General features: G+C 46.2%; 1 protein-coding gene across 1 annotated transcript; it reads left to right on the top strand.

Annotated features, from left to right (window-relative positions):
- The first annotated feature begins 22129 nt into the window (after positions 1-22129).
- On the top strand, positions 22130-29003 carry LOC142257439 (jeltraxin-like). Its single transcript, XM_075329550.1, has 4 exons — positions 22130-22191; positions 22349-22385; positions 22477-22534; positions 28210-29003. The coding sequence occupies exons 3-4, from the start codon at positions 22477-22479 to the stop codon at positions 28821-28823; spliced, it is 672 nt and encodes a 223-aa protein (XP_075185665.1). The 5' UTR covers positions 22130-22191; positions 22349-22385; the 3' UTR covers positions 28824-29003.
- Positions 29004-60948: the final 31945 nt, after the last annotated feature.

The following is a 60948-nucleotide window of genomic DNA, read 5'->3' as shown; positions in this document are numbered from 1 at the left end:
TGGCGGGTCTTCTCATGGGTCTTCGGGTTGATCAGCTCCCGGTACAGCCTCCCCTGATGCAGGTACAACCGGGCCCGTTCCTTCCACAAGCGTTGAGCTTCCGCTGGGGCGGCAGGGTCCATCCCAGCGGCGCCTTGCTCCACCAGGGTCTTGACTAGGCGGACAGCAGGCGCTTGATTTTGAGCTTCTTGCCACTTCTGACTGGGTAGCGGATCCAGGTTCACCCGTTGTTGATGGACATGGATCTTCTCAACCGATGGCCGGTGGAATGCAGGCAACTCGATCTCCTCGAGGTCATCATCTTCGCACCCACCTTCTGACAAGTGGGGCATTCGAGAGAGGGCATCAGCATTGATGTTGACACGACCGGCCCTATACTTGATGGTGAAGTCGTAGTTGGCTAGTCTGGCTACCCACCGTTGTTCTAACGCACCCAATTTGGCCGTGTCCAGGTGAGTCAACGGATTGTTATCCATAAAAGCGGTGAACTTTGCGGCGGCCAGGTAGTGGCGGAACCGCTCGGTGATAGCCCACACCAGTGCCAGGAGCTCAAGCTTGAAAGAGCTGTAGTTCTCAGGGTTCCTTTCAGTCGGCCGGAGTTTTCGACTAGCATAGGCAATCACTTTCTCCTTGCCTTCCTGGACCTGGGACAGGACTGCCCCCAAACCCACATTGCTGGCATCAGTGTGGAGAATGAATGGGCAGCCGTAGTCCGGATACGCCAGGACCTCTTCTCCGGTCAAAGCCGCCTTCAGCTGACGGAAGGATTCCTCATGCCTGTCCTCCCACACCAGTGGGGCTGGTCTTCCCCCTTTGGTCTGTCCCACGAGGACGTCTTGCATGGAGGCAGCCATCTTCGTGTACACCTTGATGAAGCGCCGGTAGTACCCCACCAGACCCAAAAACTGCCTGACTTCCCTTAAGGTGGTCGGCCTTGGCCAGTCCTGGATGGCAGTGATCTTCTCAGGGTCGGGGGCAACACCTTCTGCACTCACCACATGCCCCAGGTACTGCACCCTGGGTTTCAGCAGGTGGCACTTGGAGGGCTTCAACTTCATCCCATATTTGGCAAGGGACGCGAACACCTCGGCCAGGTGCTCCAGATGGGCTTCATACGTCTGGGAGTAAACAATCACATCATCCAAGTACAATAGGACGGTCTCGAAGTTTAGGTGTCCCAGACAGCACTCCATCAGCCGTTGGAAGGTTCCTGGGGCATTGCACAGCCCGAACGGCATACTATTAAATTCACAGAGCCCCATCGGGGTGGTGAAGGCGGTTTTCTCCCGGTTTTCCAGGGCTACAGCCACTTGCCAGTACCCACTGGTGAGGTCCAGGGTGGAGAAATAATTTGCAGTCCGCAGTGCGGCCAACGATTCTTCAATACGGGGCAGCGGGTAGGCATCTTTATGGGTTATCTGATTAATCTTCCGGTAGTCCACACACATCCGCATGGTACCATCCTTCTTCTTGACCAGTACCAATGGAGCGGCCCAGGGACTACAACTATCCCGAATGACCCCTGCCTCCTTCATATTCCTCAACATATCTTTGGCACACTGGTAATGTGCAGGGGGAATAGGCCTGTACCTCTCTTTGATAGGGGGGTGTTCACCAGTGGGGATGTGATGTTGGACCCCTTTGATCTGCCCGAAGTCTAGTGGGTGTTTACTGAAAACCTGTTCATACTCCTGCACCACCCTGTATACCCCCGCTTTGTGATGTGTAGGGGTGTCATCAGTACCCACATGTAGCTGTTGGTGCCACTCTTTTACCTCCCCCTGCGGCGGGGAAGTGCTGGTAGCAGGTAGGGAGACCGAGGGACTGGTTTCGTGGATGGTGTGAGGGTCTAGGGTGAGCAGTTTGGCAATGGTAGCATACCGGGGAAGCCTGACTTCTTCCTCTTCACAATTCAGCACCCTCACGGGCACCCTCCCCTTTTTCACATCCACCACCCCTCGGGCGGCCATTACAGTGGGCCAGTGCTCGGAGGGTATGGGCTCCATCATGGCAGGGTAGTCACGCCCCTGAGGCCCTACTGCTGCCCTACACCAAATCATCATCTCACTTCTAGGGGGCACAAGCAATGGAGCCACATCCATCACTCTCACTCCACCAATCTCTCCTCCTGTTGAATTGACATGCTGGCGGTACATCAAGGCTCGGATCTCACGCTGCACAGCCCTCTGTCGGCTCCCCGCCGCCGTGGTGGCCAGCTGTTGCAGTAGGGCCAACACATCACCCATACAGTGCTCCATCACATTGGTTCCCAGCACTATCTTCGGGTTATGATCACTGGGCTCATTCATGACCACAATCATACCCTGGTGTTGCAGTTCAGCTTGCCCCACTGTCATGGCCACCTGTTTATACCCCACTTGGGTCAATGGGAGTCCATTGGCAGCAATCAGCGTTATACTAGTATCTGGGGGTGCCAGCTCGTCCGTCCCCCAATACCGCTGGTACAATGTATATGGTATGGTGGTTACCTGGGTTCCAGTGTCCAAGAGAGCCATCACCGGTATGCCGGCCACAACCACGGGAATGATGGGTCGAGCCCCGATATATCGATCCCGCCAGTCCGAGGGGCCACGGGGTTCTACTCCTGAGGATTGGCCCGGGGCCCCAGGGGTTGCTCGTTTAACGGGCACTCTCGAAAGTAATGCCCAGGCTTACGGCACTTGTAGCAGGTTGGAGGCCTGCTCCGCGGTTGGTTAGCACTTCTCCGCTGCATCCAGGGGACATCTTCAGGGCTGTCAGGAAGCTGTATCGGTGCTGAAGCCTGCGATTTGGTCAACGGTTGGAGTGCAGCAAGGATCTTGGCGAGGTCTCCGTCCATGCGACGGACCTGGGCTGCCAGCTCCTCCATAGTGCTGCTTGGGGCGGTGGATGTTGAAGAGGTTGGTAGAGCAGGGGTCACCACCACCGGAGCCGTCTCAATGGGCCACGGGGCTGGCTCCAGGGCTTCTGAGGCCGGGGGCTGTAGTGCTTTAATGGCCCGCTCCTTTAATACGGCAAAGTCCACATCAGGGTGTTCCAGGGCCCACAGCCGGAGTTGTTTACGATCCTCAGGGGACCTCATCCCCTGCGCAAATTGCTCTGTTAACATCTTGTTGCTATCCGCCTCATTAATAGGATTCACCCGCTTTAGCGTGCGGAGGGCGGTTTGCAACCGTAAAGCATAGTCCCGAATGCTATCTGTAGCCCGTTGTCGGCACTGGTAAAACTGCATCCTCAGCTCAGCTTCAGTCCGGGTTTCAAAGGCAGTTTGTAGCTTCTCAAAGATGGTGGCTACAGAGAGCCGGTCCCCCTCGGCTCAGGTCTCCGCCTCCTGCTCAGCCGCACCGGTTAGCTGGCCCAGCACTATCGCTGCCCGTTGCTTATCGGTCAGGGGGTACAGCTCCAGCAACGGGCCAAGCTTCTTCCGGAAGGCCTGTAAGGCATCCGGTTTCCCGTCATACTGCGGCAGCCAGGTAGCTCCGGGCGCATAGGGCAAGGAGAACGGCATGACCTAGCGAGCGCGGGGACCGCGGCACCTCCTGCCATCGCGGCCGGGACCTGGGCAGGCCCATTCCCATCCGCGGGTGCCGCTGCGGCTGCGACCGCCACTCCTCCAGCGGCTCCGTCGGGCGCAGACATCTTGTTTCCGTCCCCCTGAGCTCTTTCCGGCCACTCCTCTCTCGGGGCGGAGTTTTGGCCTTCGCGCCTCTGCTGCTCGAGAAGACGCTCGAGCGGGAACTTTTCGCGCCAAAGATGGCGACTTCTGGAAATTTTCAGCCGGATACCTCCGGCGGTCACAAGGCGCACCTCTACCCAACGGCAGAGCGGTAGGATCCTGTTCGTGACGCCAAGTTGTCGCGGGCGGGGAGGAGGGTGTCAGCACTGCGCTCACCCCTCTGCTTGGGTCCGGCTGCTGCTCAGTGGTGGCTCGAGCGACGAGCCGGATCCCAGGGGCTCTCGAGCGGCACTCCTCGCCCGTGAGTGAAAGGGGATTTGGTGTTTTGGGAAATAAAGTCTATTGTCCGTGACGCCACCCACGGTTGTGGTGATTGAGTGTGCACCACCGCTGCTCTATATGTGGATCCCGGGGATGGTGAGGTGGAGCAGCCAGTTGTTGTGTTGCCCCTCCGTGGGTAGGGGTTGGTGATCCCGGGGCCCAGTGAGGAGGTGGGAAGGTGCTGGGTCTGGTGGGCGCAGGGACGCGGGGGCCGCGCTGTGCCTTGCGGCACTGAGGTACTCACTCAGCCAGTAAACACGACACAGTTCTCGGTAAACAAACGGCTGGTTGGACGGGTCCCTCGGACGGTTCACGGTGCTGCGGTTCCCTGCAGTTAGCGGTGACGGTCACTCTTCCCTGCACCTATGTTCACTTGTGGTAGCGATGGGTTCCCACCGGTTACCCGCTCCCCGGCTACAATCTGGACCGGAGGAGCCACTCTCTTGCCCGCAGGCGCCGGCCCTGGGAAACTGGTGCCTTGGCGGTGGCGGTGTTTCCCCGTTGTGGTTGGACCTTTGCCGTCAATCAGGACTTGATTGTTGGGAGACAGACGTCCCCTTCACTAACGGATTTGGCAATTTACGGCGACTCCAAGCCTTGCCGGGATCCGAAAGGCCCCTGCCCTGGTGCTGACTGCCCTTTGTATACTGCTCCAGACCACCGGGCACACAGCCTCCGTGGTCCTTCCAGCAACCTCCAGACAGTCCCACTCCAGACCTTCACCGCCGTCTGCTGACCTTGCTGACTCCGTCCGGGCACACAGCCACGGACCAACTTCAGGCTTTCTGTCACTTTCACTGATGTTTCACTTCACTCTAGCTCCCTCCTGAGCTACACTCCACGCTAGCCCTCAGCTAGACTTCCACTTTTTCTTAACTCCACTGTTTACTCCTTTCACTTCCTCCTCCTAAACTCATCTTGCTGGTTCTTCCTGCCTCCAGGGCTGTGAACTCCTTGGTGGGCGGACACCAACCGCCTGGCTCCACCCCCTGGTGTGGACACCAGCCCCTAGAGGAAGGCAACAAGGATTTTTAGGTTAGCTGGTGTGCCTGCAGGGAATGTGGGGTGCGGGTGGTGTTGTGACCTGTGACCCCTGGCTTGCCCAGGGCGTCACAATAACATAACAGTGTCCTGCTGGAAAGAAGAAGTGTTATCGGAAGGAAGGATTAAATTTGGACTGAGCCGAATCAAGAAATTGAGCACCTAAGCAGCTTAGTCAGTCATGCACTCCATCTCATTGGACAAAAAAAGTAACAATGAGCAAATCTCCCCCAAAAAATAGGTAATTTTGGGCAGATTCAAAGCTTATTATGCACTCAGGTCTCTCCGGACCCTTAAACATAATTAACGGAGAGTAGGAAAGGGGGTCAAGAATAATAAAACTGATAGTTACCTGTACAAAGTCGGTCTTACGCTCACTCCCTCCAGTCTAGAATCCCTATGGCACTGACTAATCCTCACATAGTCACGTAGGGGCATGACACATATCAATGACGTGACTGCGTGAGGCATAGTCAACACCTGAAGATCTGCAGAATGGGGGAGTAAGAAGAGGACACAGTGGTGAGCTGGGGTGCTAGGACAGGTAATGGGCATATTTCCTTTTTTTCCCCTCAAAAGAAGCCAGTAAAATGTTAACCAACTGGTTGAATTTGCGAGAAGCGAATCTTGAAAATTTTGGATACTTGGAAGGCTACGGAAGGAAAAAGTTTATATAAAATGACCACATGGTTCATTTGATCTGAGTTTCTAACACAGTCATTCATTCATTTCAGAGCTGTTGTGAAAACGTAAGTCTCGAAATATATTGCATTGCACAACACCATTATCTTTTCGCTCAGTAACAGCTGTGGATATCTCCAACGGTCTACCGGGCTGGTGACCACAACCTTCTCAACCAGTAATGAGATATCAGTTCATGTCTTTTATTCATGAGATTCATGTTATCCATGGTAGAAATCCACACTCTGTCTGCCATATGCAACCAAAGACCACATCCATAAGCAAAAGTTTTCCATCCTTTACGTCAACCCCAGGGGCGTAACTACCGCAGTCGCAGAGGTCGCCACTGCGACCTGGCCCGGGGGTTCAGGGGCCCAGCCCTGATTCAGATAAGATGTGTGTCGTAGTCTGTGCATCCAGCTGAAATATATTGCAGCACAGAGATCCGTCAGGTCCCTGCACTGCGATGTGCCTGATGTCGATTAAGGCCATGAATATTTCTCCCCACGCACACGTTCTGGGCATGGGTAGCAGAGCATACACTGATAGGTGCCAGTGCTGTAAGTGGCCGCGCATGACACTGACATCAAGCGCTAAGCTGCTTACACGCTGGTCAGTGCCCAGCGTTGCAGGAGAACGCCGGGGGAGCACAGGGTAGGTGAGTACCATGGCCACCAGGGGCACAGAGCCCCTTCTGGCAGATAGCAGATGGGGCGTTGCAGGGAGCAGCAGTTCACTGTCATTTGCTGCTCCTGCGGTGCACAGGTTTCAGCACATGGCGCCCTCCTCTCCTGTGTCCTGTCTGGTCCCGTCTTCCCCACACAGAGAGGGGGGAGGGCCGCCTGCACTGCTGCAGCCGGAGAGATAGAGGGGGGGAGGGGCGCCTGCACTGCTTCGGCTGGAGAGATAGAGGGGGAGGGGCGCCTGCACTGCTGCAGCCAGAGAGATAGAGGGGGAGGGGCGCCTGCACTGCTGTGGTCGGAGAAGCTGCTTCTAAAGATCCTCTGAACTTCAGGAGGCCAAGAAGCAGGTGACTATAATGTGAATTATGTATTATGTACTGCCTGTATGTATTAGGCCCATTTCACACGTCAGTGAAAAACACTGACGTTTTTCACTGGCGTGTAAAACACGCACATGTCCCTGCGTGTGCCGTGAATCACGGCACACGTGGGTTGTCTAAGTGCAATCTGGGCTCCGTTCTCCGTGGCCCGTGATTGCACTTAGAAATCAACTCACCTGCGCCCGCTCCCGCTGTCCATGGTGCTGATCGCTCCCGCGGTGCAGCATCCGGCCGGCGCTGACCCCCGCAGCAGCTGCTTCCAGGTTGGCTGTGTCGTGCATAATGAATATGCGCGACAGTAATGAGCCGGCTCAGAAGCAGCCGGCAGAATGGGCTGCAGAGAGCGTTGCTGGAGCCGGGTGAGTAAAAATGATTTTTATTTTATATGCACGTTTTTTTCTGGCACGTGTTTCACGGATCACACCACTGCGTGGTCCGTGGAACATCAGTGATGCCAGAAAAAAATGGACATGTCTCCGTGCAGCAATCACGCACACGCGGGTACGCCGCGCGGAGACACGTGCAGTGAAATATCACTGATGTGTGAGCAGACCCATTCATTATAATGGGTCTGTGTATGTCAGTGATCCTGGTACGTTTTAAAAAAAGCACAAACGTCCCAGAATCACTGACGTGTGAAAGGGGCCTTATGTATAAGATATGTGTGCCCTGTATAGTGTGCAATATGTAGCTGTCTGTCTGTGTATACTGTGTCTCTCTGTGTATACTGTCTGTCTTTGTATACTGTCTGTCTGTGTATACTGTCTGTCTGTGTATACTGTCTGTCTGTGTATACTGTTTGTCTGTGTATACTGTCTGTCTGTCTAACCTGTCTGTGTATATTGTCTGTCTGTGTATACTCTGTCTGTCTATCCTGTCTGTGTCCTATCTGTCTGACTGTCTCTGCATACTGTCAGGCTGACTGTATGTCTGTGTATACTGTCTGTCCATACTATCTGACTGTGTATACTGTCTGTCTGTGTAAACTATCTGTCTGTGTATACTGTCTGTGTATACTATCTGTCTGTGTATACTATCTGTCTGTGTATACTGTCTGTCTGTATATCCTATCTATCCATCCATCCTATCTGTCTGAACATCTATCTATCTATACATCCTTCTTATTTATGTATACAAAATTCCATATACCTCATTATGAAAGTGAATACATAGTACAATCATTTATTTTTTTTAACTGTGTGCGGCGCGGTGGGGGGCTATATACCAGGATGAGGGGGCTATATACCACAATGGAGGCTATATACCAGGATGAGGGGCTATATACCAGGATGGAGCTGCGCCTATGCTCTGGAACACACTACCATGAGCAATCCTATTAATTCCCAACATCCACACCTTTAAGCGAGCCCTAAAAACGCATTTCTTTAGACTAGCCTATCACCTCACTGACCTGATCTAATCTAGTCCCTTTCTGCCCTTCATAACAAAAAATTTACTTCCAATTCTTGTCCCCTGTACCAGTATAAATTTTGGCCAATGACGGATTCATGCAGCTGGTTTTGAATACCCTTTTAAATCGATGGTCGGACCATATATAACAAGCTTTTCTCCCCCATTCACCTTTTGTGCCTCCCCTATTTCCTCATAGACTGTAAGCTTACGAGCAGGGCCCTCACTCCTCCTGATATCTTAATTTTTGTTGGTTTTTTTGTTTGTTTTTTTTGTATTGTCTCAAATTGTCTGTACATGTCCCCTCTGAATTGTAATGCGCTGCGGAATATGTTGGCGCTATAGAAATAAAACTTTATTATTATTATTATGATGGAATACCATATACCAGGATGGGGGGCTATATACCAGGATGGGGCCATATATACCAAGATGGGTCATGATGGGGTCATACAACAGGATGGGCCCATAATGGAAACATATACCAGGGTGGATCCATATATACCAGGCTATGTCCATGAGCGGGGTCATACACCATGATGGGGACATATACCAGAATGGGACCATATGTACTAGGATATAGGCATGATGGGGGTAATACACCAGGATGGGTCCATGATGGGGAGATATACTATGATGGGCTCAGGATGGGGATATATATATACCTGGATGGGGCCATGATAGTGGACATATATACCAGGATGGGACCCTATATACAAGGATATAGCCATGATGGGGTCATACACCAGGATGGGGCCATGATGTGGACATATTTACCAGGATGGGGGATATATTTACCAGGCAGTGGCCTAGGATGGGGGCCAAGGCCCAAACTCTGCATCGGGGCCCATCAGACTGTAGTTACGCCACTGGTCAACCCCACAGGTTGACCTTAGGACCCAACCCTTGACCCCTTCCCAACATCTGAAAAACACCAGAATTGCTGTGGGGTTTTCTGATGTCTCCTTGCCTCCCCCCCCCCCCAAACATAAAGCTAAAATTTGAGCTCAAAGTCATACAGTATGTTCTTCAAAAGAAGAGGATCTGATGGTGAGCAGCGGGGTTAGTATTTCTTTATTTTACCTATACTCACCTCACCTTGCCATCTGGTCCTCTTCTTTCCACCATCACGTGTCACATATGTGACCTCTTAACTATAGGACTTCTGGCTGCATCCATTCCAGACCTTACTGCAATGTCGACGCAACCTTATATCTTACTCCGGAACCTGGAAGTGGCCGGAAGTCCTGTTCTATAGTGAAAATGCAGGAGTTGTGGACCATGAATGGTGGAATTCAAAATCACAATCCGTAGCTTTTTTCTTTTAATCCCACAATTGGACACAACTCTGCAATCATTAGATGACTGATACAGCAAAACACTCTGCAATACTTCTGCATTATCTGTTCAGCTTAACTGAACTACTTAGAGTTAATTAGACCGTTACTGGGTGGTCACGTACTGTGTTCCACAGAAGTCCTCTAAACCGTTGACAAATTATTAAGAAAAACCACAGTACCGAAAAGGTATTGCACAACAGCCTGACAGTTTGATCCACCTCGTACTTCAAATTTTATTTATATGGCACCAAAATATTCCGCATCGTTTCACCATTCAGTGTATACTTATACAAACAAAATCATATTTTGCCGAGTAGCACAATATTCGAAACTGAGTAAAACTTATCTGGTGCTGCACCAGTTCTCCGGAATGCACTTCAGACAATCCGGTTAATTTCCAATGAAAATTAGTAAAGGGATGTGATAAGCCTGCCTACCAAGGAGTCAATTTAGGGCTCATTTACAACTGGGGACATTGGGAATTAAGTGGATTGTCTAGTGTAGCTCATTCTGGAGAACTGTTCTTGGAGACAGGTATGGGAGGTTCGGATTATGGAAAATGTTAGTCTTAGCTCATTAGAAGAATGTAAAACACAGATAGAGTGGTAAACAAATGAGTGTATGACTGTGCAGAACTGTGGAAAGATTTGTGGGTGATCATGATAAGTGTATAATGGACTCTGAAGTGGATGGGTAACCAGTGTAATGACTAGAACAGTATGGAGGCAATGGTGTAGTGGCTGGACAGAAGTATAAGCCTAGCTGTTGCAGTCAGTATAGATTGGAGAGGGAAGTTTTTTTCCTCCCTTCTTCTAGTACAATTTTGGCAAAATACTGCCTGGCTTTAATTGTGATGGCCATGACAGTGCTTCTGCTGTAATATACCACTGACACTACGCTCACAGTTGCTGTGCCATCACCATCCCTCTGATACATATTTTAGGCACATAGCACTAATTGTGTTGCACCAAGGCAGAAATTGTAAATTGGACAGAATCTGAGGACTCCCACCAATTAACAAGCACCATGTATGTTTCATTGTGCCACCCATATGGTTGTGGTGGCGCCTGGTACTGAAGCTCCTGTGAATGTGGCAACTGAACCACCCATTTGGCTGAGTACTACATCTACCGGTGATACAATTCACCCTCAGGACCCCAATGCTTAGTTATCTTAATGCTATAGACTTCACATCAGCATGGAAGTTGAGAGAAAGAAAAGACAATCATGGGGTCATAGCAAGGTTCTCCTTTCTCCCTCTCATGACATTCATGTAAGGAGGAGATACCATTATGCTTCAGTATCTGGGAGGTCACATGGACATCATGATCATCATTGAGAAAGCTGGAGAGAAGGTTCTTATACCCCGAGTCTTGATCTTTGGTGGGATCACTTCTTTCAGAAGGACCTCTGGGTCAGGTCATCAAGTATGGACTTCAACAATGCAGACACATGGTGTATTACCACCTGTGACTCTGAAAACTATAGGAACAGTCAACAATACCTTCAGCTCCACCACAGCCACCCTTGAGGCACCAGAGACATCTTAGGGCATAGTCCAAGTCCACTCATGCTAGCTAATGCTATGAACAGTGATTTTGTTATTAAGGTGGTTGTCTAGTCTAACATGTGAGGCTGTATTCTCTTAATACTAATGCTTACTTATGCCATACTTTATCCTTTGGTGCAACTCACTGGCATCATAATGAAGAATTTAGATGTTCACTGTCTATATCTCCTGTTATTTGTTGGGATCCAAGGCTACAAATGTCTGGATACAGTTGTTACTTGTGCAAAAGCAACAGTCTTGGCTACATCTGCCTTTCAGGGTGCAGCTCCAGGAGTAGAAATCAGTGAACCCATGGAAATTTGGTTCAGTGGGTGCTGCTGGACTTTTGATAAAGTTCAGATTCGGACCCGGACTTGACCTGAACCCCAATAAAAGTCACTAATTGGGCAGTTCGGATCTCCACCCACATGCAGCCAGCCATAAACAGTAACCCAAGCACAGCGATGCTCACACAAGTGGTTTGCATACGAAAAGCACCCAAACTCTGAATCTTTTTTTGGGAAAAGACTATGTTCAGTAAGAATAACATACACCGAACTTTGGGTTCCCTCATCTCTATCCAGGAGATATAGTGGAGTGACTTGTTGGCATTATGACGGAAGACATTGCAGATCATGTGCTATCTGAAGGTCCTCCACAAGAGCAATTCATACGCAGTTCGCAACGTACATAGGACAAAAGGATTAAGAAAGTGAGTACCACTGGAAAAAAAGTTAAAAAAAATAATAATAATCGTGCAGATAACGCATCATTCAACTAAAGCAAAATAAAACCGGTTTATACAGTCTACCTGAAGTCATTGGGCTGAGTGAAAATAACTATAACCACTTGACAAAAATTGGCAGCTGCAGCCGGCTGATCCCTCCTAAAGACAGTTTGGAGAACATGATCCACTTGGTGCTGTTATCCATTAGCGCCGATGATCGCATATTGAGAAGGATGCAAAATAGTCTTGGACTACTAGTTCCACATGCATAATTAGCACCTCTTACCATCCCAAAAAAATGGAACGACTTATTTTACCATAAATATGGTCAACGCGTTTCAGGGTCAGACCAGCTGCTTCATCATGCACATACCGGATGTACCAATAATGATGTTGCCAATCCGACTGAAACGCGTTGTGTATATATGTGTGTACAACTACTAGTTCAATAGTATTTTGCATCCTCTGAACATGGGATCATCTACACTACTGAGCCAGTAGCACCAATTAAGTGGATTGAGTTCTCACACACTGATATAATAAGGCAAATTCAACATTAAGCACAGATACTACAGTACCCCTCACCCCCTTTTTAAGGAGTTTCCAGACACTTAGGTGGATTTTGCTCATCAGTTTGTCAACATTTGTTTTACTAGGTAAAACCCACAATGTTCCCTTTGGCTGATAACCTTTCCAATGTACGGGTTACAGTAAGGGCCCTCTTGCCCCTTGAAAATCTAAAATCTTGCTTTTGGCAGATAACCTTTCCAGTGTACAACTTAGGGGTGCTTCACACACAGCGAGCTCGCTGCCGAGATCGCTGCTGAGTCACGCTTTTTGTGACGCAGCAGTGACCTCATTAGCGATCTTGCTGTGTGTGACACTGAGCAGCGATCTGGCCCCTGCTGCGAGATCGCTGCTCGTTACACACAGCCCTGGTTCGTTTTCTTCAAAGGCGCTCTCCCACTGTGACACACAGATCGCTGTGTGTGACAGCGAGAGAGCGACGAAATGAAGCGAGCAGGGAGCAGGAGCCGGCGTCTGGCAGCTGCGGAGGCTGGTAACTAAGATAAACATCGGGTAACCAAGGTGGTTACCCGATATTTACCTTAGTTACCAGCCTCCGCAGCTCTCACGCTGCCTGTGCTGCCGGCTCCGGCTCTCTGCACATGTAGCTGCTGTACACATCGGGTTAATTAACCCGATGTGTACTGTAGCTAGGAGCTAGGAGAGCAAGGAGCCAGCGCTCAGTGTGCGCGGCTCCCTGCTTCCTGCACACACAGCTAAGCGGTGTGCGCTGGTAACTAATGTAAACATCGGGTAACCATACCCGATGTTTACCTTAGTTACCAGTCTCCGCAGCTTCCAGACGGCGGCTCCGTGCAAGCGCAGCGTCGCTTGCACGTCGCTGCTGGCTGGGGGCTGTTCACTGATCGCTGGTGAGATCTGCCTGTTTGACAGCTCACCAGCGACCATGTAGCGATGCAGCAGCGATCCTGACCAGGTCAGATCGCTGGTGGGATCCCTGCTGCGTCGCTAAAGTGTGAAGGTACCCTTACAGTAAGGGCCTCCTTCCCGCTTGAGAATCTAGAATTTTCCCTTTGGCCGATAACCTTTCCAGTATACGAGCTACTATAAGGACCCTCTTGCCACATGAGAATCCAAAATTTACTTCAAGCTTCCACTGATCATAACGGGAGGTGGAGAATCACTGTAAAGGAGAACGATATACCTCAAGCAAGGACATAATTGTACCTAAATGAAGGAGGACGCTTTAAACAAAAAGGCTACAAGGGTGACAACCTCAGTAATTTTGTACAAACCAATGAACCTGGATCCCAACTTAGCACAAAAGACCTTGAGTTTGCCATTTTTAGTGAATATCCCCAGCTTGTCCCCAATATTAAAGCTCAGTCCATCTCTTTGCCTCTTATAAACAGAAAAGTTCTATCTACCCTGTGCCCTTCTCAGGTTGTTTCTAGACTCAGATCAGATCATCTTCAACTTGTCTACCTTGCCAGCCTGTGGGGTATCTAGTTCGGAAGGGAGTAAAGATCCGAAGCGAGGGTGATACCTGAGGTTACAAAAGAAAGAAGAAGTCTTAATTGACTCTAAATACTCATAAATACAGATAAAAGGAAGATATGCAACCTAATCAGATTGACGATCAACAACAAAGATATTGTTCAAGTTTCCAATGGTAAGATGTTCAGCCTGACCATTGATCTCTGGGTGGTAAGTAGATAAAAAGGTCAATGTAATATTAATCTTATTATATAATGCCCTCCAGAATCTGTAAACAAGCCAAACTCCTCTATCGGAAATGATATTTTCTGAAATCCAATGTAATCACACAAAGTGTTTAATGAACAACTTTCTTAAGAGGTAGGCAATCTAGTCAGAAGAACAAAATTACACTGATTAATAAACCTATCCACCACAACCACCACCAAAATGGAAATCTTCCCTTCAGTAGATGGCAGGACAATAATGGCATCTATGTAGAGATAGTTCCATGGACCTATAGGACTGGAAAAGTCCAGTAGTCCACCAAAACGTCCTGGTTACCAATCATATGGTATTATAAATCCCAGAGAGACCTGTGAGCTCTGATTCATTCCTGTAGGAGTCACAGACAGAACTGGGGGTGGCGGATATATATTTTTTATGGTAGAAGTGTTGTCAGATGCTAGCTATTGAGATCTATAGAGCTCTTTCACAAGATCCAGGGATACAGAAGACACAACGGTCCCCTCAGCTAGAATGCGAACTAGTTCAGAGTCTGCATTTTCTTTTGACAGAGCATCAACATTAACATTTTTTGTCACAGGTCTAAATGTCACCATAGAATAAAACCGAGAGAACAGTGATGAGTGAACACTACCATGTTTGAGTGCTCGGTACTTGTTTAGAGCAGTTGGAAGCTCGGATGGGGCATGACCCGTGCACGAGTATAATGGAAGTCAATGGGGAACTAGATCATTTTTCCAGAAAATCTTCAGGAAAAATGCTTGCATTCTCTATTTTATTCTATTATACTCGGATACTCAAGTTGCGCCCATCTGGATATCCAACTGCTCTAAATGAGTAACGAGCACCCAATCATGGTAGTGTTCACTCATCACTACTAGAGAAGAATAAAACCCCTTTAGCTTGTATAAGGCTTAGTCTTATGTCTTATTTGAGATACATCAGGTTTTTTTAGTCCATGGTAACAATAACTTTATGTTTGGCACCTTTGGGAGATCACTTAATTGCCAACGATTACCGATATCAATTCTTTTCGACAAAGGAAAACTTTCATAAAAAGAAGGCACAAGGAAGGACTTGAGGAACAGATGGCGATACCCTTTGCTAACATTGCTCCAAATCCAATCTCCGAGACATCTACCTCTATCACGAAAGGACGATCTAGGTAAAGCTGGACCAATACTGGGTCACATGAGAAATGTTCCTCATCTCAGAGAAGGTCCCATTTTACTCAGGTTTTCAGTTAACCATATTAGCCCCCTTCCTTGTTAAATCGGTCAGTGGTTTAGCCAATTTTATTAATAAATGTACAATAGTAATTAGAGAACCCAAGAAAATGCTGCAAAGCCTTCAGAAATGTAGGTTGCACATACTCCTGTATAGTTTTGACCTTTGAGGGGTCCATTTGGAAACCTTTAGAGGACAAGATGTACCATGAGAAGTTTAATCCTTGAAATTAGAAAACATATTTTTCAAAATTAGCAAATAAAGAATTGTCTTTGGAGTACAGTACATACATGTTGGATGTATGACTCACAATCAGGAGAATAAACCATGATGTCCTGCATATAACAACCACATATATAACCACTTACCTCTCTGAATATGTCATTGACAACATTTTGAAAAACAATTTGGCCAAAAATACATCACAAGATACTCATTAGGACCCTCAGATGTGAAAAATTCTGTTTTCCACTCATTTTTTTCCTGATACGGATCAGGTTATATACACCCCTGACAAAGCAAACAAAAGTATCCAGTCATATTGGACATAAAACCACCAAATTATGAGAAAAAGCTTAAAAAGTTTTTACAAGCATATTAAAAATGTGTCATCAAAGCATAGAACAACGCGTTTCGGACATATTGTTGTCTTTAGCCATGGTAGATTACAGCATTACAATGTGCACCCCTAGATCAAGTTTGTGACCAATGGCGTCCCAACATCTGGTTATAGAGTTCACGGATGAGTTGAATACCGATTCTTTACAGTAATAGTCAATACATGGTCTTGGATCACCATCTTTTTATCCACAAATAAGAACCCTGCAACTACTGGTGACATGGATGAGCCCTTTTGCAGACTGCTATATAATCTTTCATGGCCTGACATTCTGGACCAGAAAGATTATATATTTTACCCTTGGGGAGACGGGAGTTTGATAGCAGATCTATGGGATCATCATAATTTCTGTGTGGAGGTAATTTTTCAGATTCGAATACAGAAAATACATAAACAAAAATGTTTCAAACAGCAGATAAAGGCATACATTTGTTCTCACGCTCCGGCACACAATATCACCTTGGTGCCAGTCAGTAACCAGGTTATGTTTTGGTAACCAAGACCCAATCCCTGGTTGTCAATGACAAAAAAAAAGATAAAATTCCAAATGTAGGGTACCATCACGCATGGACACATCTCCGCCACACCCAGGGTGAGACGGATATTATCAAATATCAAAAAACATAGATTTTGTGAGGGATAACCAAGATACTTTGTCATCTTGGCATCAACAAAATTTCCTGCCGAACCACCATCAATAAAGGCCTGAAGCCTCACAGATATTTGTACATGAGATAATCATTTTTCAAAATCATAAGGAAATACCTGTGCACCTAGGAGGGCATCTCCGAACCCACCTAGGCGCTGGCAGCTGTTGTCTTGGGCAGGAAGCATCTGATGTCTCCACTGTTGTTACCAAGATCCAGTTTTCTTCGCTTGGCCTCTTGCTTTTGATGGGAGGGAATCATCCCAATCTGCATAGACTCTTCAGTAATGGTAATAGGTCCACAAGTTTTAAATAAAGGTGCTCAGTCGGTAATTCGTTCTTCTCCTCATTTGGTCAACCACCTATCCAGACATGGCGGAGTCAATGGAGTCAGGAGGCGGGAACTGTGCTTACTTCTTTCATTTGGTCAGGAAGTCCAGTGTGAAGCTGATGGAGAAAGTCCTGGTCATTCCACTGGGTGTCATTAGCGCCCAAACTAGTATAGTACTCCTCAGTAATACATTTTCCTTGGCGGACTGTTGACAATTTGATGTTGTGAATGCTACCCAGTCAGGGGCATTATAAAGGAGTCCCAGGGCCTCCAGAAACTTGTCGACAGAAGAGACTTTGGGGCGGTCTTGAGGTTTGGAAAAGGCCCATATGTGAGGAGCACGCGGCCGAAGATGGAAATTGAGGGGTGCCATTCGTTGGCTCTTGGACCCTAATGATTATGGATGGACTCTGAAGCACAGTTTACAACTCTCCTTAAAGGTAAATCATTTTTTGCACCACTGGAAAAATAATCAGGTAAGTTTATTGTAAGTTCAAGAGGAAGACCAGTTTCATGATTTTACGAAGGTCTTCAACAAACTGCATTGGATCCACTATGTTTTGGTGTGGATCCATATAAGTGGGCCAGCTTTAATGTAATGGGGCTGCATGTGATCACCAGCCAGGAGAGTTGGCTAGACTATAGCAGTCAGAAGGTCAAGTCAAACCAGAACATCCAACACAGTAGACAAAAATGAAAGGCCAAGGTAAGTAGGCGGTCTACTAGTAACACTGAGGAGCAGAGACCTGCACACCAGACTTGCAAGACTATGACTGGAAGCCACAGGTTGACGGCTGGAGGTTTATATAGGGAGGAACCCCACCCAGGACTCCAGGAGAGCACTAATTACCATTAACTAATAAACTGCCAACACAGAAACTGGCTGAGCAAACATAAGTTCCACCAGTATTAAGGTTTAAGGCTATGCGCGCGCTAGAAAGTGCCTTTTTCTTAAGAAAGAAATGGACCTTCTTAAAGAATCCTGCACCCGCGGTAAAAAACACACCAAAACGGCAGCGAAATCCGCATGCGGTTTTACCGCAATTTGCTGCGGTTTGCCACGGATTTACCGCGGATTTTCCGCAGGTTGGTCCCTGCGTATTTTTACCATTATTGATGGCAAAAACCGCAGGTACCTGCAGAAAAGAAGCGACATGCTCATTAATATCGCAGCGGATAATCCGCGGGTAAATCCGCAGGTATAAAAAATGCAGTGTGCGAACAGCATTTTTTAAAACCCATAGGATTTGCTGGGGAATGACTGCAGCAATGTTAGACACATTTTCTGCAGCAATTCCACGGCAAATCCGCGCCAAAATCCGCGGTAAATCCGCAGCGTGCTCACAGGGCCTAATACAAGAATCCTTGTGTTTCCAAGTGGCAACCACAGCATTGGCTCCATGCAACTTGCAATCATGGCAGGAGCATGTTCAGACACAGATATTATAGTCAACAGTGGATAATTAAAAAGAAGGTGAGGCATCTATATGACAGATTAGAACCTGGGGATACAGGGGGTGCAACATGCTGGAGCAGGTGCTCTGTTAGCAAAATCAGACTTTTACCTACGTATCCCAAGTGGCTCTTTCATTTTTATATTTTTTAGGTGTTTTTGATCCTTTGGTCGGATGGTGACATATGATACCAGGTTACCATCTCTAGTTCTGTACATTTATTTAGATGAATTTTTTTTTGTTCAGCGGGCAATGATGAGACAGTACTCTGAAAAAGTCAAAATTGAAGGTCCGATGACAATTTTTTTTTCTGGGCATTTAAATTGACACGAACAATATTGATTTTTGAAAGTTTCCTTAAAGAGTTTATTCACAAAGTTATCCCCTATCTATTGTGATCTCTTTGGGTTCCCACACTTGGAACCCCAGCGATCCCAACTCTGAAAAAAGTTTTTGCAGCTCCATCTTGAATAAAGCAGAGTTGCGCATGCGAAGTCCCATAGTCAAAGCATGCGCATATCCGCTACATTCAGGATAAGGCTGCAGAGCCTCAATCTCGGGAACCAAGCCGTCAGATCCTCAGCGATCTGCAAGTTATTCCTTTATCCATCAGCAATTTCTATGGCTTAGGGGGGCTTTACACGCGGCGACATTGCTAGCGATGTCGCTGGTGAAAGCACCCGCCCCCGTTGCTTGTGCGTCACGGGTAAATCGCTGCCCGTGGCGCACAATATCGCTAGGACCCGCAACACTATACTTACCTTCCTAGCGACGTCGCTATGGCCGGCGAACCGCCTCCTTTCCAAGGGGGGCGGTTCGTGCGGCGTCACAGCGACGTCACATGGCAGGCGGCCAATAGAAACGGAGGGGCGGAGAGCAGGCGCAGAAAGTCACGCCCACCTCATTGCCGTCAGGACACAGGTACGGTGTTGTCCGTCGTTCCTGGCGTGTCACACGTAGCAATGTGTGCTGCCTCAGGAACGATGAACAACCTGCGTCCTGCACGAGCAATGACATTTGGGAAATGGACGACATGTCAACAATCAACGATTTGGTGAGTATTTTACATCGCTCGTACGTGTCACACGCAACGACGTTGCTAACGAGGCCGGATGTGCATCACGAATTCCGTGACCCCAACGACATCTCGTTAGCGATGTCGTTGCGTGTAACGGGGCCTTTAGTAGCAGCACTGTCGGTGATGGTTCATCTTCTAAAGACCTTGCAAACAAAAATATTGGAGGAGGAAGCACGTTAAAGAAGCCTGATGGGTTACACTAAGGCTTGAGGTCTCTCTGGCAGCCAGTCTTCTCTTTTGTGCCCACTGGGGGAGGTGCACAAAATTGCAAAGACTAGTAGGTGCCAAAAGTGTCCACCATGCCAGGAAAGAAGTAAGGACCGGACTGGACCACAGTAATCTATACTCGTGTATTATGTCTTTCATCTCATTTGGCCAGTGCCATGGTACCAAAGACATTCTGCTCAGAAGCTGATGCTTACTATCAGTGCCATTGATGTCCTAGATGGCTGCACCACAAAGAACAAAACAGGAAGTAAGGAACATGCCAGGGAAACAACTCTTAGGACATGGCTGGTATACTACGCCATGCCCTCGATATTCATATCTTTGACTGTTGTTCCTCACCCTAGGTCTACACAACCAGGGTTCCCTTTCTTTTACAACCTTTTTCTGTTAAGGGAACTTTACACACAGCGATATTGCTATCGATGTCGCTAGCAAGCGTACCGCGCCCCCGTTGGTTGTGCGTCACGGGCGACTCGCTGCCCGTGGCGCACAACATCGCTTACACCCGTCACACATACTTACCTGCCTAGCGACGTCGCTGTTGCCGGCAAACCGCCTCCTTTCTAAGGGGGCGATTCGTACGGCGTCACAGCGACGTCACTAAGCGGCCGCCCAATAGAAGCAGAGGGGCGGAGATGAGCGGCCGTAACATCCCGCCCACTTCCTTCCTTCCTCATTGCCGGCGGCCGCAGGGACGGTGATGTTCCTCGTTCCTGCGGTGTCACACATAGCGATGTGTGCTGCCGCAGGAACGACGAACAACCTGTGTCCTACAACAGCAACGATAATCGGGAATAGAGCGACCGGACAACGATCAACGATATGGTATTTTTGATGGTTAGCAGTCGTTCGTGCGTTTCACAAGCAACGACGTCGCTAACGAGGCCAGATGTGCGTCACGAATTCCGTGACCCCAACAACATCTCGTTAGCGATGTCGTTGCGTGTAAAGCGGCCTTAAGTCTCTTATCAGCAATGACCTGACCCACTCTGCTCTTTTTGGTGCGCCTGCATCATGGTACCAAAGATATTCAGCTCAGAGGCAGACGCTTCCTAACCGGAAGTCATGTCAATATAGCATTTCAATTCAATTACAATAATTAAATTTTGAATGTACTTGTGCTGCATTTTTTTGCTGGTTCTCATCTGCATGTTTCTGCACCAAACGATTCAAAAACCATCTGCTCTGAATATTACCTTTTTGCTGTTTTTTTACCATTTTCCTTCATATTTGTTGCTGACGTGAGGTAGAATTTTTTAAGCTTTTTTTAAAATACAGAAAAACCTTGATTCTGCACTTTTTTTTACATGGGTTTTAATTTCAGGCTCCATATAGAGAAAAAAAAGCACCAAAACAGCAAAGTTCAGCAGCATCTTTCGCAAAATCACATCAACTATGCTTGGACATTTTGGCCATGTTCACACGTTGCGAAAATGCTCTTTTTTCTGCTGCATTTTTTTTTTGCACAGACCATCTGTTACATTTACCGTTTAATTATCCAAGAAAATTGGATGGGATTTCATGAAAACTTCACCTAACTGGCATCTACCGAATTATGTGGTTTTGGTGGTTTTTTCTTTATAGGCTTTTTTGGGTAGCCTGAAAAAAAGCATATAAAAAGCATATAAACAAAAACACAGTTGTTTTTTTAAGTGCAGAAACAAAGCTTTTATGTAGCCTAAAAAATACATTCAACAAATAAGGGGGAAAACACACATAAAAAAACACAGCATAAATACAAAAACCAGAGAACATTTTTACTGAGTAGTTTGTTGCGGACACCTGCAGAACACATATGAACATGGTCTTACAGATGCAAAAAAGGAAAAGGTGCAGCATAATTTTGTCTCACTCATTGAGGGTTGACTCACACTACACATCTAACCAGCAGATAGTGACTTATTTAGGCTGGAACACCCCTTTAAAGCGTCTCTGTCATGAGGATAAAAGTGTCCAGTTTTTGTTCTTATCGTATTCCCGCTGCCCTCCAGAGTATCCCATTTTTTATTTCGTTTAAATCCGTCATACGGTTCCGGAGATATAGAACTTTTTATTTAGAGCTAATATTTATGAAGTGGTGGGATTACAGTGCAGTGTTAAGACACGCCCCCAGATAATGGTGTGAGCTACTCCCCCATTGTTGAAGACCTTAGTTATTAGGACAAACTAAAATGGCTCATATCTCGGGAACCGTATGACGGATTGTGAAAAAACAAAAAGCAGAATGCTCAGTGGAATGTGGGGAATAAAATCCAAACAAAAAATTAGCAGTTTTGACTTGGTGACAAATCCCCTTTAACTATAGTATTAAACAAAGCAGAAGCTGCAGTAGTGTAGAAATCATCAATACCAACTTCTGACTTTTGCTAATTTGAGGTTGTCAAACCCACACAGGTAGTAAAGCAATTGTCCTTATCTTATCTTACACAGATTCCTGGGCAGAGCTTCCAAAAACGACTTTTTCTTACTGTTGTATACCCGTATGAAGTATATATATATAGAGAGAGAAGAGTCTATATACTTACCACCCACCAAGAAAAAGAAAACAGGGTATCGCTTCAATCTATGCACCCATTTTGCGTTTTTTTTTCTATTGTTTTATATGATGTTTTTGCTTTTTTATCCTTGTAATTTGTGATATTTGTACTTTTTTTGCATTTTATTGATTATTGATACATTGTAATATTATTTTCTGCTTTCTTTACAGACGCTTACAAAAGTCCATTGGTTGATAAAAGAAAAAGGTAAGATGGGCAGATATCGTATCGTATATAATTCACATTATTGAGATTATTTTTATTTAGCGTTTTTTATCTTTTTTTTGTTGTTTTGTAGATGAAGTTTCTTTTCATTTTCTTGTGCCTTTTCATCGGAAGCTGCCATGTGCAAGAAGGTACGATCCTTATATCCTATATCTTATAGCCTATATTAATATAAGTCATTGTTGTATTAGGAAAAAAAATAGAGGAATAGGAAAAATGGCAAATTGCAAAGTCAGGGAGATACATGTGCTCACTTTTTGTGCGAGGAACAAGTGTATGGTAACACTATCCAGGTGCTAATAAGACCAATAATATCGCCATACAGTTTCCCCATCCAAATTTTTGGAATTCCATTGGCATGAGGCTGATAGCAAGCCTTAGACTGACCTCATGCAAAATGTACGACCACGACCATCCCACTGTGACCACGTCACACAGGTCACAAGCTTCAGGGGGACATATTTCACCCCATCATGTGATCATAGAGCACAGATTGGCTTCAGTGCCGAAATCTGGGGATGGAATAACAAGAGATCGTGGATTTGTAACAATGGAAAAGGACGACACAGAGGAGACCCCCACCCCAACATGACTGTGGGAGACCAATCACAGCCATGGGGGCACTGTGACTAGTACTGTTATGGGGCACTGTGATTATTACTGTTATGGGGGCACTGTGACTATTACTGTTATGGGGCACTGTGATTATTACTGTTATGGGGGCACTGTGACTATTACTGTTATGGGGCAGTGTGACTATTACTGTTATGGGGCACTGTGATTATTACTGTTATGGGGGCACTGTGACTATTACTGTTATGGGGCAGTGTGACTATTACTGTTATGTGGGCACTGTGACTATCACTGTTATTGGGCACTATGGGGAGATAAGGTATGCACACCAGTGACTATGTAAGGGGAATACATGAAATAGCAGAAACTGCTGTGTGAATACTGACTTGAAAAATCCAATAGCTATATGTAAGAGTGAAAATGTGAAAAATGGAACCTGCATTACTGCTATGAACATATGAATAAAGAGAAATTTAGCTACTGAATTGATCAATGCAGAAGAGCCCCAACACTACGCCAAAGTATTTCTCTACGTTGGGGTCCCTAGCTTGTGTGTGTCCTCTCATGCAGTTAAAAAACTGCAGTAATGCAGATTCCATTTTTCACATATTCACTCTTACATATAGCTATTGGATTTTTCAAGTCAGTATTCACACAGCAGTTTCTGCTATTCCATGTATTCCCCTTACATAGTCACTCGTGTGCATACCTTATCTCCCCACAGTGATGTTTTTTTAGGTTTTTGCACCCAGTTCAGACTTAGAATGGTGTCCCAAACGTTATTCCTTATTGTTATGGGGCACTGTGACTATTACTGTTATGGGGCACTGTGACTATTACTGTTATGGGGCACTGTGACTATTACTGTTATGGGGCACTGTGACTATCACTGTTATGTGGACACTGACTATTACTGTTATGGGGGCACTGTGACTATTACTGTTATGGGGACACTATGACTATCACTGTTATGGGGCACTGTGACTATCACTGTTATGGGGCACTGTGATTATTACTGTTATGGGGACACTATGACTATTACTGTTATGGGGACACTATGACTATCACTGTTATGGGGCACTGTGACTATCACTGTTATGGGGCACTGTGATTATTACTGTTATGGGGACACTATGACTATTACTGTTATGGGGACACTATGACTATCACTGTTATGGGGACACTATGACTATCACTGTTATGGGGACACTGTGACTATCACTGTTATGGGGACACTATGACTATCACTGTTATGGGGCACTGTGACTATTACTGTTATGGGGACACTATGACTATTACTGTTATGGGGACACTATGACTATCACTGTTATGGGGCACTGTGACTATCACTGTTATGGGGACACTATGACTATCACTGTTATGGGGCACTGTGACTATCACTGTTATGGGGACACTGTGACTATTACTGTTATGGGGACACTATGACTATTACTGTTATGGGGACACTATGACTATCACTGTTATGGGGCACTGTGACTATCACTGTTATGGGGCACTGTGACTATCACTGTTATGGGGACACTATGACTATCACTGTTATGGGGCACTGTGACTATCACTGTTATGGGGACACTGTGACTATCACTGTTATGGGGACACTATGACTATTACTGTTATGGGGACACTATGACTATCACTGTTATGGGGCACTGTGACTATCACTGTTATGGGGCACTGTGACTATCACTGTTATGGGGGCACTGTGACTATTACTGTTATGGGGACACTATGACTATCACTGTTATGGGGCACTGTGACTATTACTGTTATGGGGACACTATGACTATTACTGTTATGGGGACACTATGACTATCACTGTTATGGGGCACTGTGACTATCACTGTTATGGGGCACTGTGACTATCACTGTTATGGGGACACTATGACTATCACTGTTATGGGGACACTATGACTATCACTGTTATGGGGACACTGTGACTATCACTGTTATGGGGACACTATGACTATTACTGTTATGGGGACACTATGACTATCACTGTTATGGGGACACTATGACTATCACTGTTATGGGGCACTGTGACTATTACTGTTATGGGGACACTATGACTATTACTGTTATGGGGACACTATGACTATCACTGTTATGGGGCACTGTGACTATCACTGTTATGGGGCACTGTGACTATCACTGTTATGGAGACACTATGACTATCACTGTTATGGGGCACTGTGACTATCACTGTTATGGGGACACTGTGACTATCACTGTTATGGGGACACTATGACTATCACTGTTATGGGGACACTGTGACTATCACTGTTATGGGGACACTGTGACTATTACTGTTATGGGGACACTATGACTATTACTGTTATGGGGCACTGTGACTATTACTGTTATGGGGCACTGTGACTATCACTGTTATGGGGACACTGTGACTATTACTGTTATGGAGACACTATGACTATTACTGTTATGGGGACACTATGACTATTACTGTTATGGGGACACTATGACTATTACTGTTATGGGGACACTATGACTATTACTGTTATGGGGCACTGTGACTATTACTGTTATGGGGACACTATGACTATTACTGTTATGGGGACACTATGACTATTACTGTTATGGGGCACTGTGACTATTACTGTTATGGGGACACTATGACTATTACTGTTATGGGGCACTGTGACTATTACTGTTATGGGGACACTATGACTATTACTGTTATGGGGACACTATGACTATTACTGTTATGGGGACACTATGACTATTACTGTTATGGGGCACTGTGACTATTACTGTTATGGGGCACTGTGACTATTACTGTTATGGGGACACTATGACTATTACTGTTATGGGGACACTATGACTATTACTGTTATGGGGCACTGTGACTATTACTGTTATGGGGCACTGTGATTATCACTGTTTAGGGGGAGAGTGATTTTTACTCTTATGGGGCACTGTGACAATTCATATTATGGGAGCACTGTTACTATTACTCATATTTTGTTGATTGTTTTGATGATGATGATGATGATGATGATGATGATCATGATGATGATGATGTTGAAGCGTTTTGATGACTATTTTGTTGATGATGATGATGACAATGATGATTATGGAGTTGATGATGATGATGATGGCGATGATGATTATGGAGATGATGATGATGATGATTATGGAGATGATGATGATGATGATGATGTGACGCCCTGGCCTAGCCAGGTAGTCACAGACACAACATCATACACCCCCCCCTTCCCTGGACAGGTCACACCAGTCACACATTAAATCCTTGTTGCCACCCTCCAGGGTTGATGTCCACACCAGGTGGGGCGGAGCCAGGCGGTTGACCCTGCCCACTGAGGAGTTCACAGGCCTGGAGGCGGGAAAACACAGTAGTCAGTCCAGTTGTGGTCAGTAGTGAGTGAGGAGTGAAACTGTTGGTGTTTGGGTTGGAGCCCAGGCACTTCCAGCAAGGTAGGCAGACGGTGGTGGCCGTCTGCAGGAGTTGGTGACGGTCAGCGGAACCGTAGGACCGGGGTCGGGCGGTGGTTGAAGCCACCCTTTAGTCAAATTTACTGATTGTGGTCTGGAGCTCAGGGGTTCATTCCCACCCAAGTCCAGATTGAAGGCAACAGCCCAACCATTCCAGATAAGCGCCACCGCCAAGGGCCAGAGATCCATAGGGCCAACGTCTGCGGGCAAACGGGCTCCTCCAACACGTATACGCCGGGGAGCGGACTACCGGTGCCCAGGCATTGGAGTCAAGATACAAAACACAGGTGCAGGGAAACGACAGCCACCATCAACCCATCCAGGGAGAACACTGCAGCTGGCTGCGGGCCCCGTCCATCCAGCCGTTTGGTTTACCAGAGACTCTCTCCATCTGTGTCTGAGTGAGTACACCTGTGCCATCCGGCACCACACTGCGCTGCACCGTAACACTGCACCCTGCAAACCCATCCTACAGAACTCTCCCTCCTACCGGGCGTCGGGACCAGCAGCGCCTACCCACGGAGGGGTCGTCACCTAGCTGCTCTCCGCCATCGCTCCCGGGAGCCCCGTCACCAGCAGCGGTGGTGCCCACCATCACCACAACCCGTGGGTGGCGTCATGAATTCTATATATCCCAAAAATCCAATTCCCCTTTTCACTCATGGGCGAGGAGCGCTGCTCGAGCCCCGGGTATGGCCCGCTCGAGCCACCGAGGAGAAGTCACCGGATCCGAGCACGATCTCCCCAAGCAGCCCCCGCGAAGGGAAAACTGGCCCCCGCCCCTGACAACTTGGCGTCACGAACAGGATTGAACCAGTCTACTTACCGGTAGAAGTGCGCCTTGTGATCCCCGTCAGCGGCGTCCCGCTGAAAAATCTGAAGATCCCCCATTTTGGGCGCGAAGATTTCCCGCTCGAGTCGTCTTCCCGAGCAGTGAAGGCGCGAAAAGTGAAGCCCCGCCCCCAAAAAGGTGAAGTGCTGTAAAAAAAAACAAGGGGGGGCGGGCGAAGATTTGGCCCCATGTGATCCTGGGGATAAAAAGCACCGGATCCAAGCGCGATCTCCCCGAGCAGCCCTCGCGACGGGGAAACTGTCCCCCGACCCCAACAATGATTATGGAGATGATGATGATTATGGAGATGATGATGATTATGGAGATGATGATGATGATTATGGAGTTGATGATGATGATTATGGAGTTGATGATGATGATGATTATGGAGATGATGGTGATGATGATGGAGATGATGATGATTATGGAGATGATGATGATGATTATGGAGATGATGATTATGGAGATGAGGATTATGGAGATGATGATGATTATGGAGTTGATGATGATGATGATTATGGAGATGATGGTGATGATGATTATGGAGATGATGATGATGATTATGGAGATGATGATTATGGAGATGAGGATTATGGAGATGATGATGATTATGGAGATGATGATGATGATTATGGAGATAATGATGATGATTATGGAGATGATGATGATTATGGAGATGATGATTATGGAGATGAGGATTATGGAGATGATGATGATTATGGAGTTGATGATGATGATGATTATGGAGATGATGATTATGGAGATGAGGATTATGGAGATGATGATGATTATGGAGTTGATGATGATGATGATTATGGAGATGATGATGATTATGGAGATGATGATGTTGAAGCTCTTGATGACTATTTTCTAGACAGTTATCATTAATATCCCATTCTTTGTCTGTTCCAGCTACTGCTAAGACCATCATGCTTTTCCCTAAGACGTCGTACACTGACTATGTGACCCTGCACGCGGCGGGGAAGGCCTTACATCAGGTCACTGTGTGTATGCGCTCGTACACGGAGCTTACCCGCGAGCACTCCCTATTTTCTTTAGCGATGCACAGAAAGGACAACGCTTTGCTAATCTATCCGTATCCCCCAAACAAAATCTGCATCTCCATAAATAATGAAGATATTTACTTCAGGGTGGATCCCGATGTTCTGGACTGGAAACACACTTGTGTCACCTGGAACGCCGCCACCGGACTGCTCCAACTGTGGATCAACGGCAAACGCTACCCCAGGAGAGTCACTACAAACAGATCCCTGATTGGTCCGGTGATGAGCGTCGTCCTCGGCCAGGAGCAGGACTCTTTTGGTGGTGGCTTCTCAAGTGGCCAGTCCTTCGTGGGAGAACTTTCTGATGTCAATATGTGGAATTATGTTCTGTCCCCTAAAGCTATACGGGCCTATTTGTCCAACAAGTCAAGTCTATGTGGGAATATCTATAACTGGGCATCTGGAACATATACAGCCAAAGGGGATGTTTCTATCTTGAAACACCAGTACTTTCCTTTGTGAGCCCATTTATTTCCCTATTTTTACCCATAATCTTCTGGTAAATCAATTCTGGCTTCATAATGATGTATACTGTAGAATTCCCTGTATACATGGTCGGCTTCACTTCTTCAGGCAATGTTATTGGGCGTTTGCCATTTCTTTACTGTATCCTACTGATTAATAAATCCCATCTTTTGCATAGCCTCTGTTTTCTTGTCCTTTTTATTCTAGTCATATACAGTAGACTTCAAATACACGGCATCCTCCCCTCCCCCGCCGTTCAGGGGTAATATATGGAGCTTCTTAGTTGTAGGCTGTGTTCACTTGTGGTGTACATCCTTTTCTTCAAAACAAAAAACACATTGAGAGTATAAACATCTCAAAGATTATTAATGTTTGATAGGTGGAGGTACCAAACCTCTGCCAATGAAGGAGCTGCAAAACTGGGGCAGCATATAGGGTCATTTTAGTTTTAGGCTGTGTTCACATTCTCTACTTTAAGATACAAATGTCAGTGAAATTAAGAACATCTCATGTCTGATAGGTGGAGGTTTCCAACCAATGCCAATGAAGGAGCTGCATATAGGGTTGTCTTAGTTTTAGGCTGTGTTTGTTCACACTCTCTAGTTCAAGATACAAATGTCATTGAGATTAAGAACATGTCATGTCTGATAGGTGGAGGTGACCAACCAATGCCAATGAAGTAGCTGCGAACCAGTAGCAGTAATATGGCAGTCTCATTTTTAGGCTGTGTTCACATCCTATAGTTAAAGATAGAAATGTCATTAAGATCACTCTATTGTGTGATACACTAGATGGAGATGCCCATCCACTGTCGATGAAGGAGCTGCGAATCAGTGGCAGTAAGATGGCCAACTCAATTTTAGGCTGTGTTCACATCCTATAGTTCAAGATGAAAATATCATTGAAAGCATAAATATCTCAAAGATTATTAATATCACATAGGTGGAAGTGCCCAACCACTGCCAATGAAGTAGCTGCGAACCAGTGGCAGTAATACGGCCATCTCAGTTTTAGGCTGTGTTCACGTCCTATAGTTAAAGGTAGAAATGTCATTAAGATCACTCTATTGTGTGATACACTCGATGGAGATGCCCATCCACTGCCAATGAAGGAGCTGAGAATCAGGGGCAGCATTTAGGGTTGTCTTAGTTCTAGGCTGTGTTCACATCCTATAGTTCAAGATGAAAATATCATTGAAAGCATAAATATCTCAAAGATTATTAATATTAGATACATGGAGGTATCCAACCACTGACAAAGAAGGAGCTAGAAATCCTGGGCAGTATATAGGGCAGACTTAGTTTTAGGCTGTGTTTACACCATCTAGTTCAACATAGAAATGTCATTAAGATCACTCTTGGGATGACTGTCACAATGTGGGGCTAGACACACTTGTACACAGTAGATGGAGAGGTAGTCAGACATTATAAGATCATAAACCAGGAAGGCACGACAGTATATGGGGGCAGACAGAACCAAGGTCAAAATACAAGCCGAAGGTCAGGGTTCCAGGAGAGCACATACAAAAGACAGGGAGCAGGTGGGGATGTGGGCAGGAGGAAGTCTGAGGTCAGAACCGGGAAGTCACAACAGAAACGGGAGGGGGGGACAAGCATAGATGAGTAAACAGCAGCCCGGAGTCGAGAGAGCAAGACCAGATCACTGAGCACCACAGTAGCCAACAGCACAACTGTAACCAGGAAGTACAACTGGCAGCATCCTGAGCTAACACGCTCCCTAAAGAAACAGATCAATCACTAGGAATGAGAAGCATCTGTGAGAGCACCTCCCAGGACCAGCGAGAAACCCAGTGCTGTGAAACAACCAGCAGAGCATTCATCCTGCAAAATGCTCTGCACCATAAGCAAATATATACCAGCTCTGCAGGAGAGCATGGCACAACAATACAGATTGTTCTGCACATAGGAATAATGACAACTCTGTTGTGTGATACACTAGGTGGAGATGCCCAATCACTGCCAATGAAGGAGCTGCAAACCAGGAGAAGCAGAAAAGGTCCACTTAGTTATAGCCTGTGTTCACACCCTCTAGCTCAAGATGCCAATGTCACTGAGAGCATAAACATCTCACAGATTATTAATATCAGATAGGTGGAGATATCCAACCACTGCCAATGAAGGAGCTGCAAATCTGTGGCAACATTTAGGACTATCTCAGTTTTAGGCTGTGTTCACATCCACTACTTCAAGATAGAAATGTCATTAATAGCACTATTGTGTGATACACCAAGTGGAGGAGCGCAACCACTGACAAAGAACCAGCTGGGAATCAGGGGCAGTATTTGGGGTCCTCTTAGTTTTAGGCTGTATTCATATCCACTACTTCAAGATAGACATGTCACTGAGAATGTGAACATCTCAAAGATTATTAATGTCTTATAGATGGAGGTAAGCAATGATGCCAATAAAGGAGATGTAAAACAGGGGCAGCATATAAGATCGTCTTAGTTTTATGCTGTGTTCACACCCATTAGTTCAAGATGGAAATGTCATTGAGAATATAAACATCTCAAAGATTATTCATGTGTGATAGGTGGAGGTATCGAAACACTGCCATAGAAGGAGCTGAAAATCAGAGACAGTATACAGGGCTGTTTTAGTGTTAGGCTTTGTTCACATCTAATTTTTCAAAATAGAAATGTCATTAAGAGTATGGAGATCCCAAAGATTATTAATGTCTGATAGGTGGAGATACCCAACAACTGCCAATGAAGAAACTGGGAATCAGGGGCATTATATAGGACTATGTTAGTTTTAGGCTGTGTTCACTTAGTGTGGTTTACATCCTTTACTTCAAGATAGAAATTGAGAGAATACTCATCAGTGAAACTATTATTGTTTTAGACAGACGTTGGAGGGGCCCCACTCCTGCCAAGGAAGGATCTGTGAATTATGGGCAGTATATAGGGTCCTCTTAGTTTTAGGCTGTGTTCACATTCTCTACTTCAAGATAAAAATGTCATTGAGACTATACTCATCAGGAAAACTGTTCATATATGACAGGTGGAGGTGCCAAACACCACCAAAGAAGGAGATGCAGATCAGAGGTAACATATAGTGCTGTCTTAGTTTTAGGCTGTGTTTACTTGGTGTGATTTACATCCTCTACTTTAAGACAGAAATGTAATTGAGAGTATAAACATCTCAAATAGAAGGACCCAGCTACTGCTAATGAAGGAGAAGCGAATTAGGTGCAGCATATATAGGGCCGTGTTAGTTTTAGGTTGTGTTCACATCCTCTACTTCAAAATATCCTTGAGACCATACTCATCACATCGACAATTTTTGTTTGAGAATGAAGGAGAAGCAAATCAGAGGCAGTATATAGAACTATGTTAGTTTTAGGCTGTGTTCACTCACAAAAGTTTGCATTCTTCCCTTCAAAATAGAAATGAGCATACTAATCACTTCATCAGAATGACTATTGACGGCTGATAGGTGGCAGTACCCAAACATCATCAGTTGTATATTCTAGAGGCGCCTTAGTTTTAGGCTGTGTTCAGTCACAGAAGTTTAAATCTCTCCTTCGACGTAGATGTGCCATTGAGAGCATTCTCATCATAGAGACTATTAATATCTGAAATGTGGAGGTGTCCAAACACCACCAAAGAAGGCGTCACCAATCACAGACAGCATAGAAAGCTGTCTTAGTTTTAGGCTGTGTTTTCTAACAGAAATTTGCATCCTTTGCTTAAAGAGATACTGGAAATACTTCAAGATAGAAATGTCATTGAGAGTATACACATAAGAGAAACTATTAATGGCTAAAGAATTGGAAAATAACTCTATTCACTGGGAACTTATAAAAGGGAAGGCTCTATCCCTCAATTCTTTTCATGATATTTTTTGTAGTGACTGTGCCTGACTCTGCAGCAGATCACATCTCCATTCTAGTCAGGTGAAAGGAATTTGCTGCAATACCAGGTACAACCACTACATAATGTGTGGCGCTGTACCTGGTAAACAATGAAGAGTGCAAGCATCTCTAATCAGCTGATTGGAGAGCATGGACCCCAAAATCTCCTACCCTGAGGATGCACCATCAATATTTTACTTCTGGAAAAACCCTTTGCAAGGGATCCTATCACTTAAATAAAAATATATTTATCTGAATGTATCTAAAAAAAATGTACCTGGTGTAAACGCTTCTGTTCTCCTGAATTTGGCAATGTATTTCTTTTGTTCCTGCGCCTCTCCGTTCTTAAGATATTGCCCCATCTTCCTTGTATATAAATCTAGTCTTTTAGCCAACAAGGTGTGTTTCTCAAGAAAAGTCCAACAGAGCGGAGCCAATGACCACGCCCATTTGACTACAGAAACTCAATTTATATACATGAAAGAAGAGGCCATATCTCAGGGATGGAGAGGCGCAGGAAGAAAATAAAGACATCGCCGGATTCAGGAGAACAGCGGCTTTTACACTGGGTTAAAAAATACACATTCTTTTTAACCCTTTCATTAATAATATTGGCCTTGACTTTAAAGTATCAAACAACCATAGACTACCTACTATATTGCTGTTACTATATGACTGCCAAGGGGGGGAGGGGGGTTGTGTTAACCATAAAGTAACAGTACTGAGCTTACAGCATACAGATGGCACTGTTGCTGTGCTAGAGCTTTGGTCCTGGGCTCAAATCCTACTAGCAACAACATCTGCCTCAATCACTTCAAATACATACTGATAGGGAAATTTAGATTGTGAGCCCCAATGGGGACTGTGATGATGATGATGTCTGTAAAGCTCTGTGGAATTATACTATATAAGCAGAGATTTAAAAAATATGTAATACCTATCTAGAGTAGTAATGATGTCTATATGCATGATCTAGCCAAAAGGTGACAGCACTTACTTTGCAACAAAATTTTGCTGTGTATCGTAAATGTGTGTATTTTTATTATATAGCAATGAAGCCAAATTGGATTAGCCAAAAGGTGGCATTTTAGAAGTCACACAATACTGTATATCAGTAAGCCACAGTGTAGAGTACTGTGAATGTGCATTGTAATTATCTGATTTAGCCACAAGGGGTTAGTGTAGTATATACAGTAAACACAATGGAAATGTAATCATGGCTAAAACAGCTGATAAGTGACAATATGGAAATCATATACAGTAGTATACAGCAGTCACGTTAAACACCAAGGCTTGGGATATATATATATATATATATATATATATATATATATATATTTTACAGTTAGGTCCAGAAATATTTGGACAGTGACACAATTTTCGCGAGTTGGGCTCTGCATGCCACCACATTGGATTTGAAATGAAACCTCTACAACAGAATTCAAGTGCAGATTGTAACGTTTAATTTGAAGGTTTGAACAAAAATATCTGATAGAAATTGTAGGAATTGTACACATTTCTTTACAAACACTCCACATTTTAGGAGGTCAAAAGTAATTGGACAAATAAACCAAACCCAAACAAAATATTTTTAGTCTCAATATTTTGTTGCGAATCCTTTGGAGGCAATCACTGCCTTAAGTCTGGAACCCATGGACATCACCAAACGCTGGGTTTCCTCCTTCTTAATGCTTTGCCAGGCCTTTACAGCCGCAGCCTTCAGGTCTTGCTTGTTTGTGGGGCTTTCCGTCTTAAGTCTGGAATTGAGCAAGTGAAATGCATGCTCAATTGGGTTACGATCTGGTGATTGACTTGGCCATTGCAGAATGTTCCACTTTTTTGCACTCATGAACTCCTGGGTAGCTTTGGCTGTATGCTTGGGGTCATTGTCCATCTGTACTATGAAGCGCCGTCCGATCAACTTTGCGGCATTTGGCTGAATCTGGGCTGAAAGTATATCCCGGTACACTTCAGAATTCATCCGGCTACTCTTGTCTGCTGTTATGTCATCAATAAACACAAGTGACCCAGTGCCATTGAAAGCCATGCATGCCCAGCCATCACGTTGCCTCCACCATGTTTTACAGAGGATGTGGTGTGCCTTGGATCATGTGCCGTTCCCTTTCTTCTCCAAACTTTTTTCTTCCCATCATTCTGGTACAGGTTGATCTTTGTCTCATCTGTCCATAGAATACTTTTCCAGAACTGAGCTGGCTTCATGAGGTGTTTTTCAGCAAATATAACTCTGGCCTGTCTATTTTTGGAATTGATGAATGGTTTGCATCTAGATGTGAACCCTTTGTATTTACTTTCATGGAGTCTTCTCTTTACTGTTGACTTAGAGACAGATACACCTACTTCACTGAGAGTGTTCTGGACTTCAGTTGATGTTGTGAACGGGTTCTTCTTCACCAAAGAAAGTATGCGGCGATCATCCACCACTGTTGTCATCCGTGGACGCCCAGGCCTTTTTGAGTTCCCAAGCTCACCAGTCAATTCCTTTTTTCTCAGAATGTACCCGACTGTTGATTTTGCTACTCCAAGCATGTCTGTTATCTCTCTGATGGATTTTTTCTTTTTTTTCAGCCTCAGGATGTTCTGCTTCACCTCAATTGAGAGTTCCTTAGACTGCATGTTGTCTGGTCACAGCAACAGCTTCCAAATGCAAAACCACACACCTGTAATCAACCCCAGACCTTTTAACTACTTCATTGATTACAGGTTAACGAGGGAGACGCCTTCAGAGTTAATTGCAGCCCTTAGAGTCCCTTGTCCAATTACTTTTGGTCCCTTGAAAAAGAGGAGGCTATGCATTACAGAGCTATGATTCCTAAACCCTTTCTCCGATTTGGATGTGAAAACTCTCATATTGCAGCTGGGAGTGTGCACTTTCAGCCCATATTATATATATAATTGTATTTCTGAACATGTTTTTGTAAACAGCTAAAATAACAAAACTTGTGTCACTGTCCAAATATTTCTGGACCTAACTGTATCTATATATATATATATATATATATAGATATAGATATATCTATATATATAATTGCCTTATTCTGTCTGTCTGTCTGTCATGCTCCAAAATTGTGTCCTTACGGTGACACAAAGCTGATTGGCCGCTGGGCTCGCCATGGCCCCGCCCCCCCCCCCACGGATTGGCCGCTCGCCCAGGCTGCGCCCCCACACGGATTGGCCAGCCGCTCGCCCAGGCTCCGCCCCCCCCACAGATTGGCCTCTCGCCCCGGCACCCTGCAGGCATTGGCAACTCGGCCACGCCACGCCCCGCCCCCTCACGCAATGCACGCTAGCTCTGGCCCCGCCCCCCCCGCGCATTCCCCGAACTGACACGGTCCGGAGCCACGACTCCCAGGTGAGTACTGTACTCCCCCCCCCCCAACGGGAGCCCACATCAGCGTACGCCGCCAACCCAGCCGACACTTACCCTCGCATTGCTGGCCTTGCCGCCGTATGCTGGTGTGGGCTCCCGTGCGAGCGGGGGACGTGATACGTTGGTAACCATGCTAGCATAGTTACCAGCACATCAAGGTCCTGCAGCGGCGGAAGATCCACACGCACACACATAACAGCACACACACACACATACACACACATCAGATCACACTCACTCTCACAAACACCTCACACACACACATCGCATCCACACACTCACAGCATCCGGCGATATCGCTTGCTTCTCGGCCTCGATACTGTGCTGTTGTGACCTTCCAGGACCTGCCGGAAAATCACATGGCCAGAAGCATGTGGTATCTCCGGATGTTGTGAGTATCAGCGCGTATGTGCAATATCGTCAATGTGTGTGTGCGTGAGTGTATGCGATCGGGTGTGTGTGAGTGTATGCGATCGGGTGTGTGTGAGTGTGTGTGAGTGTATGCGATCGGATCTGTGAGTGTCGGCAGAGGAGCATGGCGTGCTAGAGGAGGCTGGGAGGAGAGAGGCTGATCCTGGGGAAGGCTGGGATGGGGAGGCTGATGCTGGGGACAGAGAAGCTGATGCTGGGATGAGAGAGGCTGATGCTGGGATGAGAGAGGCTGATGCTGGGGACAGAGAGGCTGATGCTGGGGACACAGAGGCTGATGCTGCGGACAGAGAGGCTGATGCTGCGGACAGAGAGGCTGATGCTGCGGACAGAGAGGCTGATGCTGCGGACAGAGAGGCTGATGCTGCGGACAGAGAGGCTGATGCTGCGGACAGAGAGGCTGATGCTGGGGACAGAGAGGCTGATGCTGGGGACAGAGAGGCTGATGCTGGGGACAGAGAGGCTGATGCTGGGGACAGAGAGGCTGATGCTGGGAGGAGAGAGGCTGATGCTGCAGGCAGAGAGGCTGATGCTGCAGGCAGAGAGGCTGATGCTGGTGCAGCTTGGGGGATGGAGCACGATGGGGGGTACGCAGCATAGGGGATGGAGCACGTTTGGGAGTGCGCAGCATGGCGGATGGAGCACGTTTGGGAGTGCGCAGCATGGCGGATGGAGCACGTTTGGGAGTGCGCAGCATGGCGGATGGAGCACGTTTGGGAGTGCGCAGCATGGCGGATGGAGCACGTTTGGGAGTGCACAGCATGGCGGATGGAGCACGTTTGGGAGTGCGCAGCATCGCGGATGGAGCACGTTTGGGAGTGCGCAGCATGGCGGATGGAGCACGTTTGGGAGTGCGCAGCATGGCGGATGGAGCACGTTTGGGAGTGCGCAGCATGGCGGATGGAGCACGTTTGGGAGTGCGCAGCATGGGATATGGAGCACGATGGGCGGTGCGCAGCATAGGGGATGGAGCATGATGGGGAGTGCGCTGCATGGGGGATGGAGCACGATGGGGAGTGCGGAGTATGGCGGATGGAGCACGTTTGGGAGTGCGCAGCATGGCGGATGGAGCACGTTTGGGAGTGCGCAGCATGGTGGATGGAGCACGATGGGGAGTGCGCTGCATGGGGGATGGAGCACGATGGGGAGTGCGCTGCATGGGGGATGGAGCACGATGGGGAGTGCGCTGCATGGAGGATGGAGCACGATGGGTAGTGCACTGCATGGGGGATGGAGCACGATGGGAAGTGCACACCTCCCCCCAACACACACGCGCGCACTGCACAACACACCACACACACACACACTGGGAACCACAAACAACTGCCCTACACAGACACCCACACCCACAGACAACGCTGCACACACACAACACCCAACACACAAACACCGCGGCACACACAAATATACGCACATACCGCACAACACACACACATTGCACAAAACATACCTCCCCCCAAAACATACCTCCCCCCAAAACACACCACACACACACAAACCGCGCAACACACACACACACAACGCCACAGACACACATCGCTCCACAAACAACGCAACACACATACAACACCGCTCTCACCCCCCGCCACACCCAGACAACACCCAGAACATGTACAGCGCCCTACACAAACACTTGGTAACTACACACAACAACATCTATATATATATATATATATATATAACAAAAATCATACATGAACTACAAAATACGTAAATTCTAGAATACCCGATGCGTAGAATCGGGCCACCTTCTAGTATATATATATATATATATATATATATATATATATATAAAAAATATGTTATATATAATGTCATTATATACAGTGTATATATATATATAATGATAAGAGAAGCTGTTGATATAGGATAGTTAAAGAGGGAGAAAGGATAAATGAAGAGGGAACATAAAGACATAAATCATATTCAAGTCCCTGTGGACCATCCTTCTCCCAGAATGTAAAAGTTGCACATAGCAGTAATTAAAGGGAATGGACACACCAGTGTGTCCAAGAAAAAACTCCTGGTGGTCATGACAAGCCCCACAATGTGGACCTAAAGACCCCCAACGTACGTTTCGCCAGGGTTTCTTAGCTTCGTCAGGGAGGGAGATGACAGTTGCAGGATACAAGTTATAGGGCCAAAAATAGTGTTATTGCTACAGTGCTATTCTTACAACACAAGACAGCTCATTTTGAAAAGGTACCTGAAATGGTAGGTGTCATGATTCTGCTTAGTGGTGCTCTGCTCTCCTGCAGAGCCTTTGCTGGGCCTCATAATTTTCCCTGGTTCCCAGTCTAGTCCTGTGTTGTGTGGGAGGGGCCTATTCGTTGGAGCCTGTTCCAGGTGATTTCTCTGTTTTATCTGGGAGTTGTTTCACCCGGAACGTCACCAGTGATAGTTCCTGTTCAGCAGTGTATGTCTCTGGTTCCCGTAAGTGACTGACCTGATCTTGTCCCGCTACCTAGTTCCTCATACCTCATCCCGTCTCCTCCCCTGCTCTAACCTGACTCCCTGTCTTCCTGACCCTGGCTCCTCTCACTCCCATGTACCTGACTTGTCTTCTTGGCTTCCCGGTCTCGGCTTGTCCCCTGACTCCGGCTCCGCTTTCTTGCTGGTTCTTCACATAACTTTCTGGTTTATAGATCCTCAGCTCTCACTTAGACTTTGACATGTCTTTCTTTCTCCTGACTTCTTTGACTATATCTCACTAGTGTGTTTAGCGACACCTAATGTACACCCCCTGCAGATATCCTCCACTAGTATGTCTGACGACACCTAGTGGTGTAGTATCTCATTACACCTGGGTGTTTGGCATCACAGTAGGAACCCATTAAAACCAATAAAATATGTAGATCCTGCACCTTTTCCCCCATAAAGATCTGACCATTAAAGTATGAACCTCACAAGACCTCTGGTAATTATTAATTATAATCATCATATTACAGATTTACTTCTAGAATGAATAAAGAGAGAGAGGGCGCTCCTGTGTGGGATCTTAATGTACCGAGGTATGTACAATGTGAGGTGCACACTCACCTGATAGTGTTGTACGTCAGGTACAACACTGTTAGTGGTATTGAAGGGGGATCGCAAGTTCACCGCTCCTTGTCAGCAGGGATCCCGTCCTCCTGACTCCGCAGGACTCTGCTCACACGATCGGGGTTTCCACGTGCAGTGTGCAGCCGCCGGACCGGCGTCTGATAGCAGCTCCTCCTCTGGGTTGGACGGTCCCGTGATCACAGATGCGGTGATTCCCCAGCCCCTTGTGTTAGATTCAAACGGATAGTACGATCCTGGTTCTGGCTGCAGCAGCCCCGTGAGCTCCCATAGGGAGATAATGATGCAGGGAAAGAAAAAAAAAAAAGGCTACCTGAGGAAGGGGGAGGTTGTACCCCCGAAACGCGTAGTGGCATGTAAATAATTAATAAATCTACATCCCAAATAACCTCATCACTACCTTTCTGAGCAGCGCAGCGAAACCGTGCATTTTTCCTTTTTTTTCTTTCCCTGCAGATTTACTTCTAGGAGAGTTCTTGACACTGAAAATGATGTCTCTGGCATGTTGTTTGGGGGGAGCAGCTCTATCTCTCAAAAAAGATATAAACTCACTAGCTATCAGGACTCCCTCTTCCCAAGACTCTGACTGTTCTCCCGACCTGCCCTCGACCTGACACAAAGAACTAAGAAACAAACATCTTCCACACTGCAAGTTAGGATTGTTACCTTGCTGGGTATGAATGGCCCAAGTGCGAGACAATGGAACCTGATCAATGTGCTTTGGTGATGTATCCAGAAGTCGTAGATGGCGTCGGACGAGGCGGCATGCAAGTGTCACGTCAAGGGAAACATCAAGAGAGGTTCACCTTGACATGACTTCCTGGAATTAGGGAGATCTTATATTTGACTGAGTCTTCTAGACATTTTTGAAAAGTTGACACTTCCCCAGGTTGATGATGTACCTGTGAAAAAATATGTGAATCATCAGACCAGACCGCTTCTTACATTTAGGAAATTTTCTAGGTTTGGCCAAGTACTTCACTTCCACCCCTACTCAAATGAGTAAGGGTGGATCTGCCGTACCCTGTAGTGACACAGCTGTGCAGATCCGCAACGGATCACATCTTCCTGGTTTAGTGCTGTGTCAGCTATAACTCAACATATTAATTAATAATATGGAAGAAAGGATTAATAGTATTATTTCTTATTTTATAGATGACACCAAGCTAGGTAGTATAGTGCAGTCTATGGATTGTGTCCATAAGTTACAGGCTGACTTGTACAAACTGATTGTTTGAGCGTCTACTTGCATATAAGGTTCAATGTGGGGAAATGTAAAGTTAAGCAGATAGCCACTAATAATATCCTCTAGGGAGAATAGAAGTAGGAGATTCACTGGTAAAGAAGGATCTTTGTGTATTTGTAGAGTACAAACAAATTAACTGTCACGCCAGAGCGTACACTGTGCAGTGCAACACAGGGGTAAGGCTACTTTCACACATCCGGTTTGAGCCCTGCGGCTCAATCCGGCTGTGAAAACTATGCAACGGATGCGGTGAAAACACCGCATCCTTTGCATCAGTTTTTACATGCGGCCGGTCCGGTTTTTTCCGGTTGCGGCATGCTACTGAGCATGCGCAGTGGAAAATACCGCATGCGGCGACCGGATGCGGTTTTTCCGCATCGCGCCGCATCCGGCCTCCATAGGGATGCATTGAAAAATGCGCCGCAGCGGCCGGATGCGGCGCGATGCGGTGTTTTTTGCCGGAGCAAAAAACGTTGCAGGGTACGTTCGATCCGGCCGCCGCATCGGCTAAATCTGCCGCATGCGGCAAAAACCGGACCGAACGCAAGCCCCTACGGCACAATGCGGCACTAATGTAAGTCAATGCAAAAAAAACCGCAATCGGCGTTACAAAAGCCGGTTGCGGTTTTTCTGCAGAACGCCGTATTGTGCCGCAGAGCAAAAATCCGGATGTGTGAAAGTACCCTAACTGTTATGATTCAGGGACTGAGGAGGATCAAAAAATGCGGAAACCCAAAAGGTAACCAGAGTGGCTGAAACCTTAACGGACTAGAGACCTAATCCTGACACACAACTAGAGGTAGCCGTGGGACGAGCCTACGATGACCTAGTCGTCTCGACACAGCCAGAGAACTAAATATTCTTACAGATAGAAATATAAGAAAAGCTAATCTGCCTTGGAGCAATCAACAAAGATATAGATAGCCCCCCACATGTAAAGACTATGCTAATATAGGAAAACACAATACAAAGCTAGAAAACAGATTCAGCAAAGATGAGGCCCAAACTATCTTTATAGGAAAGGATAGGAAAGAGCAACTGTCTGCAGCCAAAAAAACCCTAAAAAATGACAGCACGTCTGACATGGAAAAACCCTTAGACCACACGGCCTCTCCTCCACTATTTCAGTACTCTGATGTTACTAGTATCCAACAACGCTAATAAAGATGAGGGACTGAATTTAATACCAAGCATGACAAAACACAATACATTGCAGAATCATGGAGCTAAATATACAGACACTCCCAGCAGGGAATGATCCAATTCCACCAGGAACTCCACACAGGCAAAATAGTAATCAAACAATAGTATAAAAGCAGAAAAATCAACAAGAAAGTGGAAACAATAGGCAGAGGTACAAAGACCAACCTATCTTGAGAGTTCTGGCAGAGAGCAGGGCTGGTTACAGAATGTCTTAACACACCAGAAATCAATTGAGCACTGGCAAGTAACAGGAGAAAAGTACTCAGTTATATAGTCCCAATCTGAAAGACCTGATTGCCAGTCCTCCACAGGGTGTCTGGCTCTCATTCCACAAGTCAACTGCACCGCCAGCACTGACCACAAGAGGGAGCCCCAAACTGGAAAATGTATTCACAACAGGTAACAACGGGGAGGAATAGGATATAAATAATAGGAATAAAAGGAATAGGGAGGGGGGAAAACTACTGCAACTCAATTGAGTCTGTACCCTAGGCTCCCTAATGTCCCTATATAGGTTGTTCCCCCTGTTGCTGTCCTGTGCCTAGGTCTTCACTTGCCCTGAACAAGCCTGGCTAGTGAGAAGGCCGGTGAGAACACTAGTCTCTCTACTACAATATTATAACACAAGGTAAGGGAGACAGACAGAGGTAAAAAGACACAAAAAAACTAAACACTCCAAGTTTCTTCAAAGCAGAAAAACACCACAGCTGCAATAGTCACAACTCCTCAGCTTCTTCCAGAGACTGACTCCATCCAACGTGATCAGCTTATGAATGAGATTCTATAACCGGCATCAGATGGTAAGACAAGTGACTTTTTATAGGGAAGGGGAGTGGTCACAAAAAAGCTGCACCTGAGATTAAGGCTACAAAGGACAGCCAGATACGAAAGAATCCTTAACCCCTGTAGCACTAACAGAAAGTAATTTCACTCAAATACAAGTGGATCTGAGAGCAATCGTCTTCTAAGGCTAGTCGGAGAGTGTCATGTATTATAAGAGGTACGGATCAGTGGGACAGGAACATAAATCTACCATTTTATAAAGCATTAGTGCATCCTCATCTTGAACATGTAGTTCACTTTACTGGAGCCACAAAACTAATAGGGAAAATCTTAAACTATAAGGAATTATTTGGTTTTGATAAGAAACGTCTAAGGGGGATATGATTACCTTGTAGAAGTACATAATTAGTTCAAACGAAAAGTGTAGTCAATAGCTGTTTTGTGTAAAACCCTCTCAAAAGACAAGTTGGTAATCCCTCCTCTGAAAAAAAGAGTCAATATCCATAGGAGGCAAATCTTTTTTGCCGTGAGAGCAATTAACCTGTGAAACAACCTACCTCACTTGCTGGATCATTCATTCCCCGTTCCTGTTATTCTTTCTCATCCATTGGCTGATCTTAACAGATATGTCTTTTTCAACCATGCAATGTAACTATGTAAGGTTACGGTTCTTACCATAAGAACATACATGTGTAGCCATCTGTAATCTAAGTGGTAGTGTCCCTTGTGGAGAGTGCCAAACATCCAGCTAAAACAGACTTCTTGCTTTACACTGAAGAGGGGCAAAAACTGTGAAACATATGTCTGCAATTGGGAGTTTCTGGTTTGACGTTTATACTAAGTCATGTGGCAAGGCTCCTTAAAGGGTCAGTATTGACTACTAGAGTTCAAGCAACTCCTCTCTGTTAGACATTTTGTATAGGCATCTGAGAATATGGTTTACTGCAACCTAGCCTGAGGAAGGAGGTTGAATCACCTGAATTGTTGTTCCAGGAACTTAGGACAAACATTTTAATTTAATTGAACCTCTCATAATCTATTGGCATAGCTCCCAATCAAGGGGTCAGTCCTGCTGTCCTGGCACGTCAGGGCTTTGTCCTGACTAGGGTTGAGCGCGGTTTGCGGTTCGAGGTTCTCCAGTTCTAGGCTCAAGTGATTTTGGGGCCTGTTCTAGATCGAACTAGAACTCGAGCTTTTTGCAAAAGCTCGATAGTTCTAGAAACGTTCGAGAACGGTTCTAGCAGCAAAAAACCAGCTAATTCCTAGCTGGCATTCCGCTGTAATAGTGTAAGTCTCACTATTATGACATTTCAGTGTATAGTGTGCGTGAACAGCGCCTTCAGATCACTGCTGTCTGTATAATGGCGATCGCCATTTTTTTTTTTTTTCCTTGTCTTCCTTCCCTAAGCGCGCGCGTCTTGTGGGGCGGGCCAGCATGTCAGCCAATCCCAGACACACACACAGCTAAGTGGACTTTTAGCCAGAGAAGCAACGGCATGTGTGATAGGATGTCCATGTCACATGTCCCTGCATTATAAAACCGGACATTTTCCTCCAGGACGCCATTATCTCTTCTGCGTCCTTGGTGTCAGACATCACTGGCGCAGCTCCGTCCTTTGTCCTATCGCTGATACAGCTGTATGCGCTCCATACACAGCGCTGGACAGCTTAGGGATAGCACTTTCCATCAGTCCTTTTAAGGGCTCGTACGGGCAGGGTCAGAGCCATAGGTGACAGGTCCTGAAAACAGAGACAGCGTCTGTGTAGCCAAGGTCAGGGATTTTGTCGCTGCATTTCCCCATTAGGAGGGAATAGAAAGGCAGGCTTCCATTCCTCTACCCAGAGCCCCACAATCCTGCCACTGTACCCTCCTGTCCTCTGCACACTCCAACTCATTATAACTAAGCCATTATACTAGCAAACACTCAGTGTACCTAGTGGCATCCTAAACGTGGCTATTGGACTTTGCTATAGTCCCACTAGTGCAAAGACATTTGCAGCACCTCTGCCTGCATTGCCCACTCCAACTCATTATAACTAAGCCATTATACTAGCAAACAGTCAGTGTACCTAGTGGCATCCTAAACGTGGCTATTGGACTTTTGTCTAGTCACACTAGTGCAAAGACATTTGCAGCACCTCTACCTGCATTGCACACTCCAACTCATTATAACTAAGCCATTATACTAGCAAACACTCAGTGTACCTAGTGGCATCCTAAACGTGGCTATTGGACTGTTGTCTAGTCACACTAGTGCAAAGACATTTGCAGCACCTCTGCCTGCATTGCACACTCCAACTCATTATAACTAAGCCATTATACTAGCAAACACTCAGTGTACCTAGTGGCATCCTAAACGTGGCTATTGGACTGTTGTCTAGTCCCACTAGTGCAAAGACATTTGCAGCACCTCTGCCTGCATTGCACACTCCAACTCATTATAACTAAGCCATTATACTAGCAAACACTCAGTGTACCTAGTGGCATCCTAAACGTGGCTATTGGACTTTTGTCTAGTCACACTAGTGCAAAGACATTTGCAGCACGTCTGCCTGCATTGCACACTCCAACTCATTATAACTAAGCCTTTATACTAGCAAACACTCAGTGTACCTAGTGGCATCCTAAACGTGGCTATTGGACTGTTGTCTAGTCACACTAGTGCAAAGACATTTGCAGCACCTCTGCCTGCATTGCACACTCCAACTCATTATAACTAAGCCATTATACTAGCAAACACTCAGTGTACCTAGTGGCATCCTAAACGTGGCTATTGGACTGTTGTCTAGTCCCACTAGTGCAAAGACATTTGCAGCACCTCTGCCTGCATTGCACACTCCAACTCATTATAACTAAGCCATTATACTAGCAATTTTTGCTGCCAGTTTAAGGGACGTAGTTGCATTGTCAGGGATATTTATTCTTTATTATTCTGCTGTTAATAAAGCTAGACCACCACTGCAATCTACACCACCTCTCAATTTTTACTACCATATTTTCAGTCCACAATCTTGTCACAATCAACATGAGTGGCAAAATGACAGATGCTGGTGGAAAGGGGAAGAGGCGTGGTGGAAAAGGCAAAAAAGGTTTTGTCCGTGGGGAAGGTGGCAAAGCTCCATTATCATCTGCTGAAGATAGACCATCTACCAGCAAAAGTAAGATGTCTACTACTTACCGTGGACAATCCGATGTGCTCCCTTTTTTACGGACACGAACAACAGGAACAAAGGTAGATGATGGCCAAAAAAGGAAAATGCTTGAATGGATCTCAAGTGGTCCAACAAGTGCCCTCTCAGCCACTTCAAGTACCGAATCCAAAAAACACCAGTCCTCTGAGTTGTCATCCCAATCAAACTTGCTTTCTCCCAGCTCTGAAGTCTCCATCAGCCCTGCACAGTATGGTGGAACTGAGATGGCTGAGTCTGCAGAGCTGTTCAGTCACACTATAGCCTGGGAATCAGAGGTCTGCTCCCAAGCTACAGTGAGTACAGAACAGGAAATGGTCTGCAGTGATGCCCAGAACCTTTGTGACTCTGATTCAGGCCGTGAGGACCAAGTTTCTGAGCATAATGTTGACCCTTTGTCACAAACTGTAACACCTGTGGTTATAGACAATGAGGAACATACTGATGAAGATGAGACGCAGATACCCGATTGGGATGACAACTTAAATATTCGGTCAGGGCAAGAAGAGGCTCGGTCTGAGGGTGAGGGGAGTGCAAACACAACAATTGATGAGGAAGTTCTAGATCCCACCTACTGTCAACCCACAGTCAGGCACTCGAGGAGGTCAACAGAGGTAGTGGAGGAGGATGCAACTGATGACGAAGTTACCTTGCGCCTTCCTGGACACAGTCGGAGTACTGGTAGCACGTCTACAACTGCATCCTCAGCCACCACTCTGCCTCTGAGCATTATTCGGGGTGGATCAACAGGTCGCATGGCCTCTAAGCCTTGCCTAGCCTGGTCCTTTTTTGACATAGAAAAAGATCGCCCAAATTATGTGATCTGTAAAATTTGTCATGGTTCTCTTAGTAGAGGTCAAAACCTCAGCAGTTTGACAACTTCTTCCATGAATTGTCACATGAATAAATATCATATGGCCCGGTGGGAAGCTCACCGTGCTGCAATGCGGCCTAGCGGAGCGAACCATCCACCGCCTGCCCCATCCAGTGCATCCGTGCGCTCTTCAACTTCTAGGACTGTGGGGCAGCTGTCACACCTGTTTTTCCACCCACAACTTCCACCACTGTAACCGCAACAGGCAGTTTGCTTGGTAGGTCGTCAGTTGGTTTGGAAGGGGAAACAAGTGAGTGTGTACAGCTCTCTCAGACATCGATAGCACCAACGTTGGATGAAGGCAACATCATGTCTCCGCCTGCACTTTGCTCACAAACCTGCATTTTTCCAGGGACACCCTACTCAACACCGTCTACACACAGCAGCCAGATCTCTGTCCCTCAGATGTGGTCAAATAAAAGGCCACTTCCTGCGACCCATGACAAAGCTAAGAGGTTGACTCTATCCCTCTGTAAGCTGTTGGCTACTGAAATGCTGCCTTTCCGCCTAGTGGACACACAGGATTTTAGAGACCTTATGTCTGTCGCTGTGCCCCAGTACCAGATGCCTAGTCGCCACTACTTCTCTAAGAAAGGTGTGCCCGCGCTACACCAGCATGTCGCACACAACATCACCGCTTCCTTGAGAAACTCTGTGTGTGAACGGGTGCATTTCACCACCGATACTTGGACCAGTAAGCATGGACATGGACGTTACATGTCGCTGACTGGGCACTGGGTAACTATGGTGATAGATGGTGAAGGGTCTGCTGCACAAGTCTTGCCGTCCCCACGACTTGTGTGTCAATCCTCTGTCTGTCCAAGTTCCGCCACTGCTTCTGCATCCTCCACCTCATCTGGCTCCTCCACCTCCGCCCCAAGCCTGCCTGGTCAGGCCACCAGCGTTCTCATTGCGCAGAAGGAATCACGCACCCCTCATTACTATGCTGGCAGCAGAGCGCAACGGCATCAGGCGGTCTTTAGCTTGACATGTCTTGGGAATAAGAGTCACACAGCTGAGGAGTTGTGGTCAGCTCTGCGGTCCGAGTTTAATAAATGGTTGTCTCCACTCATCCTGCAGCCTGGTAAGGCCGTGTGCAACAATGCTGCAAACCTGGGTGCGGCCCTTCGCCTGGGCAAGGTGACACACGTACTCTCCACATGTTACAGCGACTGTGGCAGCACCGCCGAGCCCTGGTGCAATACGTCATGACGTATAGCCTGGGCCAACGAGATGCAGAGGTGGGGCAGATCACCCTGATGGAGTGGTCTCAGATCAAGGACCTATGCACCCTTCTGCACAGTTTCGACATGGCGACGAATATGTTTAGCGCTGACAATGCCATTATCAGCATGACAATTCCAGTCATTTACATGCTGGAGCACACGCTAAACACTATTCGGAGTCAGGGGGTGGGACAACAGGAAGGGGAGGAACTACAGGAGGATTCATATGCGCAAGACACAACAACATCACCAAGGTCCAGACGTTCATCATCACCAAGGCGCCAGGCATGGGAGCATGGGGGACAGGGATCAACAAGGGCGCATGGTAGCAGGCTAAATGTTGAGGAAGGTGCAGGAGAACATGAAGAAATGGAGGACGAACTGTCCATGGACATGGAAGACTCAGCAGATGAGGGAGACCTTGGTCAAATTTCAGTTGAAAGAGGTTGGGGGGAGATGTCAGAGGAAGAAAGAACAGTTAGCACCTCTATGCCACAAACACAGCGTGGACTTGGTCCGCATGGCTGCGCAAGACACATGAGTGCCTTCTTGTTGCACTACCTCCAACATGACCCTCGTATTGTCAAAATTAGAAGTGATGATGACTACTGGCTTGCCACACTATTAGATCCCCGGTACAAGTCCAAATTTTGTGACATAATTCCAGCCATAGAAAGGGACGCACGTATGCAGGAGTATCAGCAGAAGCTGTTACTCGATCTTAGATCCGCTTTTCCACCAAACAACCGTGCAGGTGCAGGGAGTGAATCTCCCAGTTGTAACTTGACAAACATGGGACGGTCTCGTCATCTTCAACAGTCTACCCGTACCAGTAGCACCGTATCTGGTGCTGGTAACAGCAATTTTATGGAATCTTTTCATAATTTTTTTAGACCCTCCTTTGCAAGGCCACCAGAGACAACAAGTCTGACACATAGTCACCGGCTGGATAGGATGATACAGGAGTATCTCCAAATGAACATCGATGCCATGACTTTGCAAATGGAGCCTTGCTCCTTTTGGGCTTCAAATCTAGAAAAATGGCCAGAGCTATCCAGTTACGCCTTGGAGATTTTGTCGTGTCCAGCTGCCAGCGTTGTCTCTGAACGTGTCTTCAGTGCTGCTGGGTGTGTGCTGACAGATAAGTGCACGCGTCTGTCCAGTGACAATGTGGACAGACTAACGATCATCAAAATGAACAAGTCATGGATCCACAAGGAATTTACTACCCCTGTGTCATCCTGGGGAGAGTAAATGCTTGTGGATTTGGAATGTGCTTGATGCAAATCTACCTGTGAAGTGTACAACTGGGGCACAACTACTGCCACTGAAGGGGTGGGTGTGTGTGGGGCCCAATTTTTGGAAAAAAGGGAGACTCCGCTTGGAGTAACCCTTGCTTGCTGTGTTTTTAAAAGAAGCCAAGATGAACAGAGCTGGGATCAGGAAAGACTTTGCTACCTACTGTGATGCCCGGGTGGTGGATCCTCTGGGCCGTGCACCGGACTCCCCCAGTGAGGCAACACAGAGCTAACCCCTATACAGGGACTGTCCGGTCACCCCACTAGAGGGCCTAGGTGCACGGTTGCCGGAGCACTAATGGTACTGGGTCAGCGTCCTTCAGGGGACTGGTAGCAAGATGTCTCTAGAGTCACAGAGTTCCTGGAGGCAATGCAGATGACGGAGACCAGGTTCAGGTACCAGGTAGAAACATCAGGCGAGATCTGGATCCTGCTGGACGTGAGGGCAGAGGTCACCAGGTGAAGTCGGGGATCGGAGACAGGTTCAGGCTGAAGGCAGATGATGGGATTCACAGCCGACAGTCACCGGAGGACTTCCTGGGCAATCCGCAGTCAGGACCAGGTTAAGGTGGCAGGGCTGGCTCTGTGGAAGACACAGGGTTAGAGCGAGGCAAGGCACTAGGAGACCTGAACACCTAGCTTACAGAAACACGACGAACAGGCGACGCCCTCCAGGCAGGGAGCTCCTAATATACCTGACCCTGACTGATGTAATATCCTGTTTAGGGAGTGCAGGGCCTTTAAGAGGAAGTCAGTGACCGCGCGCGCGCCCTAATGCACATGCGTGACGCCCGGGTGCCGGAGGCCAGAGCAGGGAGCGGTGCCGAGGAGGACGTGTGGCTGGAGGCAGGAGACCCGGGGACAGGAGCGGTGAGTGAGAAACGACGTCGGGACCCGGGGAGCGTGACACCTACCCTGGTGTCATCCTGGGGACGGTTAATTAGGCCGTATTTTTGAATGTGCTTGATGCAAATCTACCTGTGAATTGTACAACTGGGGCACAACTGCTGCCACTGAAGGGGTGGGTGTGTGTGGGGCACAATTTTTGGAAAAAAGGGAGACTCCGCTTGGAGTAACCCTTGCTTGCTGTGTTTTTAAAAGAAGCCAAGATGAACAGAGCTGGGATCAGGAAAGACTTTGCTACCTACCCCGGTGTCATCCTGGGGACGGTTAATTATGGCGTATTTTTGAATGTGCTTGATGCAAATCTAGCTGTGAAGTGTACAACTAGGGCACAAGTGCTGCCACTGAAGGGGTGGGTGTGTGTGGGGCACAATTTTTGGAAAAAAAGGGAGACTACGCTTGGAGTCACCTTGCGGTGTTTTACATGATTTTAGAAGGGAGTGCCATGCCTATATCTGTGTGTCCTCCTCTTTTTCCTTGTCCAGCTGTTTTGTTTTCGCATGAGTATATGTCCTTGTCACTTTCCCATGTGTTTGTGTTGTGTTGTGAGTTGTTTGTCACCTTTTGGACACCTTTGAGGGTGTTTTCTAGGTGTTTTTATGTGTTTGTGAATGCCTGCCATTGTTTCCTATGCAGTTCGAGTTCGGTTCGTCGAACGTTCGACGAGCCGAACTCGAACGGGACCTCCGTTCGGCGAACCGACCTCAAGCCGAACCGGGACCGGTTCGCTCATCTCTAGTCCTGACTTTCACTCACTCTTCTCTCTGTGCAATGTCTTTACAACTCTTCAGTGCCTCCTCCTCAGGGTAAGGGCTGGCATCTCTGCTCTGTACACACTTACTTTAATTAAATAAACAATTCATGTCTTGAGAGTTCTACAGAGGAATCAAACCCACAACCTTTATCATTGTAGGCAGCAGCAAAAGCTTAATTCCAAAGCCCACATTGATAAGGATAGGATAATGTTCTGTACTTGAAGCTGCATTGGGTGCTCTGAACAAACAGGCAGATTATACTGATGCACTGCTGTGTACAGATGTATTTCTACGTATTTGATACACTGCTGTGTACAGATGTATTTCTACGTATTTGATACACTGCTGTGTACAGATGTATTTCAATGTACTTGTATTCAAGAGGGAAAATAGGTCAGATTTTATTTTTTCCTATTAGGCTTCTTTCACACGCATGTGCCTCCGGTACGTGTTTGGGAGTTTTCTCACGTACCGGAGACACGTACACACGTAGACCTATGTATTCCTATGGTTTTGGACACACGTATTTGCGCACGGACCCTGTGTCCGTTCCGTACTTACGTGTGTCCGTGTGTTCCTCACGGCAACATGTCCGTTTTCTCTCCGGCATCACGGGTGTCACATGGAACGCAAACGTGTCACACCTAATGCAAACAGACCACACGGATGTGTTCCGTGTGACTCGCACCGGAGAAAAGACATGTGTCTGTGAGAAAAAAAACAAAATGTTACTCACCTTCTCCAGCCCTGCAGTCTCTGCCGCTGCTGTCACTTGCTGCCGACCGCTGCTCATTATGTCATTGAATATTCACTTCACTGCGGCCGGAAGCAGCAGCAGCGGGGAGACGTCAGGACCGGAGACCGAAGATCAGCACCACGGACAGCGACGCCAGGGACAGGTGAGTAGGAAGTTCCCGTTATCACGGATAACGCACGGAGAACACACGTGTGTCATAAACACGGCTCACGGAGGGAAAAACGCACCTCTGACACATCCGTGAAAAACGTGCATGGTTTTTCACGGACATGTGAGAGAGGCCTAAGACTGTTAAATAAAAAATTGCAAAACATTTACAAAAGTGTTATTTTCTCTTCTTGAGATCAGATCTGGCCAGGAATAGAACTTACAACCTGTATAATTGTAGGCAGCAACTAAAGCTGCACCAATATCATGGGAGAATTTTCTAAACTTGAATCTGCAAGACATTCCGATGAAACATACTGTATATAAACAGAAATCTGTGCTTAGCAGTGTATTTCTTTATCCCTGTATTCTAGAAAGATAGTAAAAATTAGAATGTTTTTCTTCCTATAAAATAATATAAAAAATAATGAAACATAATTACAATAATATTATTTTTAATGCACTTAAAAAAAATAATAACAGGCATCACAATCAGTAGATAACATGGATATGTTTGATGACCTTGTTGTCCGTGAATTCTAAACTATCCAATGATCATAACCATGTATTTGTCTTCCTGTTTTGAGAATTTACACTATTCACAGGATATATTGCATTTAATAGTACACCACCCGAGCAGGAGCAGGGATATTTTTATTGTGTGATGGTATGATTGATATCCATAATGAAGCTTGTGCAATTGTATCTAGACATGTATAGGGTTTGCAACTGTCATTGTTCATTACACCATCACAAGCAACTTCCAGAAAGTCCTCTAAACCCTTCAATTGAAAATATATTTACTTGACCCCTTATTTCACCAAATCCTTCTTCAGGAGCATTGTTAAAGCTGCATCCAGTCTGCAGTAACAATGATTTGCAAGAACCTTGTTCATTGGCCAGGTCAGCTGGATCAAGCTCTGAAATTCGCCTCCTACCTGATGGAACCTCCAGATGGTCTACTGCCAACTTAGCATGATGTCACCGTTGCAGAAAGATTTACATAGGACATTGTACCAAGACGGCTAATTGAAAGAGGTGCTGAGGATGCCAGTGGTTTGCAAAGTTTCCAACCAGCGTCCAAGAAATAATGACCCTCCTCCTGGATCAGGATCTTCTGAATCAATTCAACCATCCCTCATCTGCAATAAACTTTCCTACATTCATGATCTTTTGAACACATTGGGGACATGTGTTGTGTGATGTGTCATGTGTGGATGGTGGGTAAGTGCCATATGTTTGGGATGGATCTGTTGTGATATCAACTAGGGGGGGGTCTATGACTAGTAGGCAAGGCTGACATGTCTACTTCACCCAACTGGCGAAGGTGGCCACCTGACCTAAGTAAGATGTGGGGCTACATCATAGGTTACCACCATTTGATTACTCCAGCTGAATGCTGGACAGCACCCACACATGTCTGACTGGGCTGCACCAGAGCTACAGTATGTGCCATGATGTCTCCTTTGTGGAGAAGTAGGAGATTGATGTTCTGGTTCACCATGATGCTATGAAAAAGGAGCACTGTAATGCCCATATTGACATCCCCGCACTGACCTTTCCCCCTTCCCCAGTGTGGACGTCAGCATGCTCATATTCCTATCCATCCAACAGTGGCTTCCCCATCTCCAGTCCATGCTACATGCTACCCCAGCGTCTCTGGATGCCATACAGGCCTCCTGGGAACGCCCGTAGGATGTGCGTGTGGTCACGTCCATTTTATTAAAAGGACAGTACTCCCTGACCCGGAAGTTACCTCTCAGCTTACTGAGAGACTACAGGTATTTAAGGCACCTTCCCCTTAAGGGAGGTGCCTGGGCAACGTGTTCCTAACATTGCTAGTTCTCAGGTCACATTGTGCTGCTGCTGCCATTGTGCTGTATTCTGTTGCTGATTTGTGGCTAAGTTCTAGTGTATTACAAGTCCACTGCTGCTGCTGTGACAACCATCCTCGCCAGCCGGCTACCATGATATCCGCTGCTGTAAGTGTCCATGCTGGTCACGTACCTTGATACCCGGTGGCAAAAGTATCCACATCAGCCGCTACCTCATCCATCCCGGCCTAATCCTCGATACCGGCTGCTGTTCCTATCATCAGAGACTGTCTGTGTTCACACCAATGGGGCCAGCCATCACAGTCTTCCTGATTGACATCCGGTCTTACACCTGCAGAACAACACCCTCACCATTAGAGGTTCTGTGGAAAACCAGGTGTGGTTCTACCGCCAAGCCCCTCTGGGTTTTCTGTGTGCTGTGGCCCAGTGGGTCCGCTAATCCTGTGCTCACCCCACAAGCATAACAAGTACTTCCCTGTGAGGTTTTACTTTAAGTATCTTTTAGGGTTTCAGATCCGTACCAAACCCTGTCTCGAAACTAAACTACATATTACAACAGTGCTGCCAGAATGAATATGGGGTGCCTGGTGGTGACAGAAACAGAAGTCACTGGACCAGGTCTTGGATGAGATGTGACAAGTCACAAATACATAAGTCCTAGCACGCAAATATCACAAAAACAAACTTATTTGTCATTCCACCTCCTGATACTTGAATAACTTCTCCAAAATGTTGCAGATGACAACCCCTATTCTGATAAGTATTGAGCTAGACAGGTTTGCCTTCATAATTCAGCTCTTTAAGGCTCCACCGGTCATACTTAAACCTCCAGACAAAGCAGATGGAGCCAAGCCCTTGTATGTTACAATCGAATATCAAGGTCATTTTTGGATTGAAGACTGTAGAGATAACAAAGATATACAATATTTTTTATGATGTACTTTACTTAACCTCTTCGCATCTTTCTTGCATAAATTAGCTGTGATGTCCATCACTTGGTGGCGCTAGACACAATTGTGTGAAGTGAATGAATGGAGAGGTAGTCAGACAAGCTGAGGTCAAATGCCAGGAGGTAATGACAGGACATTGGGAGCAGACAGAGACGAGGTCAAGCTACAAGCCGAGGGTCAGAATTCCAGGATAGTACGTACAGGATACAGGGAGTAAGCAGGGATGTGGCCAGGAGGAGGTCCGAGGTCAGTAGTCAGGAGGTAATGACAAAAACAGGAAGACAGGCAGAGAAGCGTCAAAAACACTACAGAGTGGAGAGCCAAGATCAGATCGCTAAACACTACGGGAGCCGAGAGCACTACTGTAACCAGGAAGTATAACTGGTGACATTTTGGGCAAGGATGCTCCCCAATAAAACAAAGCAATCACCTGGAACAAGGAGCATCTGTGCAGGCACCTCCTAGGACCAGTGTAGAACCCAGGGCAGAGATACAACGCGTCCATAGGTGGTTAGGACAAATAGAAGAGCCTCCAACCTGCAAACGTTGTGTGCACTGGTTGGAGAAGTAGTTAGACAAGCCGAGGTCAGAAGCCAGGAGGTAATGACAGGACATTGGGAGCACACAGAGATGAGATCAAGATACAAGTTAAGCTTCAGGATTCCAGGAGAGTACGTACGGGATACAGGGACCAGGCAGGGACATGGTCAGGAGGAGGTCCAAGATAAGTAGCTAGGAGGTAACAACAAAAACAGGGAGACAGCCAGAGAAGAGTCAACAACAGTACAGAGTTGAGAGCTAAGATCAGATCACTAAACACTACGGGAGCTGAGAGCACTACTGTAACTAGAAAGTACGACTGGTGACATTCCGGATGAGCATGCTCCCTAAAGAAGCAGAGCAATCACCCGAAACGAGGAGCATCTGTGCAGGCACCTCCCATATCTAGTGTAAAACCCAGAGCTGAGAGACAACACATCCATAGGTGGTCAAGACAAACAGAAGAGCAACCAACCTGGAAAAGCTTTTGCGAGAAGGAACAGCAAGTAACAGCTCTGTAGGAGAGTATGGTAGAACACAACAACCCAAAATGCTCCGCACATCGGAACCGTGACATTAGCAAATTATATGATAGGATCCCTGAAAATCTATGACTGTGTATGCAGAGATAGCTGTCAATCACAGTGTAGGGCCGCCCACTGGACTCATCTGCATGCAAACACCAAGCATTGTAATGAATAATATACAAGTTTAACTGAAACTTTTCCAACAAACCTATATATGATTCTGCTCAGTATAAAAATAAGACTTCACACAGGAAACCAATAGAAGAACAATAATTTCTTCTTCTGTTGTGTGCTTCTGTTTTTAGTAATTTAATCCACAGATAAGACCCTCATGTCTAGCTGTTAAGTAACATCGCTTTCAGCTTGGTTAGAATTTTGTGGTTGCCTCTTATTACTATCACTAATGAAGCAATATAGCAAATGTTCAGTATTGTTAAAGTCCCATAATACCATGTTACATTAAGACCATTTAGTACGAGTAATATCAAAGACAAAAAATATAAAAAATTAATGACCATTAACAAAGTGATGGTTCTAACGGCATTAATGTGAGGCTCTAGGGCTGGAAATTTAGATCCCGCCGTAGAGACTTTCATCCTTTCTACATGCTGGTAAAGAGAAATAATGATAGGACACGATGAGCCGAAAAGCAATAAAAACCACAATAAAGACATTGTAAAGTAGCAACTAACTGAGACCGGAATGGATATAAAAAAAGGTGTCATCCCACTTTCATACAATAACGTCAAAGTTGTATTTTGAGATACATAATACATAGAAGTATAGTACGCCATTGGAAAGCTACACAGAAAAGTTCCCAACATCGAAAAGAGTAGGAGCCATGGGAACATCTTGGGAAATCTTCTTTGTAGACCAACGTACCATCTGTTTTTGATGTTCACAATCTTCAAGCAGAAGTAAACGCTAAGCCAAGTGGAGAAGAAGAGGGTGCAGGACATGGTCGTGAGCTTAACCACTATGATAACAAATACATCCAAAAATTTCCCAAAAAGCTTCACATTCAGAAATAGAATAAAATCATGAATGACTTGGAAACATCCATGTAGTAGACAACAAATACAAAGACCACAAAAAAGTTGGTCCTTTATGTCAAGACTATTTTTCCTTATCAAGTCGAGAATATAAACCGATAACAGGCCTAAGTGTCCCGGGACTACAAGAAGAAGAGAAACCACATCTGCCACCATCATGGCAATGTTCCCGAGATTCGGCATCATGAACACGTTACCCTCCGAAGGTCTAGTGTTGGGATCTCACTGCCTGGAGCACCTTTTTCTTATAATCCCAACACCATACATGTCATCATCATATTTGAATGACAGATAGCACTATGGAAATATATTTTCTTAGAAGGGTGACATCTATACCTAGGATTAAACTTGCTTATATGTGCAAAAACTCTTTTTAAAGGGACTCTGTCAGTAGGATTAACCCCCTAAGCCAGTGATGGCGAACCTGTGGCACTCCAGCTGTTGCAAAACTACAATTCCCATGATGTCTTCACAGCCAAAGCTTTTGCTTTGAATAGCCAGGCATGATGGGAATTGTAGTTTTTCAACAGCTGGAGTGCCACAGGTTCGCCATCACTGCCCTAAGCCATCTATATGGCCAAGCCATGTAGGTCATAGAAAGTTGAATAAAATTATACCTCGATATCTGCGATCCAATGTCTTATTCCAAAGAAATTTACATTTTTCTGAATATGTACATGAGCTGTTAAGATCTGGGTTGGACATAGATCTTCCAGAGAATCTGATTTCAAAGCTTATTTTAAATGAATGATGGCTGTAACAGGAGAATCGAGGTAAATGAAGCATTGACATCTAAGCTGGCTCTCAAATTAGGGACCCTGCGCTGTCCCTTATCCCAGTGGTAGGCTTGATGGTAGCTAGGTCTGGACATCCAGCGTGACCCTAACTCTTGTCCGAACCATGATTTTACACTCCCTCTCCCCCACCGGGGGAGAGACAATATGTGCCCTGGAAGAAATAATATACAAGCTGTAATTAAACTAAGAACAGGATATTTCCACACCACACAGGAAAGCACAGCACAGATCACCAGGCTCTGAATCACTACAATAAGGACCGATATCCCAGGAACAACGCTGACCTATATTCCGTGACAAGCAACCTTATAAAGCACAAAGGCGGCCGTGAGTGGTCAATAGCAGCCTGAGCTCCTAGAAGCAGCTCACAAGCCAGCGGGAATTAAGACGTGCAGGACTGTAGAGCAGTGAAGCTAAAACAGCCAACATCTGACTCAGGCTGCTTGTCAGAATCTGCGGTGTGAACACAGTCCGATGCTGCCATGACTCCCAGCATATGCAAAGCCAAACAGCGCATGACAATGGCATTACCAGTGTGAAACATGTAGATCAGAAGAGCAGACTGTCAGTAATTACATGTATCACACTGAAAAAAAGGCCCCTTTCATTTAAAATAAGCTCATGTAGGTGTTACGGCTGTCAGGGTGCCTCCTCTCTCTCCGCTCCGTGAGACTCATTCTGTAGGTGCAGCTCCTCCTCAGTGCCGTTCACAGTGGCTGGTCCAATCCTCCACTGTGTTGCTGGTGGCTCTTCAGCCACCGGAGTCTAAGTGTGGAGATCGGGTAACTGTGCATGTGCGTGATGTGGCATCCTTAGATTGGTCATTGGACGTCAGTTGCTCTGATGACACGGGATCCCTAGATTGGCTGCTGGACGTCGGTTACTCTTATGACTCGGCATCCCTGGATTGGCCGCTGGACATCAGCTGCTCTGATGACGCGGCCTCCCTGGATTGGTCATTGGACATCAGTTGCTCTGATGACGTGGCCTCCCTGGATTGGTCGTTGGATGTCAGTTGCTCTGATGACGCGGAATCCCTGGATTGGTCGTTGGACGTCAGTTGCTCTGATGACACAGCATCCCTGGATTGGCCACTGGACGTCAGCTGCCCTGATGACATGGCCTCTCTGTATTGGTCGTTGGACATCAGTTGCTCTGATGACGCGGCCTCCCTGGATTGGTCATTGGACATCAGTTGCTCTGATGACGTGGCCTCCCTGGATTGGTCGTTGGACGTCAGTTGCTCTGATGATGTGGCCTCCCTGGATTGGTCGTTGGACGTCAGTTGCTCTGATGACACAGCATCCCTTGGTTGGCCGCTGGACGTCAGCTGCCCTGATGACATGGCCTCTCTGTATTGGTCGTTGGACATCAGTTGCTCTGATGACGCGGCATCCCTGGATTGGCCGCTGGACGTCAGCTGCTCTGACGAAAAGGTTCACCTCCCTAAGCATGGTGGTAATTTAAAAGAAATTTTACTTCGCAAAGAAGTGAAGTTGATGTTCCTCATGGAAAGAGCACCACAAGGTATGAACCTTAAGAAAGATTTATTATATCTATATTAATTGTGCTCTCCAATATTTAAACACAGGGTTAATATTTTCCCTTCGCTCACCTGACTAGCTTGGTCCACACCTAGGTCACTTCCTCTCCTTTCTCTATTTTTGAGTCAGATCCAGTATGTGTTAGTTGGATTTAGAATAAGGACATGAAGTCTGAAACACGTCCTCTGCTATTGTAAAATGGATCATGTTTTTAATATTGCATGTCTTTTAATGTACTAAATACATTTTGGATTTTTTATATATTTTCTGGACTTGGAACTCCCTACAAGTGAATTTATGTGGATCCCCTGACTTCTAGGTATGCCTTTTGCTTTTAGTCCTTGGTGGTCATTTTATGCCTTTCTCCACAGGTAAGACGCAAATGTCACTATAATTTTAGATTGAAAATACATAAAATTATAGTAAAATTGAAGATGTAAATTAGTACTCAGCAGATTAGTATTTTTTTTTTCTAATTAAGAGTCAGAAAAGGGTAAAGAATGGCTTCATGGGTCATGGGAAAGAACAAAGGGGGTAACAAGGTCTAAGCAAATATGTGAAAAATGGCAAAACATAAAACAACATGAGCAAAAAAAAGCAACAAAAACCACAATAAAGACATTGTAGTATAACAACAAATTGAGATAGGGAGAGATACAAAAAGTCTGGTCCCATTTCCATAAAATGACTGTGTAGTTGTGGTGTGAGATACATACCGTAATTTTCGGATTATAAGACGCAGTTTTCCTCTCAAAAATTTAGGAGGAAAATGAGAGTGCGTCTTAGAATCCAAATGTAGCTTAGAGGTGGTGGAGAGGAGCAGTTGGAGGCAGGGGCGATGCTGCGGGCGCTGTGCTGGAGCTGTGGGCGCTGGGCTGCGGGCTGCTGTCGGTGAGGCAGGAGCCATCCTGAAAATATCGGCAGTGTGGCCTTCAAATAATGTCACCTGGAGTCGGTGCGTAGATTGAGCTCTCAGCTCAAGTTCTCATCTCAGCAGACGTAAGGAAAATGGTGCCCGGAGGTGGCGCATGCACAGATGAGATCTCAGCTTGTCATGGAGATGATAGCTCAATCTGTGCACGTGCCAGCTCTGAGCATTATTTCTTTGAAGCCCTCACCACCAACAGTTTCTGGATGTTGCTTGCCTCACAGCAAGCATCTGGAACACCCACCACACTACCCGCAGCATGCAGCATCGCCCTGCTCCACCCGCGCCCCCCCCCTCCCCCCAGTAAGACACCACCGGATTCTAAGACGGACCACCCTTTTTTTTTCTTTTACCTTTTTCTACTCAAAATTTGGGGTCCTTCTTATAATGCAGTGCATCTTATAAACCAAAAAATATGGTAATTTATAGAAGGGAAACCCCAAAAAATCAATCATATGTAGTGATTGAAAAAAGTGACCAAGTCCAATAAATATTCATATCATAAGATTTTTATTGAGTTAAAAAAATTAATTATTTAAAATAGATTGCGTGACCCAGAAGTTCCTTCAAAATAATGGCGCTGAATGACTTCATGCGTCGCACAGCTGCGGTAGCATATACTCCCCTCATTGGCTGCTGAACTGCCTATAATCGAGGTGTCCCTCACCCCGGACACACCCCCTGAGGACGCTTTGGGCGAAACACATGTCGGGGTGGGGGACTTTGGACTCGACCTACAGGTCCTCACATATCTCCAGGTATATTACTGATTTACATTTTTATGTTTATATCATTTGTCTCTCTGGCCACTGGGC

Source organism: Anomaloglossus baeobatrachus, chromosome 12 (genome assembly GCF_048569485.1).
Source record: "Anomaloglossus baeobatrachus isolate aAnoBae1 chromosome 12, aAnoBae1.hap1, whole genome shotgun sequence".
In the NCBI taxonomy this organism is placed as follows: Eukaryota; Metazoa; Chordata; class Amphibia; order Anura; family Aromobatidae; genus Anomaloglossus; species Anomaloglossus baeobatrachus.
This window is presented reverse-complemented; position numbering and strand designations above follow the sequence as displayed.

Bases quoted from the DNA above. Each gene is read 5' to 3' on its own strand.
- LOC142257439 (XM_075329550.1), top strand. From the start codon at position 22,477: ATGAAGTTTCTTTTCATTTTCTTGTGCCTTTTCATCGGAAGCTGCCAT. The intron at 22,535-28,209 runs GTACGATCCTTA...TGTCTGTTCCAG, and splicing joins AAGCTGCCATGTGCAAGAAG to CTACTGCTAAGACCATCATG.